Source organism: Dipteris shenzhenensis, chromosome 19 (assembly GCF_047967505.1).
Source record: "Dipteris shenzhenensis isolate YYH24624 ecotype China chromosome 19, Dip_SZ_1.0, whole genome shotgun sequence".
NCBI classification, from domain to species: Eukaryota; Viridiplantae; Streptophyta; class Polypodiopsida; order Gleicheniales; family Dipteridaceae; genus Dipteris; species Dipteris shenzhenensis.
In genome coordinates, this window is record NC_141614.1 from 6,982,017 (window position 1) to 7,054,105 (window position 72,089).

General features: G+C 40.3%; 2 protein-coding genes across 2 annotated transcripts; one reads left to right on the top strand and one right to left on the bottom strand.

Annotated features, from left to right (window-relative positions):
- Positions 1 to 10,255: 10,255 nt before the first annotated feature.
- LOC147889999 (uncharacterized) lies at positions 10,256 to 10,782 on the bottom strand. The gene has a single exon (XM_087391112.1). The coding sequence runs from the start codon at positions 10,711 to 10,713 to the stop codon at positions 10,438 to 10,440; it is 276 nt and encodes a 91-aa protein (XP_087247238.1). The 5' UTR covers positions 10,714 to 10,782; the 3' UTR covers positions 10,256 to 10,437.
- Positions 10,783 to 20,767: 9,985 nt separating this feature from the next.
- Positions 20,768 to 30,328, top strand: LOC147890000 (protein DEHYDRATION-INDUCED 19 homolog 4-like). The gene is made up of 5 exons (XM_087390688.1): positions 20,768 to 21,134; positions 21,308 to 21,447; positions 21,743 to 21,820; positions 21,977 to 22,254; positions 29,908 to 30,328. Exons 1-5 carry the CDS (start codon positions 21,050 to 21,052, stop codon positions 30,017 to 30,019), a joined length of 693 nt encoding a protein of 230 aa, XP_087246814.1. The 5' UTR covers positions 20,768 to 21,049; the 3' UTR covers positions 30,020 to 30,328.
- Positions 30,329 to 72,089: the final 41,761 nt, after the last annotated feature.

Sequence of the window (72,089 nt, forward strand, 5' to 3'; positions counted from 1 at the left end):
TTATGAAGGCAATTCACAATGTACATGCAGAAAAAGGTCGCCTACCAGTAAATTTGAGAATACAGGCAGACAATTATGGGTAAGAGAATAAGAATGTACTCTTCTTTGCATTTTGCTCAATGCTAATCACTCATCGAATCTTTAATGATATTGAAGTTGGGTTTTTGTTGGTTGGACACACACATGAGGATATCGATCAGGTATTTAACACAGTCTCGAGAGAGCTAAAACACAAGGACATGGAGATGATGGATGACTTGATAAGAAAATGTGGGAGGCAAGTTGGTGGCCGTAAGGAGAGTATAGTATGCTCCATGGTTGAAAGGATGTATGATTGGAAGAGCTTTATTCTACCTTTCATACAAAAAGGCGATGATGCCCTGATAGGTCATAGTGCTCCACAATACTTTCGCTTTTTCTTAAAGGATGAAAAACCAATGATGTAGTGGCAACACTATTCTCTTGATACAACATGGGAACTTGAAGAACCTTACAATCTCTTAACTTCAATTCTGAGCAAAGAAATTCATCCATGAGCTCCTATAAAAGAATTCAGCAAGAAATCCAAAGATGAAATAGAAGGCTTAAAAGCTTTTATTACATACAAAGAGGAAATGCTGAAGAGATTTCCTGATTAGAAGCCCTCTTGGAAGGAATACACTGCTATTGTAATTAGAAGACCTACCAATTGATAAAGGACCTTGAGAAAATGCAAGAAGATGATGTTAAGAGAGGCCTTTATTTTGGCCAAATGTTGGTAACGACTTGTGCCTAGCCTGTGGTCTCTTTAAAATTAAGTTTGAATCATTACTACTACATCCATATTATGGACCAAAGAGAGAATTTGTGCCATAAATAGACATAGGCATCCATTGTTTTGTTGCAATTTGACCATTGGATGATGAACATGAGAACATGAACTTATGGGTTACAAAAGTGGTGGACATGAGCATGGATGACCAAGGGAGAGCTACAACATTTACAGTGATATGGTATGAGCCACATGAAGTAGTTTCAAAGCTTTCCACAAAGACAGTCATAGTATCCTGGAAATCAAGGATGAAGAAAACAAAGAAGTATATGGGGTGTGATGTAGAAGAAAAAATAAAAATACTGCAATCAATTATTTCACACATTATACAGTTCTTAAAGATGGTCACTAAGGAGGAAGTAGAAGGAGAGTGCAAATAAAGAAGCCCATGATAACACCATTCAAGCATCCATAAAGATTGAATGTGACAGTGGTCAGATGAGAGTGAATGAAGATGGCACCCAAGCAACAAGTGACAACGAATCGGACATTCAAACAAGCAAATGTTAGGATTACCCATTTGTACTTAACTCATTGTAAAGGCAGAAATAAATTATTGAAAAGGCCGTGACAGACTCCTTTGTACAAAGACTCCTCCAGAGCAATATTCTTGTAAACTTATGATCATAATGTAAATTTGCAAGCATAGCTATTGCTATTTTTTAGAGTACAAAAGAGTCTTCCATGTCTCTTGTCTATATAAACCTTTTATTTCTTGAATCTTCAAGAGTGTTATAGTTTTCTCCTAGTTTTTTGCATGGAATTTTAAGTGCAATTGCATGGATTAATTTAATTTAGTAATTCTTTATTTTGTATTAAGTAATTTTTCATGGATTTATCTTTTTATCTCTTAAGGAGAGGTTTGGGGGAGGACAATTGGGGAATGGACCATTATTAGATTAAAATGGATCATTATGGACCATTGGATGCTTCTTTGGGACACGTGGTAGTTTGCATGCAGTTAAGTGGTAGTTTGTACGCAGTTTCCATGCAAATGGCATTTGGCATTTGCCTTCATGTTTGTCTTCATCGCATCAAGATACGTCGCATTCATTCCATTTCAAATTCCACCATTTCATTGTGTCTTCAACTCCATCTCAAAGTCCTTAGACAATGTTACATCACTTCTTCACTCCGAACGAGCCCGTCTTCTATAACAGAGTCTTGAGTAAGGGTTACTACTTATGGAAGCACATCTCTTGTGTCCACCATCAACCTTTAGATAAAGCCATCCCTCGAGCTTGAAATAACACCAGCCCTCAATTGTAAGATGCTCTATTGAAGTATGAAGGAAATGCATGATTGTCTTTCTCCGCGAGCTCTTGTGGAAGAGAATCCAACAAATGGATCGGAAGTAAATTATGGATGGAGGTCAAGAAGTAGCAGACTATGATCACACACATGACCTAAATCTCGAAGGTTCATTCACATCGCCTTCATCGAAGCTTACCCCTGAGAAATCCAATCTCGGTTTGGCTATACCTTGCACTCTATATCTCCAACCTTACATGCACATTGGAAAACCCATTGGATTCAAATACAGTTTATATCAGTGTGTTGGATACAATTGCTCAAGATGTTTCTGAGACAAGTATCTTCTGCACTACTACTGATTGAGATTCTATCTCTAGACACGTTTTTAGATCCTTGGCACATATCATAGAAATCAAGGTCTATACTCTTGAAGCCATTTGTGAGGCAACACAGCACTTTCATCCTTCCAAATTACTGGGGACTGAATCGCATGGACAGGTGTTCAAAGGGTTTTTGGAAGGAAGGGCAATCACGATCAAAAGAATGCCCCAAGAAGCATGGGTTGTGCCAGCAATAAGGGAGGAATTCGAGAGGGAGATTCGGAAGACCGAAAGAGTGAATCACAGAAATATCATCCAGTACTTGGATTCTTCTTGGATTCTATTGTGATTGCAAGGAAAAGTCACATTCGACAATGATGACTTGAAGGAAAATGTGAGCGATGAGCATGTGACACAAGGCTGTGAGAGTCTGGTCGAGGAGTTTGTGAAGATTTAGAAGTCACAAAAGATTTTACACTCTTAATGAGGACCTAGGAAGAGACATTAGAAGAAAAAAGAAAGACGTGGCTATAGCACAAGTGAATGTATTACATAACATGAAGGGGGAAGAAGAACTGGGTGTTAACAATGGTGGCAACCATGTTTGCATTGATGTGGGCAAATCGACAAATCAGGTTATGCTAGGAGAATCACGCTTGAGAGCATCAAAATCACTAACAGTGATACAAATTCACATTTCGACTGACCTACAGGGAATCCTAGCTCTATTAGAATTCATGAGACCTTCTAGTCCAAATTTCATGACACCTAATGAACAGTTCCTCTCAAAGATGTTCAAATATTGTTCACTACTTCGCTCTTACTAACATCCAACAACTTGACATTTTTGAAGATTGCCAAGACTAGCAAGATGCATTATATATGTGGCGCTGAATTTTTTATGTATTCTTCCCTTTCCATGGCATTCTAGCCTCAGATTCCACACTTGATTTCCCCCAAATGCTTGTAGAGTATCTCTCCCTATCTTTTAGTGTATCTGCTATTATTTTTCTATGGTCTATCACACTTTCTCTTTCTAATCATGTGTTCTAGGACATCTACTATCCCACATCCTGTCAAATGGCATAGCCCCAACATCTCTAGATATCATACTTGCTTCACCACTTGGAATCTGTGTGCAGTTGCATCCAAGACCTGCTTAGAGGGAATCATGTTATGTTTACTCGACATAGCAAACGTCCACAAATTTTGAAAGTCTGTACATAATAATACCAAGACACAAAGACAATAAAATGTTGAGAATATGAGACTTAAACATATGCTCATGATCTAAGGGCTTAGAAAATGAGAAAATTCAAAAGGAGGACATACTGAGACTTGCCAGAGACTTGAAACAAGTTGAAGAACCATCGTGGTGGAAAAGGCCAAAGAGCAATACATGTGGGAGGTAGATAGAATTAAAAAAAGGAAAAATGATGTCGAAGGAAACTAATGAGAAGGTTGGAGCAATAACTAGAGCTTCTCGGGAAAAGAATGAAGGAACCATCCCAGGTATTCAAGAATCCAATGCGGCTATGTCGTCAAGAACACATATATTTGTTAAAAGGCACGAATGAGTTTTGCACAACGATGGCAATGTGCGAGTTTCCCACTAGTAATAGTAACCTAAGGAATTTTTAAAATATGAATAGATCTCCTTGGCCAACAAGCTACCCACAACATCATCAAACTTCAATACTCTAATTTTGGTGAAAGAAGTGGAGAAGAGAATAGATAAAGAGGAGCATGCTGTCATTCCAGGAGCAATTGTCTTGCATTTTGATGGCTCATACAAGAAGAGTGTACATCAAGATAAAAGAGGTTATGTGATCAGTGATTCAGACAACAAGCTGATTCAGAAAGGAGGGAATACATCTGAAAGTCAGAAGCAATAGTGAAGCAGAGTACACAACATTATGTGAAGGGCTGCAAGTTGCTCTAAAGCTGAGAATTCAAAAATTAATGATTAAGGGAGATTCTCTGTTAGTGGTGAAGTGGCAGAAGTCAGTGATGATGAGTGAAGAAGAAGAGAATTCGGAATATCATCTCTGTTGGTCTCACTGCTGGACATGAATGTCATAACAGAAGAAAGGGGTTGCTAGAGATGTGTGAATAAAAATGTAAATAGTTTTTTCACTCGTTGCATGTTTGTGGGTAGGCACTAAGCCTTGCACATAGTCAAATAGTTCTGATCTTGGGATCTGTGAGCACCCTCTTAACAAAAGGATCTACTCCGATGTAAAAAACTCTTTGAGCTTATGAATGGATTTTTGCAGGGTTTCAGTGGGAAATGATGAGCCCAAGGTGTGGGTGCACTAGGAACTCTAGAGCATGGTATCCAATGTGTGTTGTATTGATGATGGGATGGCATGTGTTCTTAATTATTGTCTTGAGTCACATGTTTATGGTGTCATGAGAGTTTCTTGTTTGTTGTGAGCCATGTGAACCTTCTATGTGTCGGGATTGGGTTCATCATGTGTGATAGTCTGTGGGTAAATAAGCATTAAATGCTTGCTTGAAGCTAGTGTGTCTAAAGTTTGAACTTTGGGGATTTAATTACCTTGGCTCAAGTTCTTGGGGTTGTGGTTGGAGAGTGGTAAATTCTCATGGATGATGTGGATGGAACAAGCATGAGGTGGTTGGATTCTCTGGAAGAATAGGCGTGTACATGCATGGTGCTACATGGGTTGGATCTCGAAGCTTTTGAGTTGGGAAGGGTCGGTTGTTGCTCTTGTGGGGAGCTTCTAGATTGGGTGGGATCTCTACTGTGGGGGTTGGAGTACCTTAGATGATGGAGCGTGTGTGCTCCGTGAATAGGAGAGAAGTTGTGAGGCAGTTATCATCACATGAAGGATAGACGAGCGATGGCGGTGGTGTAATGAGAGTATGGGCTGGCTAGACATCGCATGGGCACGCATTAGTTGCTGGTCTAAATCCTCAAGGAGGGACTTTTAGAGAAAAAAAATGGACAAAGCTAGATTCATTAATAAAATTGCTTTGCCAGGGGTGAATTGACGAGGTGTACTATGAAAGGTTCAAGATGGCTTTGAAAGCGTTTATGCAAATTAATGGTGAAAGCAAGAGGGAAGTTGCACATCATGCATTACATGGTAATCTTGTCTTCATCATAATCTTTAGCACGCGATTTATTAAATTTTTTGCTGCTGAAAAGATGTTGGTCATGTTTGCATCATATTCTCTATGTGCACAGACCATGGTTTGTACATAATTATGGTCCTTTGTCCATTGGTGTCACTCATAACAATGCATTGCATGAGATGTTCAATTAGTTTTTTACATGTCTACTAAGTAGGACTTTGAAGTCTAAAAAAGTAAAAGAGGCAGAGAGGCATGGAGCATTGAGGGATCTATAGAGATCTCATGCTGTTGGTCAAGTGGAGCATGAGCCATCAGCAAAGGAGTTGATGTAGGTCGCGATCCCTAGTGAGTGATTTAGGCGGCTGATAAGGCCCTTCTCATTGCTTGCAAATTGACTCAGGAAAGGCTTATTGCATATGACGAATCTAGACATACGGATTGCTCATAGACTACACAAGGCTTGTGTACAAAGCTGCATGAAACTTGAGCTATAGATAGTGCATGGGTCGATCACCTAAAGCTGAATGAAGGTCATGGTGGTGTGCATATTGGTAATCAAGGGCTGGACGAGGTTGGCGCTTGAGAGCATGGTTTGCATATAGTAGGCTAGTGCTCTTGATTACAAGTTGTTTGATGCCTATAAGCTATTGGGATGGGCCCATATGTGTGACCACAAGCTGGCTGAGGCTGCAAGGAGGTCCGTACGTGCATTCACGAGCTGATGTTGTAACTAAAAAAGGTAAAGATGAAGCTCACCAGTAGGTTAGTCGCATAAAGGAAGAAGAGGCAATCACATGAAGGCCTACAGCAGAAGCATATCGGTCATCAAGGCATATTAGGAGCAGCTATCCATGTTAGGTCGAGGGTGGCAGATTTTCAATGGAGCAAATTGCAAATAGGGTGGCAGCTTCTGAGCATACGCGGCAGATGTTTCACTTGATGACAAAGAGATTTGGGTCTATTCATGACTATTGTCAACATGGGAGATATTAGCATGGGATTCATAGAGGAGTCAATGGAAGCTATGCAGATTTGAAATCATCAATATGGAACCGTGGATCTTGTGTATTTTGGTGTCTTCTCTCATTTTGAATTGTGGATCTTGTGTATTTCGGTGTCTTCTCTCAGTCAATTTGTGAAAATTTGTTTGGAGTTCATGTAACGTGGATACATGCTCTGGACACTGGAGTTTATGCTCTATCTACACGAGCTGCCCACACCTTGCTAATCCCATTGAAATCCTGGCTTCAGTTTGTCTCTATAGATGTAGTTAAAGTGAATAATGATTTTATCTCTTGAGCTTGGGCCAGAAGTACTTGGCATCTTGTTTGAGGGTTTTCATTTGAGATTATGCTTTCCCTAGTTCACAGAGGTTATTGGTTTATGGTAGTGCATGTGAATGATGAGGAGATGAGGAGTGGGTTGAAGTAGAATGGCTTCTTAAATACATGTGGCCTGAAGATGTACTAAGTGTTGATGTGTGCAAAGATGAAGACTTTGTATGAGTGTTATTTTGCTCTATGTTTTGTTTTCCAGTAGCATATTTAGTGGATGAGAGTGGCTATAAAGGCAGGATTGGCTCTATCACTTTTGTGCATCCAACGACCATCAATAAAGCATCCCACAAGGCAATCTGGGCCTATCAACGCATCCAATAAGGATTGCAATTCATCCTAATGGCCTGTAAAGCATCCACTGCATCTTTTGCTTCAGATTTTCTCTAAGGTTCTAGATTTTTGCCATGTGGCATTTTTGCTAAGGTAAGGTTTATTTGTTGGTAAACTACAAGGGTTGATTCCCGGTTTTAGATCTGTCTAGGATTTCAGAGTTCTAGATAGATATTTGTAGATTTTTTTATTGAGTCCTATTATGTAGTGACACCCATGTTTTTTTGTTGAGTCCTATTAAGCAATGACACCCATGTTTTGAGACACCCTTGGTTCTATTTTCACTAGTGATTATTGCCGTGTGGCAGTGATTTCTTGGATATACCTTATGCAAATCACTATGGTTATAGTTTAAGCCGTGTGCACTCATTTGTGGTTTTAGCCCTGTTAATCCATCGGAACAGACGAAATTCAAAATGGCAGCCTGCCCAAACCATGTGTGTCCGAATGTAGGGCGAGCTCAGAGAGACGAAACGTTTAAATCTCCACGGAATCGCACAAGAGTTGACAGATAGGGGTTTTCAAGCCTCTGGAATGTAATAGAACATACGGTTTCAAAAATCGTGGCCCCAATCATCGGGTCCAACACATGGGTTGAAAAACGTTTTTGCAAACAGATCTGTTTGTAAACACCACTAGAGTGTGAATGATGAGCAACACAAAAGATTTAGAATCTCTTGAGTCCACTGGAACTAACAGATGTGCGAATTGTTGTTTCAAACTTGAGTTCAAACACACCAGACAAGAAATTTATCACCGGGCACGTTTTTGGCTCAGAAAACCACCTAAAAACAGGCTTCCACAAGGTTCAAATACCACCTAGGCAACTCAAACAAGCATCCACAGGCTTTCACAAAGCTACAAATGCCACCCACACAACTGTACGGATGCAGAATGACCTCTTGGGCTTAGCTAGACCACCCACAAGTGTCAGATAGACCACTGAGGCTCTTATACCAGTTGAGAGTGCTTTCAACGAAAGCAGAACAGAAGAGGGTGAGAGCTAGAAGAGAGCCACAGAAGTTTTGGTGGGTGCAGAACACCCTAATCTTCTATGTCATTCATATATATATATATGCATTTGAGTATTGTACATAACTGGGGTTAAGGCATAGTGGCCTTTAACCCCCACAAAGGATCCAACTAAATCTTTCATTCGAGGCACATAGAATGTATAGCATCTTTTTATAATTGAAGTGTTGCTGTAATAGTTCAACAATAGTTGAACATGATTGAAGCTTTTTGACTTGTCACATATTGACATGGATTTTGCATTTTCTTTTTTATTATTGTGTGAGCACATGAGTATGCACTTGCTGGGATTGTTTTGGGCACTATGGCACCCATATCCATGGGTAATTGTTATGGGTTGATTAGCATAGAGTTCCCATAGAACAAATAGAGGGTTGTGATTGCTAAGTGATGGTAAGTAGTCATGGAGGGGAGCATATTCTGCTAATGGATTCATTGTGAAGTGAGAGATCATGCGCCCTAAGTGATGGTAAGTAGTCATGGAGGGAGTATATTTTGCTAATGGATTCATTGTGAAGTGAGAGATCATGCGCCCTAAGTGAGGGTAAGTAGTCATGGAGGGGAGTAGACTGTGCTAATGGATTCATTCTAAATTGAGAGATCATGCCCCCCCCCTCCCCCCCATGGATTCATTGTGAAGTGAGAGGTCATGTGCCCCCCTCCCCCACCCCAACCCACAAATCCATATAGTCCCATTCATATCTTCTTCATCAGCTTAAGGTCCCCTACCATACAACAATCATGACTTCTTTTACATTAGCAAACTATGTATGAGGGAATGATGCTATGAAAAAATAATTGGGATCAAGTTTGATGCATGCTGCATACGTATGAAAGATGTGAGCAATGATGGAACATGAATGAGGTATTGTATGGGTTCTTACAATTTTACTCACTTTCATTCACATTCCTTTGTAATAGCAATTCGCAATTGCATCTTGCAATGGGGCTTGCCAGTAAACAATGGGTTTATTCTCATGTTTTATGTGCCATGTGTATTATGCATACCTTGCCCATCTTCCATGCATCAAATATAGTCTTGGAAGCAATTTTCAAAAATGGATTCCCTCAACTAAGATCTCATACCTCTCACTTATCTACCATGCATCAAAATAAAGTCTCAGAAGGCAACTCTTAAGCATGGATGATCCGGTCTTGAAAGCCTAACCAAAGGACCGAGAGCCAATTCAGGTGGAAAGAGGCCCTGTACAAAGCCATTCCTGCATTGGAAATTGATTCGAGAAGAGTAGATGGCTAAAAATAAATCCAATACTAGTCCAAACAAGCTTATAATGTGTTGTTAAAAATTAACATTCTTCTAAACAAAGTGTTGACATGCAATTTGTGATTTGTAACAAAAGGTTGATTAGAAGGAAAGGAAGCAAGGACGAAACATAATGCATAACAACAACACCAAAAGAGATTGAAAGTCTACAAGTCACCATGTCTAGGTTATCAATTTCTTCAGCAAAGTTACCTAGCCAAATTTCTAAGATGTGAGCCCAATTGTGTGCATTCAAAATATTAATTAAGCTCATCATTTACTTTTGTGGTGTCCAAGCATGGGCCAGCTTTGGTCACAAAATAACCTTTCATTGGATTTTTGGCCTGCCCTCTGGGTAGCCTTAGCAACGCTTCAAATTTGACAAAGCAGAAATTAGGCATTTTTAGAATTTTTGAAAGTGCATTTTTCCTATTGGCCAATATGTTGACTCTTCTTCATTGGACTTGACTGCACACTTTAAAGTGATTCTCTCTCTCTCTCTCTCCTTTATCTCATGAAGTTTTCTCACACACCATCTCCACCTTTTCTCCCTCCCCGCCCCAATCCCTCCCCCCCTTCTCTCTCTCTCCCTCTCTCTCTCTCTCCCCCCTTTATCTCCTCGAGTCTTCCTCCACACTATTTCCTTTTTGTTTTCTTTTTTAATCTTGGGCAGGCCTTATGAATTATTAAATATCATTCACCTTGTTTAATTTAAAAAAACAAGCTCATAAGTAGATAAATTTAGAGGTTTTTATGGCCCCAAAATTTCTCTCAAAAAGTCGAGATGAAACTTTTGCAACAACCGGATTGAGTAATTCGTGAAGCGCTGATTTTAATAAAAGCTGAGTAACAATGTACAATCCTGTAAGGTCGTTTTAACGGACCGCCTAATTCGTGAACCAGTAACGGACTTATGGTGTAGCGACGGTGTAATGAAATTTAGACTAACTTAGCGAGAAAGAATTAGCAGGATCTCTGCTGCAAGGCAAATCACTTTTGCGTCTTCTTGTGGTACTGATCTTTGATCCATCGGATGCCCGATGCCGTCCCTTCCTTGACCTTCTTAGCACCAGTAACGACGACGATTTTGGCCTTATCTACGCTCTCGCTGGCGGCAGACTTGATCTTCCCGCTGTATGCCGCCAGTTTGCCGCTCTGCTGCTGGTTTTTCTGGCCGGATAATGCCTTCACATCGTCGCCCTGGTAGTCCCACTGGTCTGCCCAGGTGACGCCGTCGGAATTGTGATTCTGCACAGGGGTAGTCATGGAGATGGGACAGGAAACGAAGCAGAGGTGATAGATGGTAATAAGAGAAAAGGGAAACCGTAGCCGAGATGCAAAGACAGGGAGAGAGAGATAAAAGCGGGCTTACAGGCACGGCTTATATACTTGAGCTTGACAAGCTGGCAGTACCGTGTTGTCCACGTCACCCTTTCTTTTGAAACACAAATCTCCCACCTTACTAAGAGCTCTTTTCGAACCAGCTCAGCAAGCGTTCTAGAGAAATCTTTGTTCTAGAAGGGAGACCAACCTCCACTCTAGAGACTTTGACTCACTATGCCACCAACCAATAATTGTGATTTATCTAGAGGATGTCTAGACTCTAGAGCCTTTTTGGTCGTGCCCTTTAGGGAAGGTCTTAGTGACGGTTATTTTGAAAGATAAATTTATTTTATTTCGCCCATCCACCGTGGAAAACTAAAATAGGGGCTTCCTTTAAATGTTTTTGACATTAGGGGCTTCCTTTAAATGCTTCTCAAGTCCTTTAGGGAAGGTCTTAGTGACGGTTATTTTGAAAGATAAATTTATTTTATTTCGCCCACCGTGGAAAACTAAAATAGGGGCTTCCTTTAAATGTTTTTGACATTAGGGGCTTCCTTTAAATGCTTCTCAAGTCCCTCTGACGTTTATAGGGCACGCTTGATGAATGTTATTCATCTTCTTTCCTTGCTTACAAATGCATCCAAAATGATGATGCCACTCATGTGCCAAATCAACATTAACAAGATGCATGCATGCATCATCATTTTGTTTCAAGTCAATTGATAATATAAGTGAGGTAATGAATGCATAGTGAATGAAATAAATACTCTACCTTTTTCGTTGTATTGGTGACCTTTACAATGATCTCCTTGTTTGAAAATCTATGTATTGGATGTTGAATATATAATTAGAGAATCTCTCTCCATAGATTGGAAGTGACTTACATAAATCTTCCCATAAGCATTCATAAATTTACTTCTCATTTTTTCAATAAAACTTTCTTCGGCCGTTTCATTTTGCTTGTTGGATTTTCCTTCATGCATGTATCTTGTTGCACATAAATCTATTCTAGTTTTAGAAAAGCTTAGAAAATTCCTCAACAATTTTCAATTCTTGACTAGATTTTGTATATACATACATAAAGCTTGGTTTTGCCCAACACTTAATCATGCACAATCTTCTAGTGTAAGGGTGGAAAAACTCCCGTACCCCATGAAATCAGACCTCGATTGGATATCATCCCCCATTTTCCAAGCTAATTTAATCCTTGAATTAGGAGATTCAATGGGGTTTGAGATGCACGTGTGTGCAATAGGGTTAAAAGTAGAAAACATGAAAGCATACTACTTTGAGCATGAACATGCTTAAAAATGTTTATGCAAATGCCTACTCTGGTCCATGCTTTAAATTTGCAACTCTTATGTGACAATGTTTTTATCGATACTTGTTCTAAGCTGACATGGTTTATAGAGATTTTTTTGACACTTTTTAAGAGACCCTTATTTTGACATTTTTTCTTAAGTCTAAGGTGTTTTGGCTTGTGTGTGTGTGTTTTTTTTAACTTGATCTCTTTGATCATTGATTTTCTTATCTATCTTTTTGCCACCATGTCAGCATTTGAGTTACATAGAGTTGATATTTGAGTTGAGTTGTTAATGTTCTGCTCATGTGTTTTTTGTAGATGGCCTCAAGTCCATGGATTTGATGTTTGAAAGGATACTTATTCATTATGCATGATACAAAGTTGTGATAAGTAGATAATGCACTTTAACCATGAATGCATTACTTTTGGGTACACATGAGCATGCTAGAGTTTGTTCAACCTTTTTGAATCATTCTATAGAGAAGACACACGAGGGATAAAGTTGCCTAAGAACGTTTTACAATACATGACCATCCTAGCACACATAACACATGGCGAGCATCATTGGCCCTACATATGGACTGGAATGCCGACAACTATTCCATGAATGGAAGATTAAGGATGCCATCTCATGGAAAGGCATCAAGATATGTGGACAAAACATGCCAAAGTTCAAGGACAGGCACCGTTATCTATGACTTGGATTGGTAGTGGATGGTATGAATCCATTTGGTCATCAATCCACATCCTTGTCTACTTGGCCAATAGTCGTAGTAGTGAACTAGAATGTTCCTCCATGGCTCATTGTAAAGGACATGTAATGCTAGCGCTTATAGTCCTAGGGAAGCATAAGGTGAAGAACATGGGTGTTGTTGCTTAGGTGAATGAGTTGCAAAGTTTGTAGAATGGCTTTCAAGTCTATGACATATCTCAAGGCCAATTAACCAATCAAATCGTTAGCTAAGAGGAATTTTAATGTGGAATTTGGATGATTATCCCAACTTGCATGATCGCTTAGGTGCATATTATAATATGTGATCATTTTGTGTTAACTTGTGGCACTTTGACTCATGTTTGTCATTTTTAGGACTGGTTGTGTTATGATATTATGCTTGCCCTTCATGTGGAGATTGTTCACCGAGCTGCCAATCCAAAAAGCTAGGCGAGGTTGTATATGAAAACCACTAGATATTTCTTCCCATGGATCATCCATGCCATGTGCATCCAAGATTTGACATTCTTGAGTCCAATATTCCTAGACATGAAATCTAGGGATTGGATGAGACTTTGTTGGATCTTGGTATCCCAATAGCTCCATCTAGATACGTAGACTCTCGATATTTGATACGCTTCCTTATTAGAAATATTTGAAAATCTAGTACTTTTTGGATTCGATGCACATATCCAAGAATATGGGTAAAAGTGTATGGAGGCATATGATTGGTGAGATGAAGAGTATGGTGGTGCTTGCCAAATTAGAGGAGAAATATGAGGAAAGTGTTATCGCCAGGATGAAAACACCAATAGGTATAAGCATTGCTTGAAGGGTGCCTTTGCGGAAGGGAGACTTAGCGGTCTCAAGTTAGATGATTGGCACAAGCTACTAAAAAATTTCAATATTATAGCCTTTTACTTGCATTTGAATTTAAATAGTGGTTAATAATTACTATCACATTCATGTACACAATTATGTACTCTAAATTGGTTTACTAGGTTGTTTAACTAAAGATGTCAACAATGCCATCAATAAATTGAGTGCTTTTGTGAAGTATGATGTCAAAGTTATGTGAATATAATATTATCCACATCGAGAACTTTTCCACTTCCATTAGCTAATACATTTCTTTTGAACATTGGTGGATATTCTCATAATAAATAAGTTCATAAGTTCATAAGGATCCAAGCCATTGAAACTATATCTTACTTGATAAGGTATTCTTGATGAGTATTATGATGTCTAGCTGCATTTCATTGTACACCTAGTGGACGAAGTTGCTTATGCAAGGCGATGATGTTGTACTTGGAAAGATTCATAAAGTTATTGAAAGGGTATGTAAGGAAAAAAGAAAGACCAAAGGGAAGGGTGGCTCATGTGAGATTCAATGTTCTTTTTTATTGAGGTTTTGTTGCAATTGTCCCATCCGTGCCTTGACTTTGGGATGATAGAGATGATCCAATGGGGCAAAGGGAGAGATTGTAGAAGGGAAGGGGAAGCAAAGAATGATGATTGTATCCTTGGAATTGAAAGTAAACAAATTTTGTTTGTACAATTGTAGAGAAATGGATGGGAAGATATGAAGCATTATATTGATATCAAGACCACTAATTTCTTTTGTATATCACTACAACTTTGTATAGTTTTCATAAAGCAATTACTGTAGTCATTTGTTCAATTGCTTATTGTGATTTGTAGCATACTCGACTAATAAAGTTTCAAATAATATTATAGTCTCATTGAATTGTATTTTTAAAAATAAACCTCCTAAACTTGCAATTTTCTTCTTCTTGCGTGTTCTATAGCAGCAGAACTTTTCATTTCTTTGTAAAAGTTATTCTATTTAGTTATAAATCATAAGAAATGGTTTTTCCCTCTATATATTCTTATAAAGAAGGACATGCATAAGAACATTTAGTATTGTACATCTTGATAGAAATCTCTTATGAGTATGTGATATTTTAATTACACCATCAAAAGATTTAAATTTAAAAGTCTATGACCTAGCCATTTTTTCTTCTCTCTACATGTGAGGCAATCTATTGTATGTTTTATAATCATGGAGTAGTCAAATGTTGGTATGGAATCGACTTAAACCTAAAGATGTTGACATGGATGGATATCTATAACTTGCAATAGCATGTAGAGGCCACAATGGTAGGTTGTAAGAGCTAGTGTCCTCACGACAACTACCCACCTAGCCTGGTATGAAAGCAACATGCATCACAACGCATGTGTTTTCATCAAAGGTGTAATGGGATGACCATATCTATAGCCACATATTCTTGGAATCTATTGTGGGTTCTCCACTTTTTCCAATATGTACATGGAGGATGAACCGTCCATTTTCTTTTTATGAACTAAAGTTAAGGAGTGATTCTACACTACATTTGTTGTATATCTATTTATTGGATTCAATAAAGGTGCCAAAATGGTGGCAACTCAAATTGTAGAAGCAAAACTCCCAAACTCAATAAAACGATAATTTGATCTCTTTGATGATCGAGTGGGTGTATGGGTCAAGTCTCTACACACTCGTGCAAGCGCGCGCACACTTACACACACACACACACACACACACACAGAGGGAGAGAGAGAGAGAGAGAGAGAGAGAGAGAGAGAGAGAGAGAGAGAGAGAGAGAGAGAGAGAGAGAGAGAGAGAGAGAGAGAGAGAGAGAGAGAGAGAGAGAGGTAATGCACTCCTAAGGGAGTTTAGCTATCTAAGCCAACTTTAGGCCATCAACAATGAAGAATAAGTATCATTATTAGCCTTTGAGTACATTCTAGAATAGTTTAGGAGACCCTACCATGAATGTGATGTAAACATTTGCACCGTGGTGGGTTTAGGTTAGATGGGGTAGTCAGGCCATCATAGCTCTTGGCCCTCCCAAAAGTCAACAAGTGACCTAACATCATTGATACCAATTCTATACACAAAGAAAAAAGAGCTTTCATCGTAGAGAGTGAATCGGCATCATCAATACAAAACTCTATCCATGAAGTGCAAAGATGGCATAACTTTATCGGCACCCACTCCATCCATTAGGTGCAAAGAGTGGCCTAATGTCATCAAGACCCACTATATCTATAAGGAGACAATGCTAGTAATGTATGAACAATGGAAATAATACAATTTCTACATCCTTGATCTAAGTCTAAGCTCTATAGCAAGTCTATGTCAACGCATTAGTTTGATTAAGGAAAACTAATAAGAAAGCACAATGGGCATAGGTACACAGAGGTTGTTGGCAGCTTACCTATGGGTTGTGTAATGTGAGGACCATGAATCACAAATCTTGGTTAAGATGGTGGGGATCCCACTATGGCCCTGCCTTTTGGAGTCATTATAAGTCCAAGTGTAAGTAGCTTGATAAGGTACATGAGTGAAAGAGAGGAGAGAAAAGATGTGAAAAGGTGTATGTGTGTGTGTATGTGTGGTGGATGGGCCATTAAATAAACGTGTGGACAAGTGCCTATTTTGGAAAAAGTAATATAAATGTGCTGCCATACAAGAGACAAAGAGAGCCTCCATCTTTAGAGAGAGATACCTAAAAAAAGACAAAAGCTTTAGGATAAAAGACAAAAAAAACATTTAGCACTGTTAGGAAAGGAAGTCAATTTGAGTGACTTTTAGTGTGTTCTAGAGTAGTATTATACTACTTTATATCCTAGAGTGCCACATGTCACTATGGGACTTATCCCAAATACATTTGACACTTAGAGTGTGTGTGCCTATCCTATAAAGGCATTGTACTTTCTCATGTCAAATCTATCAAGCCTCAAGCCTTTCTTGATCATGAATGTAAGCACTTTGCTTAGTTGTACATTTCTTTCTAGTATTATTTCATTTTCATTATGTTTGCCTAGTCTTGCTTTTCTACTTTCCTTTCCATATCTTGCATCTTCATATGGTATCAGAGCTAGGCTATCTTCCAAGAGGTTGAGGTAAGAGATTGAGGACATGAAGCCTCTCTCCCTCATTCCCCCTGGAGGAATGCCTTCTCTAATCCCATCTTGAGCTCAACCTCTCTTCCACCATGAGCCTCACCATTGGAGAGCTTTGGAAGTCACTTCAGCCCATCACTTCAACCAAGAGATCGTCACTTTAGCCTGAGCTTCAATTCGTGGGAATCAGCTCGCCATTCAGTTTGTGGGATTCAACTCACCACTTAGCTCTTCATCAACTCGACACTTAGCTCTTTAGTTCGCCACTCAGCTCACCATTCTCCTCGCCATTCAGCTTGCTATTCTCCCATGTATCTACATGCAACCTACAGTTCTGCCTGCTCCTCTATTCTGCCCGCTATATTTGATCCACCCGCCGCCATTATTCTCTGCCCGCTACTGTTTTGCCTGCCATTATTCTATGCTCACTACTATTCTGCCCGCCATCTATAGCTGCTCCTCCTCTGCTCCATTGTGCCCACTATCTCCTCTTCTACATCTCCATTGTGCGCGCCATTTGCTCTTCCTCTTCTATAGCTTCATTCCGTCCATCACTCTCACTATCTTGCTATCTCTCCTAGTTGTCAGCTTCATGGGTTCCATTTCCACCAACTCTCTCCTTGTGGACAAATTCAAGGGGGACGGATTCCCAACATGGCAAACAAAAGTTCAACTTCTTCTCATGAAGGAGAATGTTTGGGATGCCATCGAAGATGATGAAGCACTTGAGGCATCAATGGAGCCTCAAATACGCAAGCTTTGGAAGCAACACAATTCGAGGGCCATCACAATCATTGGGCTTTGCCTAGATGATTCATTGATTCATCATATCGACTTCAAGTCCAAGGCTAAGGAGATTTGGGCACGCCTCGAGAATATATTTGGTAACAAGATCACCAACTCCAAGGTTTTTTTGAAAATGCAATTTTATAAGTTGAAAATGGAAGAGTCTGATACCTTGAGTGCACATATAGCAAAAATTCAATCTTTAGTTCAATAACTCTCCAACTTGAAGTGTTGCCCGGATGACGAAGACAAAATGGCTGTCCTCATGACAAGTATGGAAGGGATTTCTCGCTTTGAGAATGCCCTTGAGGTACTTCGCATTGCATCCACTACCTTCGAAGATATGGTATCTCTTCTTCTTGAAAAGGATCGCCGCAACAAAGAATCTCCATCCTACTCAGTGGATACTCCACACGCTCTTGCCTCTTCCACCAACAAATGGAGACCTAGGCCATCGACTCCACCAGCACGAGGAAAGACATTCAAGCCATTCAAGTGCACATATTGCAACAAGCTTGATCATATGGAGGACGGGTGCTACCAGAAACTTGCTCAACAACAATCGAACGATCATGCCAGTTGGGTGGCTTCTGCCACCAGTGATGCTGCCCAACAAAGATGACCATCTGACACAGGATCATGCTCTTACTGTCTGTCTCCAACATCTAGAGGATGATGAAGATCATGATTTTGCTTTCTAAGCATGTTGTACTTGGGTACTCTGCCCTGGGGGTGTTTCCCAAAAATGAATGCAATAAATCATATGTGTGTAGTCAATAAAGGTACTCTGCCTTGGATAGTCCTCCTAAAATGATGTATTTCTTTTTTATTTTTAGTGTGTGGCTCCATGTTCCTCATTAGTCTTTGGAGCCAGGAGGGGATGTGCTATGGGAGCCATGTGTTTTTGGCTTTGATAGGTCTATTTGTTGGTGCATTGGTCTCCTAGACCTCTGAGTTGATCATGCATCCGTGCATGATGAGCCTTTGAGCCATGCTAGATGAGATTTCTATGTTATGCTCACTAGCCTCTGAGCCATGCTCACTTGCCTCTGAGATTTTGTGGGAGCCATGTCTAGTTCTAGACCGCATGCACAGTTTTGATGACCGTCATTATCATGACTTTGGTTCCATTCTTGTAGTCCCTCACCTTTCCTCCATGGGGGGGTGTTAGGAAATGGAGTCAATTTGAGTGACTTTTAGTGTGTTCTAGAGTAGTACTATACTACTTTATATCCTAGAGTGCCATGATGGGACTTATCCCATATACATTTGACACTTAGAGTGTGTGTGCCTATCCTATAAAGGCATTGTACTTTCTCATGTCAAATCTATCAAGCCTCAAGCCTTTCTTGATCATGTAAGTACTTTGCTTGGTTGTACATTTCTTTCTAGTATTATTTCATTTCCATTAAGTTTGCCTAGTCTTGCTTTTCTACTTTCCTTTCCATATCTTGCATCTTCAAGGACCTCCACAAGCAAACAAAAACCTTAAACCCTAAACACATTAGAAGCCCTTAAACTTCTACTAACCCACATTTAAGCCTCATACTAACCATAATTTGCAAGGTCAAATTGACCAAATGAACTAACTTCAAAACTATGGCCCTGATTAGCAACTCACTAACCAAGTCATCCCTTAGGACCCTTGTAGTGCCAAAAAACAAGCAATAAATGATGTGTTAGGAAAAGGACTCAACAACAAGCCCATGTCTTTTTTCATGTAGGTAACAATGAGAATCGATGAGTAATTGTAGACTCGATGGCCAAGGGGATAGTTGAATGCTAGTGTTCCAAAATCTTTAAATGATGATTGAATCAATGCAATTTAGTTGCTACTTATGCAAACAATTATGAAGGTTGAAGAGTCCATCCTTGATGAAACCTTGTAAGCAACTGTTGATGCAGCGTAGAGACAATCTCAAAGGCTTGACCTTGTGTGAGGACCCTCCGATGTGATGTGAGGCACATCATGTATATATAGCTTGCCTTGCCTTGTGTAATAAAAGCCATCTTTCACTCAGAAGAGATCACATTTCAGGTCTTAATGTACGAGACATCAGACACACAATAGGCAAGAACATATTGTAAAAGTTATTGCTTGCATTTGAATAAATCAAAATTTACATATATAAATAATGTACTTGGTGTGGTTCCATGATGTAGTTGGTCTAACAATCTAGATTGTGAATCCAATTAGGGAGTTCAACTCCTTACTTCTTTCTTTACATTGCTTCATCTATAGTCCATCCTTCTTGGATGTTCAAAGTGCCTCGAGCGATGATGGTTTATTTTTCCTTACATGCTGGGGTGGCCTCGAAGAAAAGCCTTGCTTTATTCTTTTTCTTTCTTTATTTTTTCCACAGACATCGAGAGGATACTGGGCCAACTACGAGCGGCTAGCTAAACTTCCTAAGGGGTTGGGCAGCCACTTAAGTAGGCGAGTGCCCAAACCGCTAGAAATGCCCATTTGCCCATTTGCATATCGTAGTTGATTCATAGCCACCCAATTTGTAAGCTTCTAAGAAGAGAGTCCCCATCACCCTATGCTGATTCTCAAGGGGGGCTGCGATAGTGACCTAGTTTGCAACCTTCTTTGCGCCTTTGACTCTTCCATCTGCCTTTTTGCTTGCACTAGGCCGTCAATGGTTGGGTCGGTGGAAAACAAATCATTGAAAACCTTTCATAATGGTAATGCATGATCGAATGAATCGTCATCAGCTATGTTACTACCATATCATTAAAATGACTAGCTAATGGGAGAATGCGACATCTTGTCGCGAATATGATAGCCCACCGCCACCAACAAACATGACAACCCAATGCCTCCCGCGTCCCGCCTCTCGAAGCTTGTCGTTCGATGCTCGCCACATGTCCAACCAACCGGTGAAACCGGGGACTAGCCTAATCGGGAATGGCGATCTGGTGTCGATTCTCGACTCCCCAATGCCTCCCGCGTCCTGCCTCTCGAAGCTTGTCGTCCGATTGCTCGCCATATGTCCAACCAATCGGTGAAACCGGGGACCGGCCTAATTGGGAATGGCGACCTGGTGCTGATTCTCGACTCCCCCATGCCTCCCGCATCCCGCCTCTCGAAGCCTGTCGTCCGATGCTCGCCACATGTCCAACCAACTGGTGAAACCGGGGACACACCCTAATTGGTGCCAATTCCTGACTCCCCAATGCCCGCCTCTCGAAGCCTGTCTTCCGATGCTCGCCACATGTCCAACCAACTGGTGAAACTGGGGACCGGCCAGATGGGGAATGGCTACCTGGTGCCGATTCCCGACTCCTCCTTGAAATTCCTTAGCCACTCCTTTTGCAAGATCCTCGTCACCCATCTACAGCTTCATAATCCCCTTTGCCTTTTTCTCTGCCATGTTCCATTTGCCCGTCGTGGGCTATCTCAGCACACCCACCCAAATTGCTAGCACCCATTTGCAGTCCGATCTCATTTCGTTCCTAGGTATCACTCCATAGCTCTCCATCGACCCAAAAATACGTTTGGTTCACCGCTTGGTCAATTGTTTATTATGAGTAGGGACGCTGATATCTGGGCCGCCCGCTTGTCGGCTGCTAAGCGTCAGCATTCTCTGCAGCACTCTCAGCTCCAATGGGGTATGCTCGGGCACTTACCCTCCTGATGTTGATTGAGCTAACTTCATTCGTTCCCTACTTTTTTTGATTGATGGCAATTCTTTAGCAGTTGCCCGTAATGACAAATTCGGCAGGACTTTTTGAATGAGCTCACCGACTGGGATGTCTGAAAGGCATAGTTTATCGGGTTGCAGATCGCCTCAGTGTAGATGACTTTGAAGCTGAGGATGACGTACGATCGGAATTCGCTTGTCCTTACTGCTATGAGGATTTCGATATCGCAACTTTGTGTTCTCACATGGAGGATGAGCACATTTTCGAGTCAAAAGGGGTGGTAATGCTCAAGAGTTATGATCAAATTTACAGCTTTGTTTTTACGTCTTGTATACGAGCCTAGAGGCTTTGTATGAACATTTAGCGCGTGATTGTTCAATGGTATTGTTGAGAGCCTTGAGAGCAAGCCACTTTAGTTATTTATAAGCTTTCACTGATATAGCAAGGGATCTTCTACCTACTTTTGTATGGAAGGTGAGGCTGCACAAGGAGGCTTTCCAAGTCATCTGAAGTCCTGCGTGATGTTGTTAAGACTTCAACGATCCTACGTGATTCTGGCTTTCTTGATTTTGTAGGTCTGCCCAGTTTGTGCAACGAGAGTACCAAAGGATATGATAGGACACATGACACTCCACCATGGCCATCTTTTAAAGATATCCTATACTTATGGGTTCACTGCTTGCACTAACATGCTTTGCTTTGGTGATTATGTAAGATTGATGCCATCACGTGTGGCCGTTTTGAATAAGAACTCTCTCTGATTGCATGATTAGTTATCATACAGTTTGGGCTCCTTAACGTGTCCTCACATACAGGGCAGGCACAGGTTGAGGATGACTGGTGTGTCTCGGGGTGCCCCCCTATCCCTGCTAGGCAAGGAATACAGAGAATTGCACTTGCAAGCTCTTCTTGGAAGTGGTGCTTTTCAAAGCAGTGCTGGCTCCTTAAACACCACAGCCGACTCACTTTTGTCAGCACTTGCTTATAATTTTCCAGTGTGTGAACCTGAAGATTTGGAGTATCAGACACAATGCTTTGATGAGAATTTGCCAAAGACTTTAGCATCTACAAAGCATCGAAAGGCAAGGTATGCTTTGAGATACAAACTGCTGTAGCCTTATTGAGAAGGAAAATTCCAAACTCTTCAAGTATTCACAGTAAAATGGCTTGTTCAGACATATTATTATTGCAACTTGCAAGTTTTACCTCATGTGAACATCTAATCTTAGGATGTTCTTGCTCCTTGATTAGCAAACATCATTCTGTTTGTTTTGCACAGGTTGTGCTTTTTGAGCCCTCGATAATGCAAAGATTCAAAGTCTTTTTGAGTTAGGTCAGCTCATGATTAGTTTGGACTGATGGGGTATTTCAAAATTGTTCTTGAGATTGTCAAGGCTAACTCTATAATTAGGGAAAGCTCTGTTAGGTAGGCCCCGAGGAAGGCATCATCAGTATGATGTGGAGGTGAAGTTTAACATTCATGTCTCTCATTAGATTTTGTAAAACTTGATAGTCCCCTTCACTCTTCAGAGTGTTGTGCCTGGTTTATGTCAGTTGACCTTTGTTTGACCAATCCGTACCACTGTTATTTCCCTACCTGTGTTGTAGGCGAGTGTATAGTGGCAACTTTACAGACTGTGTATCTCTCTCAAATGTGGTGGGCCTTTCTTGACATGTTGTCTTTTTGTGTCTCAGTGCTCATTGGCAACTTTACAGATTGTCGAATGTGGCGGGCCTTTCTTGACGTGTTGTCTTTTGTGTCCCTGTGCTCATTGACATCCTCCTAACTGTCATTTGCTGCCATTGAAAAAGACTTAAATGCAGGTGGCGTGGTTGCCACATGGCCTTGTATTGAGATAGCTTTATTTGGAGCTGTAGAGAGGGCTGGCAAGTTGGTTCCTTGGTGCTATTCGTCTATTAAAGGCTCTTTAGATTGGGGGAGCGCTTGTGGCTCCTTCAGAAGGCCTCTAGTGGATGATTTATGAGGTTCGGGAGTGAAGGAACAACGGGAACCATCACTTGCATCAGTAGATGCGCATGCATAATTTTTGCGAGCACTGTCGTTGATGCTTCAGGGTTCTTTTCTGCAGATGGGACAGCTAGTTGGTCAACATATGTCCAATCAGATTGACAAGCCTGTGAATCAAGGTGTTGCCACTGCCCCACGTATTTCCTATGAATTGGTCCGCCAGGATGCATTCTCTGCACCGCATGGCAGTTTCATGGCAGATGCTAGATGCCCCTCCAGTAACTAGTATTCAGGCTGTCATGTCAAATCGAGTAGCTAGTACCCAGTGTGGGGATTACCTTGGGCATTGATGGCACATTCTCTGCAACTACAGGTAATTTCATGCCAGACATTGGAAAACCATCTAGTCTACAGCTCTCTGCACCTTCGTAGATAGAAGCATCAATTCTTGGTCGCCCCCATGGTTTGCATCTTTCATTGGGCACACTGATTGGTCTCCCCATGGTACCATTGGTCTTGTCACCCCGCCTGGTAGCTGGAGAGGCATTGGGTGCTTGTTGTAACCTATGTAGTGGAGACAGGCCAATCCTTCTCCTAGCCTGTTGGTCCACAATTTGTGCATCATGATGCATTTGGCATGACCACATAGCTAGGAATTTATGCCCCCATACTACCACATGTGAGCACTTATTATAGCCAGACACGGGCAGTGCACTAAATAGTGCAATGGCACTAGCGTCTACTATGACATTGATGACATGCTGTTTCATGTTCTACAGGCGTATTGTGCTCTACCAGATGATGTGCGGCAGGAGATGCTTTTTCAGCATTATGCTGCCTCATGAGGAGTCACGAGGGCATGGAGGCGGCAGGCATGTTATTATGTTCTGAAAGATGTCAAAGATAAGCTCACAGTGCACACGTTTAAAGGGGACACTTGGACATCTATTGAGCTCAATGAAGCTGGAAGATGATTTCCGCTTCTATCCCAAAGATGATGTTGATTGAATCATTCAATCATATGATTCAATCATCTTGCTGGTATGCGTTGACAGGATGACACCATGTCCTTGCTCATCTGGAGCAATTCTTGTGTGATTTTTATGCATTGTCATGGAGTGGCATGATGCAGGAGTATTTGAAGCAGTTCTGGAAACTTTCTCTGTCGCTCTCTCTCTGTGCATGATATATCGGAGAGGGAAAAGTTGCTGTGATGTATTCAGGGACTGCACCCTTCTGTGGCATCTGATGTGAGGATCTACGGGCCCCACATTGTCAATCATGAGAGATCCACTACATAGACCCACCGCATGGGAGCAATTTTACTGCATGATGGTCACCACCAACTGATTGCAATTTACTCTGAATGGGTTTGGTGAATGGAACAGGTGCTTGGTGGTCAATAGGAGGCAGGAAACCAAATCACAATTGCTGTCTTGGGCTACAATAGCTTGAAAGCAAGGGAGCACCCAAGATCTCAAGAGCAAGCATGCAAGAATGAGGTGGCGAAAGCATAGAGCTTCATAAGGCTAGTTCTAGCTCTAAATTTGATAAAAGCTATAAAAAGCAGTTTAAGAAAATGAAATTACTCTTACGGATTAATTAAAATATAGACATATTCATTTAATCAAATATTCCTAGCCTATATAGTGTGAAATAAGTTTTATAAATTTAATAAAATAGTTAATCCTCTTTTGGAAAAATTTCCCCATAACTCCTCTACCCCTGCACAAGTAGGCCTAAAACATTTAATTGTACCCTAGGCTTGCTAAGGTCATATCTTGAGCTAGACTATCTTGATCAGAACTATGGTATTTGGAATTCCGTGATGTACAAAGATATAATTAATAAATAAAGAGGCTGCTTCTTTAGTTTTTAGAGTTTTTCTTACATGGAATGACATGAGTGTGCTTATTAAACCCGTCAATAACTCTCCATATCATATCATGTCCCTGGGAAGATTGTGGAACACTTGCCATAAGTCCATTGTAATATCCTCCCGACTGCCTTTGGAATTGGCAACGGCTACAATAACCCTTGCGGCTTTGCCCGATCATACTTGGCTTTTTGACGAATTAGACAGGATGCAATGTCACGATCTGTGACGTATTCCTTTCTCTATTTCTAGACTTATGGATGGTTTGATGAATGGACACTTGTGGAAGGGTATGCCCTTTCGACGGGACACTTCCTAAGAGGCACAACTCTTGCCCTTTCGACGGGACACTTCCTAATGAGGCACAACCCTTCACAAGAGACATCCTATTGAAGAGACATTCCTATTGTAATGTACCCTCTCATCAAGGGTCACACCCTTCACAAGGGGTACACACCTCTTCATGCACATACCCTTTGGAGTACACACCCTTTCATGTGTGACTCTTCACTCTCTATAGAAGAGAGGCCCAATTGTATGGATGACACACTACATCTGCCCTACAGACATTCAAGCAATACAATTATTCCTTGTTCTCTGCTATCTCAGTCTCCTTTCTGTTCCTTAGCAGATTTCTAAATATAGTAAATCTAGGATTTCTTACATGCAACACATGGATAAACATCTTTCTATACACATGCTTCATGGCAGCCAATTCTTCCTGATGAGCTTCTGAGATGTCATGAACCTGTGGCCTTTGAGATAGAGCATCTGCTACGAGGTTGTCTTTACCAAGAGTATGCTGAATCTGAAAATTAAACTCAGCAAGAAAATTTTCCCATCTCATGTGTTTTTTCTCTTACCAATAATTGTGTAAGGAAATAACACACACTTTGATGGTCAGTCTGAATATTAAAAGCAACTCCTCAAAGATAACGGACAATGATTAGTCAATGCTACTTTTTTCTCCCTCTTACTTATACACTCCACTTTTTTATCAGTGCTGCTTCCTTAGGGGGTGCCTTCCTTAGAGGTTGCGCCTTCTAGGGGGAGGATGAAGATGGCTTTGTAGCTGCTGCTTTAAACAAAGACTTGGGAGTAGCCGCTGATGCACTCAGGACTAACATCTTTTGGCTAAGCTCACTGATATTACTCTTTTTAGAGCAGTTCCTGAGAAAGGTTTGAAGTTAAAGATCAAGAAATATTAACCCGATTAGCAGGAAATTGTCAATCCTGGAGTAGAAACACTATGTCCAGAGGTGAAAAATGCAACCAAGAAGAGAGAATCAGTAATCAAAATATCAGATGGTGCCAGAATTCATCCGAAACACTAGAACAGGGCCTTGTATGAAATCCCAATTGATCTGGTACACTATCTGACCCAAGAATAGGTGAGGAAATTGTTTTTTCTTCACCTATACGGGAACGAATTCCAGTGGTCACACGAGATCAAAATTGGAACATAGAAAGTATAAGTTGCAAAATCATCAAGCAGAAAGACCCCTTCTTCAAATTGCATTTGATTTGGAAGAGGAAAATTGTGTGTAGGCAATGTCCAGGCCGTGCTCTTCCAAGTCAAATTGAAATCAAGTGCAAAAACAGCAGCAGCAGGCTGCAAAACTGATTGCAATTTGATTTGGAGGTGTCTGGTGAATGAAACAGGTGCCTGGTAGCTAGTTGGAGGCAGGAATCCAAATCACAATTGCTGTTTTGTCAGCAGCTTGAAAAACAAGGGAGGAGCCAAGATTTCAACAGCGAGCATGCAAGAATGAAGCTGTAAGACTGATAAAAAGTAGAAAGGTAAGAAAGTTAGTTTAACAAAACGAAATTACTCTTAGAGATCAAGTAAATATAGATATATCTATTTAATCAAATATTCCTAGCTTATGTAGTAGTAAATAACTTTAGTAATGTACTTAAAAAGTTTTTAATTCGCTTTTCAAAAAATTTGTCCCATGACCCCTCTACCCATGCACATAATCAATGCACAATTAGACCTAGAACCTTTAATTGTACCCTAGCTTTCCTCATCAGAATCTACCCAAATTGAACCCAACGCTTTGTGTAGTATCTTCTGTGCATAATTATACTCAAAGATCCTTGGTTCTGGAGATAACATCATTCTCACAGGTCTAACCTATGTGATCTCATACTGTTCTCATAAGACTTAGCATTACCGCTTAGATGCACCAAGGCTCACTACCAAAGCGAGCTTGAAAGCAACTAGGAATTGAATTGTATAGAATCCCTTTGTGTTGGGTGCCGAAACCTGGTGGATGTGCAGAGTATTCTAATCTTGTAAGGCATACTGGTAGGTGGAGGGTGATAGGTTAAATGATCATCAAGGCATAAGGACTTGGACATTCGTATGAGTTGTGAAATAACTCCATGTAGTGGAGTCTGCCCCATGCACGAGGTCCCATCATTGTGTCATTGTAATGTTGACTGGCTGTACACATAGGAAGTGTCAGCTGTGGCTAATTCTTTTGCAGAAAAGGTGCCACTACCATGTTAAGATGGTAAAGTCTCATGGTTCAAGAACCATGGCTAAAGTGATCTCTGAACTCAAGAAGACCAATGCATTGGATTTGTAGAAGGTGACCGGCTGGGATACGTGAAGTCCTGTAAATAAAACTCACACAAAACACACACATATGTGATCAGTTAGTATGTGTAGACTATGTAAATAAATAAATATCATGCTAAACAAAGAGAGAATGTAGTAATAATATGCATGGAAAATTTGTGGGCGTTTTACATCTAGGCCTACTTGGAATGTTTGCACATACATGTAAATGAATACCTCACTCAGATTTGAAGTAGACAAGAAGACATTGCAACCAAAATATTGAATAGAGATGTCCTTTGAAAGCTCCAAAACATAGATACAAAAGTGCACTGACTATCTACACTACGTGGACAGTGGGACTGCTAGACCTGAGGCCACAAGCTTTTGCCCCATGTGCTGCATATTCCAAGCCTCAAAACTCTCCGACCACACCCTTCCTGCCCCTTTGTGATCTGCTCACTCTATGAGCTCTTCACAATGGGCTTTGGGTCCTCTAATGCCTTTGATTGCACTCTGCTACTACCTGTCTTCACCTTCTCTTGTGCTTGAAAGCACGTTCGAGGGTTGGAACAATGGATAGATCCTTTGGACCTTCCTGCTGCACCTTTGCTGCTCCCTCTATTGCCTTGTGCTGCAATTCTGGGAGGCTCTATTGCTGCCTACAATGGACTGCTTGGAATGCCAGGTTTAAATAGGGCTGAAATGCCCTCCAAATCAGTCTACTGGCCCTGCTTATGGCTGACCAAAGAGAGAATGTAGTAATAATATGCATGGAAAATTTGTGGGCGTTTTACATCTAGGCCTACTTGGAATGTTTGCACATACATGTAAATGAATACCTCACTCAGATTTGAAGTAGACAAGAAGACATTGCAACCAAAATATTGAATAGAGATGTCCTTTGAAAGCTCCAAAACATAGATACAAAAGTGCACTGACTATCTACACTACGTGGACAGTGGGACTGCTAGACCTGAGGCCACAAGCTTTTGCCCCATGTGCTGCGTATTCCAAGCCTCAAAACTCTCCGACCACACCCTTCCTGCCCCTTTGTGATCTGCTCACTCTATGAGCTCTTCACAATGGGCTTTGGGTCCTCTAATGCCTTTGATTGCACTCTGCTACTACCTGTCTTCACCTTCTCTTGTGCTTGAAAGCACGTTCGAGGGTTGGAACAATGGATAGATCCTTTGGACCTTCCTGCTGCACCTTTGCTGCTCCCTCTATTGCCTTGTGCTGCAATTCTGGGAGGCTCTATTGCTGCCTACAATGGACTGCTTGGAATGCCAGGTTTAAATAGGGCTGAAATGCCCTCCAAATCAGTCTACTGGCCCTGCTTATGGCTGACCCATTTAAGGGCCTGCTGACTGGCCCACAGACCAGTGTGTTCCCGCTGACCAGCTGCTCTATAAAAGGCATTCTTGGCTGCCTATTCTGCTTGGTCTTTGCCTAGCACTACAGCCCACACCTTGGGCCCTTTTGTGCAGCCCCTATGTCCCCCACATAGCTTGTGTTGCAGCAGCATATGTAGGCAACACTACAACAGTCCCAAGGTGGACTGATCTACCCCAAGGGGTGCGTCATAACTTATACCAAATGAGCTGCCCATGTGGCCGCCTGTGTGCTGCCCACATAGCAGCCTCTCTTTCCCTCCATATTCCTTGTACTATGCTGTAGGTGTCGAATTTCAATCCCCCATGCTCTCCTCATTTGGGGGCTTCTAAGCAGGGAGTTGATCTTATTTTCTGACGCTTATGTCTTTGCACTTTCCTTGCTATTCATAGATGCTCAAAACATGTTCCAACTTTCTTTTATACATGTGGGACTTGTTGTAATCCAGGCACAGTTGTGAGGGTGCCTTTACTGGCCATCGAGAGGGAGATTCTGCACAGTCCAATTCCAGTGCTTTGTTATCAATTTTGTGTTCTTACCTGATGGCTGCATGTGAGCTCATTAGGAGTCAGTCAACTACACCTGACTCCAAGGGAGTCATGCACATGTAAATCTGTGTGTTGTTCAAGAAAATACCGCACCATTCCATATTTGCAGGCTGAACCTGCCACAAAGAGTAAATGCCTCCCGATGGAGGTGATGTTACGCTTGTTTACTGAGTCGCCTTTGAAAATGCTGTTTGTATTTCAAAACCTTCATCCTTGCTTGGGCATCTTAATAACTTGGACTTTCCACCCTTTTTCTCACTTTGAATGTTTGCTACCTCTGGGGTTCAGAAATGTGCATGGTGTCCTAACAGAATTCACAAAGGATGAGAGAGAGAGAGAGAGAGAGAGAGAGAGAGAGAGATTAAACTTCATTATTGTGGTTGTAGCTTGGAGATCTCGTTATCAGCAGAAGAACGTCAGCAAAAGCTGAAGCAAGCCTCTATCCGTGCGAGCTATGTTCAACAATTGGTGCTGTCCACTCTCATGGAGGACAGCTGAATGCTGTATATAATGTGCTTATGAATCATTGGCATCACCTTTTCTTCACTTTGTCATCATCTGTTATTATGAAGGGTTCATGCTGCATTCAACTTGGAGGGAAAGATTGTGCATGTCAGCAGAGATTTCAGCAGGGAGTGAGAAATCAGGAATCTGCTTGTGTATGGAAAATTTTGGAGGAGATACTTTATTCTGAATCATGTCTGCATGCCTTTTCAACTCTTTCCAAAGTATTTGCAATCCTTTCAAATTCTGAGCTCTATCTCATAAAGCAAAAAAATGAACGAACTGTAGCATGTTGAGGCCATGTTTCTGGGGTTGTGAATCCTTTTATTGCCTTTCAATTTCTTATACATCTTTCTTGTGCTGTTGCTTTTTCAACAGGTTGAAAGGGTATGAATCTTTGAATTAAATAATAATATCATTCCTGAGGTATACCTCCTGATATTGTATATTTTTCCCAGACAATAGATATACCTCTTGATAATCTTGATATCATGTCTCCACATAATCACATTTGTCTTGAAGAGTACAGTACACTACACGCTTGAGCCCAATCACCTGGTTTCCTATCAACTCTTAGAAACAGGTTGCTATAAGCTTGTAAACAGCTGCCTTGCCATCCCTGGGCTTCTTTCAAGACTCCCAAAGTCTTTCTCAGTCGATCTTTGTTGATGGGGTCATTTTATGTGACAGTCGAGCTGAGGAATGTCTTTGATCGATTTCATAGCTGAGGCTGCTTCTCTCTCAGACTCCCAAAAACTTCCTCAATTGATCTTTGTCATTTTATGTGACAAGTTCTAGCTGAGGAATGTCTTTGACCAATTCGATAGCTGACTCTCTGAATACAATATTGGGAGTGGACTACCATGTAGCAGGCAAGTGTTTGTTGCAGAGGTTGGAGTAAATCAGGTGTTTTGAGGCCTGAAGCAATGCAAATAGGGGCAAGGCAGCTTTTTTGACTGGAGCATGTGTTGGTTAATGAAGTTTTAGCGTGGTGAGCTGAGGTCCTAGGGGATCAAGGGCCAAGGCAAGCCCTGCATGCTTGGGTCCGTCAATGCCTTGGTATTTTCCCCGCTCCCATAATAGCAGTGTGAGTCCACTCTGAGGTAGGGAAAAATACATAAGGTGGGGGGAAAGTTCTCCATGAGATGTCTGGTGGGCAAAGTGCCTATACAGAAAGCCGGCTCTCATGCATGCTATCTGTGACATTGGACTCTAAATGCAGGGATTGTCAGTGTTTTTAAGGAATTTGGTAGCAGCTGGGAAGATTTGAAAGTTGTGGTTCTTACCATGAGGTGGTAGTTATGCCAACTAGAAGGTTGGATACAAGCCAAGTATAGTGTTACAGGTTCCTCTTTGACCATTCAAACGACGTATATAAGTTTTTTTGTTAAGGCTGTTGTGCTCAAGCAACCATAAGAATCTCTCGAAATCCAGAAGGCAGCTTATGCTTGGGTACTGATGAAAACATAAGCTTAGCTTTGCTTACAAGTTATGTTTATTTTTCTCATTTACTCATAATTTTGTCTTCTCTTCTTTCCTTTACTCTCTCACGTGTTCTGTAAAAATTTGGATCTATTCTAGATCTTATGAAGGTTTATGATATTTAAAATGTTGACTAATCAAGAAAGCTGAATAATTCTAGGATTTATCCTCAAGAAATTGAGCACAAATCAAGTTGGAGGTCTTGTCTAAAGACGTAACACTTTGCATATAGTTGATACTAGTTAGAACCTGAAAACAACTTAAAGAAACAAGGTTAATATTATTAATTTGGCCTGCCTTGGATTGTTTGTGTATGTAGTGTGAGCATGTATCAATGAAGGATGGGATGTGTTGAGAGGTTTTTGTTTTTGTATGTTGTGGTATTAGGTTTGCTGGCGGGCATGATATGTCTTGTTTACAATCCTTTCGATGCGAGTTTGTACTTTATGCCTTTAGTCGTTTGTGGTTGATTGTTGCGAAGAGTAGTGAGGGGTCTGACCAGTAGATGAACCTAGTACCTGTTGTGAGTGCGGATGATGTTGCATTTGTTCATATGTGATCAATGGTAGATCCGTATAGAGTTGTGGGTGCTGTAATTAGTTGCCTCAACTCGTAATGGCACATGAAGTCCTATAGTTGTAGCTTGGTGTTTGAAGAGACATTGTAGTCTATGTTGAGGTTGCCGACAACATAGGTGAGCATTGTTGGTGGGATGTGCTGAAGCGTATTTTGGAGTGCCTGTAGAGTGGTGGCGATGGGCTTGCGGGTGGCTTGTACATGTTAATGATTGCGAATGGTCTTTGTTGTTCAAGATTGTGAGTAAGCAGGTGTACCCATGTGCGAATGTCTTGTTCTTGTTGGAGTTGGAGGTAGTCTTTGTAGTATGTCGTGATTCCGAGGCAATCGTCGATGGATGCATGTTGAGAAGTTGGCATGTGTATTGGTTCTCTACCTCTACTTCGTGTCTCCTCTAGGCAAAGAACTGTCCAGCTCATCATGTTCTTGCAATGGAGAATGTCTCGTGCATGTGAAGCCTGAGATCTTGTATTCAGAGTTTGGACCATTTGTTTTCCTTCCATGTTGATATTGAAGGACAATTTTTTGAATTCCCACCTGTAGTGAGCCCTAAGTTGCTTGACCTCTTGTTGTACCATGGGGTCCACCTTTATGTGCTTGTGTTCTAGCTTGGCAAGAAGGTATAGTTTCGATGGGTCTCAAGTTCTTGACAATGCAGTGTAAGCGAGCCCATGCGTTTTGATGTTTGTTGGATCGAATGCTAGTGAATCCATTGTTAGCCCCTGTTGAGTGGTGCACCGTGCGCCCAGCTGTTGGTTGAACCGGGAATTGCTTGAGAGTGTGTTGAGGTGGTTCTTGCCCACTTGAAATTCATGGGCCACTTGCAAAATTGGTGTCCACTGTGGCGGTGTTCCTTTTTGTATAGTTTTTTATTTTCATAGCGTGTTCTTGCTCTTGTGTGATGGTCATTGAATCTTATCCAGATGACGTTTGGTTTTGATTCTGTATCGTTGTGCTTGAAGAATCCATTAGCACCATTGATAATCCTGTCGTTGATATGATCATCCCTTTTTTTAGCTTGAACTTCTTGTGAAGTCGCGTTGTCATCTTGCGTCTGAAGGGATGCGTGTTGTCTTGCTGCATGACTTGTGTTGTATGTGTGTGGCTTTTAATATGTGTGGTGTGGCACTGATTGTGTTGAGCAGGTATTCGTTGTGCTTGTCCTTTGAATTGTGGGTGTAGAAAAGATGAGGCATTGTATGTTTGGAGGATGGTTCTCGTAGGCTTGTTTTGTTCAACGTCTCGAGGTCAGTATCCGTTTGCGTGCCTGTCTTGATTTTATCGAGCAAGTTGAAGAAATCGAGGTTGTTTTGGTGCATCGGCATGGCTAGTTCATAATACTGCATGTGTGTTCGCCAGAAAGATCCTAGGAGAGTGGATGTTGTGCATCTTTCAAGAAATATCAAGGAGTCTTTAGTCGGGCTTGTTTGGTGGAGGTCGTTGCACAGTAAGTCGTCCACCCTGTCGAATGGCGTGTCATGGTTGTGCTTGACCCGAATCTGGTGCCGGAATGGTAGTGTGAATGGGATTGCCAATGCTTTTGAGTTGCATTGGTGAGGTAAACTCTTTGAGTTTTGTCGAGGTTGGAGGTGACCTTTATGATTCCTCCAAGAGGGCTATGTAGAACCGATGGTCATTTTAGTCTATATTCGCAACAGGTCTAACTTATGATTTAGTCAAATGGACACTTTAGTAAGGCCAAGATCAATGATTATGTGATAAATGCCAATAGTGTCAAGTAAGCAAGGCAAAATGCCTAAAAGTTGGAGGGTGGTTGCATTCTTTAGATATCCCTGGAAGTAAATGGGAGAATATATCTATGAAATTCATTAGATATCCCTGTAAGTAAATGGGAGATTATATCCCTGGAAGTAAATGGGAGAATATACATCTCTATGTTGTGCAGATAGCGCTTGGAGCTTTTCGGAGATAAAGCAACGTAAGTCGACGTCATAAGCGAGAGGTGCAATGCGGAGTGTATCGTCATTCCACGTAATGAGTGTGCCGGCCGTTTGGTATAGGCTAGAAGCAATACCTTCTGCAGTTCTGCATTCGATGTTTCGTTGTGTGAGTAGAACTGAAGGAGTGCTTGTAGCAATAGTAAAAGTGTGAATGTCTTTCCATTCCTTGCTTCCCAAAAAAAAAAAAGATGGAACCTTTCGCTTGGCTTTAGCATTTTCTTGAGCAAAATGTAATCAACGATGGCTCTCTGCTCATCGCTTAGTATATGCAATGATGAATACAGTTCCTCATTGGGGTAAGTAACCTGACCTTGCATTGTTGTGGGGTCCATGCCAATCTGTTGCTATTGTAGTTTCTCATCTTCGCATCGATGTCAAACCTTTCTGGCTTTGTGCGAGTTTCATTGGATGACGATGCATTGTTATTAGTGGAGGTGTTGACTGTCGAGAATGCTGGGGACAATGATGATTTGTCGAATAGGCCACGGCTACATGCTATTGTTACTGCATTTGCGTTGAACATGTCATGCCAAGTTGGGATTTCATCAGACAAGCCACGTTCCTGCAAGTGAAAGGGTAGGTAAAGCATGCATTGCTCCTTGTAGTGGTTCTCAGGGTCTTTTGTTTTCCTGTAATTGTTATATCGTATCACCCTTCCCCATTTTCTTCCTTTTTTTTGGTTTGGGGAAATCGTGTGCTCACTGGCAAAAGGCAAATATGCTGAAGGCCAATTTTACGATGAATGAAAAAAGAAGATATTTGTGCTATTGGGCTCTATTTTTTCAAGTTGTTTCCTCAGTTTTAGCAGCAAAGTGCGCTCGCCCGAGGCGCTAGTGTTGATGTAGTAAAATTGCCTTGTCGAACTGGTTAGAGGCAGCGACAAGCATAGGTACACAGCTTGTTGTGTGCTGATGTGTTGTGTGTTGAGTATTGCGTTTCCAACCTTTCTAATGCGCTCATTTGTTGGATCGTTGTTCTGCATGATAGAAATTAGTGCATCCCTCACTGCAGCGCTTGTTTCCTTATCATTTTTGGTCATGTATGATGTGCAGTACGATGCTGCTTTGTGAGGGTTCAGGACCAACTGGATATCTGTGTTTGCTTGCCATAGTTTGGAGATGGTGGGGTTGAAGTTGTTTGTGTACAGGTCCTTAGGTTCCCTCCTCAAGAATACTATGGGTTGAAAGATTCTGCTTCGCAATGCGAGAATGTAGTCTTCACTAGGCATACCAATTTGTTCCTAGAATGCATCGGAGCCAAGACCCAGCGTGGATGGTTCTGTGAGCAATGTGGATATTTCTTTCATTTTGCCCTTGTATGAGGTTATGTCTTCACATGCTTTTGCGGGCTCGAGAATTTGCATTGCTGCCATCGACGGTCTTGGAAATCCGAACCTGCAAGTTTTGCCTTGTTTCTTACATGTCTTCCAGTGCCTGTGTGTTTGCATGTCTTGCTCTCGAAGACATAAAAGCGAGGAGTCCGTGGTGATGTATTTGTCTATGAAAGCTTCGATGTTGCTATTTTTGGATGTTCCGTATGTGGGCGCATCTGCGCTCCACAACAAGCCATGATCATGCTGACTCCCTCGATTCTTGAATTCTATAACGAAGAAGTAGTCTACGATTGGGCCCAAGATGCTTTGGTCCATCTGCAGAAAGTTCTTTATAGCTTGGACCTTGTTGACATAATATCTAGCTGTTGTAACGGGGTCAGATCAGATCATGTCATGCACGTCGTTCATCGTTTCTTCTTTCGAGTGTCATTGCCCTTGGTTGCGCAAGGCTCTCAGGCATTGTAGTAGGCATTCCCACAACTGCTCTGCAGCTGAGAATGTAACGAAGAATGTCAGTGGTCCGATTTGGCATACCATTGCAAATAATTCCATTTTTAAGGTGGTACTTGTAATATGCGGATGTGTGCACGTACGTGAAGTCACGGTGGCCAATATTTCATTGCAACAGCGTGTTGATGTTCGTGTCGACCAATGTGTCTTTGTCTTGCAATGTTAGCCCCATGAGTTGTCCTTTACATAGGATTTTGATGCCCATATCTTATAAATCTTGTCACGAATCGTACGCAACGTGTACCTCCCATGAGGTTGGATGTTATGATATTGGTGTGCTGCGGGGCTGCTTCGGTTAGCTCTGGGAAGCTATGCAATGCTCGAAGCAGGTCAGCCTCATGTTCTTTTGTCCATGCGGTAGACCTCCTTTTCTTTGTGATTAGAAGCAATGGTGTAATGGTAGGAGGAGAGGCATGGTTGTTTAGAAAGAGTGCATGTATTGGAGGCCAATTTTCACACCCAATCTCAATAGTTTTAATTCCTTTTGCTTCATCGTAGTAAAGAAGCATGAAAGATGTGGCAAGGCTCTTGGAGGTACATCGTGCAAGGCAATCGTGAACTACTGCTCTTGAGTTGGAGGAACTTGCAGCAATAGAAGATACTTGTGACTTCTCTTAAAAAGCTACATGGCCAACCAAAGGTATGCCTAGGAGGTCATGCCAAGGTGTTCTATGTCCTAAGCTTTTTTGTGTAAGGTGATCATGGACACAATCCAGCAGGGTCTCGCGCGATTGCTCAAGCAACAAGTGAGCTGCACAGGTAAGCACATCAATGAAAATCTAGTGGCACCTAACGAATTCCATGTCCTAGCCGAGGTTGTATTTGCACTGTTTATGGTAAAGTCACCGGAAGGACATCGGTCTAGTAAGAGGCTCCTCAAAGCAACAACACTCCGCCGTAACACCTCATCCACATATGCGCCACAAAGCTTGACCTCCACATGAGAGCCATCCCGTAGAACTATGTGCCCCTTGAGAGAAGGAATTAGAACAATCTCTTGTGCTCCATGGCACGTGTAACAAAATGGGTGGGTCGAGTCACGGCTCACGCGAGAGCCTGCACACTCAGCACATTGGAACTCTGCTATTGGACAATTCAAATAAGTGAAAGCAAGACCCTATTCACCTGTGCAATCCAGTCGAAAAGCCATTAGCATTTAAAAGATGCCGGCATCCAGGAAAATTTCTTCTTGACTTCACCTTTTGATCATATCCAAGGTCAAAAACCTGACGGCCAAATGTAGCAAGGAGTCGTTCATGAAACCTCCCCTTAGGGACCGATGCTAGAATAGTGAAATTAAAAATTGCTAGTGCATGGTGCGCACGCATGTAGGAAATATTATGAGCTACGTACATCATAATGTTCCCATCAACAAAATCCTGGATTAAGCATGAGAAAACGGCTACTCGATTGGCCACACAGGATAGCTGCGTGAAGTAGTCAGTATTGGTGACAACACAATCAATCCACAACGAGAGAGAGCTAGAAGGGAAGGGCTTACAATTTCATGGTCTTCGGGGTTGGGCCCATCTGCTATAACAATTTGGTCAATTGTGGAGATGTCCTGGTCAATTTTGGCTACAACAAATGCGATTGTCTCCATGACTGAGGTGAAAGTGACTCTCCCATTCTGCATATGCTACACAACCCATGGTACATACACATTGATAGTCTTTTGAGGCATGAGGTGAAGGGTACCACTAAAGGGCTTGACTTTTACAACAGTGGTTGTGGCATCAACACGCAATGACACGTCACAAGTGCCCCCTTCTCCGGTAGTTTTTTTGGCTATGGAAAGGGCCTCAATCCTATAAAACTCCTCCGGTTCAAGAATGTCACTCAATTGGAAAAGGTAGTTGTGGGAAACATGCAAAGTGATTGTCTCGTAGCAATTAGAATGAGTTAAATCTACTCGCATGTACATGGCATACGCTGCATCCCTTGCCTTAAAAGTTCCATACTCGGCAACCACACGGCTCTCAAATGCAAAGAGCTGAATAACGTACTTTGACAATTCTACTATTTTTGGAATGGGAAGAGCATTGGAATTGCCGACTACATGGTTGGATGGTACCAATGCCCTCAAGTGAGGAGGCAGTTCTAAGAATCTGAATAAATGACAAAAGGCAAAGAAAGGCTGAGCAGGTTAGAAAAGGCTCATCAGAAGGTGAGATGGCTATGTGACGACTAAGATTCTTCAATATAATTGTTCGCAAATTCTTGACATTGTGGTTCCGATATGCGACCACAACTCTTAGCATATGGAAATGAAGGGCGTATCTATTTAGCTGAGATTAGCGAAAAAGAGCGTCACAATTTCCAAAATTCCGATGCGGCTGTTCGGGAGAGGCTGCGACTCAGTAATTACTGCCGAGCCTCACAAAGGAGGCCCTACGTAAAAGCAGATTCGGCACTGCAATGTATTGGGCGTGCCTTTGCTATGCAAAATCGTTCGAACTATAATTAGAGAGACAGTATGTGAGAGAGAAAATTGCGTCAACATAATAAATGGAGAATGGAGGTTACCAGGCCAAAGAGGCTCACCCTGAGCAGAGGCTTGGGACGACACAGCTTCAAAGGCTATTTTGAGGCTCTTACGCGGCTTCGTTGATAAACACGACTCCTTTGCATGATGTTTAAACCGTGAAAAATCCACCGGGACCAAAACTTTTGTGGGTGGCATAAAAAATTCGATCATGCAATCAGCGGACCAGGAAACCATGCCATCTGTATCTCACAAGGAGAAAGCACGTTAAAACGATGCGTGAAAATCAGGCCTTCAATTCCTTCGACGAATTGCTCTTTACGCACCTCCTTTCTTAGCAAGAGCAGAATCCTCTCCAAACTCGCCAGCAGCCTTAGCAGAAGTAGGTTCATCTGTGAATGGCGCATCAGCGCTCGGATTACCAAACTTCTCCAGCTCTGCAAAACAAACAAGTACACACACGCAACCGCGGCACCTGATCACAAAAACATACAAAGGAAAAGAAAATAAGGGAAATGAAAAAGAATGAAGGATGCCATCCACTATTCAATGCTACGAAGCACCTCGTCCAAAGTTTCGTGTCCGTGTCCATTGACTCGACGGGGCCAACAAGATCTACAGTCTATGAACTTTCTGCCAAGAGATGGGGAGAGGAGGATTTTTACCTCTTCTCAATCCACTCTCAGTAGACAATGACACCGGTGGTTAGCATATATTTTCGGGCGGTAGTACAATCATCGGTAGTTCAAGTATAACCTTGCCGGTAGGAGTACTACTATCGGTGGTAAAAATATTGATACCGCCAATTGTACTATGACTACAGATGGTTATACTTGAACTACTGGCGGTAATAAAAGTACCGACAATATGGTCATAATTATCGTCAATAATAATGTGTCATTTTACCGGTGGTACTATTAGCACTACTGTCGGTAACTAGATACCACCGGTAGTATTACTATTACCGTCGATATGTATCCGATTTCTAGGTCAAGGCCACCTGATAGCACAAAGCTGTTATTGTAACCGTGAATGCGTGAAATATGTCATCACGACACGTAATCACAAGAAAATTCACGTGATTATGTGAATATGAAATCTTTGATTATTGTGGTTTAGTATGCAATAAGCCAAAGGAAGCTTTTGATCCTAAGAGTGATATTAAAAAGGATGACTTTATTCTTGTAAGGCCAAGTTGAAAGATCATAGTGGTAGGGAGAGAAGCAAGCTAACACTAGGAATGGAAAGGAAAGATAACAAGCATAATGGACATGAAATGGAAAGAAAATGAAAGCAATGGACAAGTACTCACATGATACCAAAGAGCTTGATGTTGACTCATATGAAAAGACTCAAGACAAGTACAACACTATATAGTGTGACACTAGACTCTAGAAAGCCATAGTGTATATGGGATAACTCTTAATATGACACGTGGCATGTCTAGGACTCACTAGACTATAAAACAACCCCTAGACACCTAGTACACTCATTTTTGACTCACTTTGGCTTCATATTCCAACACCCCTCCATGAAGGCAAGGTGAGAGACTACTGGAATGGAACCAAGAATAGAACATGACAATGACGATCATTAGAGCTGTGCATGCCAGTCTAGAACTAAACATGGTTCCCACACAATCTTAGAGGCAAGTGAGCATGGCTCAGAGGCTAGTGAGCATAACATAGAAATCTCATCTAGCATGGCTCAGAGGCTCATCATGCATGGATGCATGACCAACTCAGAGGTCTAGGAGACCAATGCACCAACATCTTGCAACTCTCAAGCCAGGCCTGATAAACAAATAGACCTATCAAAGCCAATACATATGGCTCCCACAGTACATCCCCTCTTGGCTTCATAACATGACACGTTAAGAAGCCACACACTAAAAAAATAGAAAAACCAATATATCTTTTTAGAAGGACTATCCAAGGTAGAGGACCTTTAGACTCAATGAAAACCAAACACTCAATACATATCATTTTAGGGGGACTACGTAGGGCAGAGGACCCCAAAATACATCAAACTGTAAGAATAATAAAAATAGATCTCTTAGGAGTAAGAGATGTCCTTGTTATGAAAATTATATTTCTGATATATTTTGCTTAGGACATTATTATATTAGTCAAGTGTGACTATGGTAAAGTACTCCATAGGAGTGCACCGGATGCGGCAGGGGTCCTAGCGGATACTTTGTGCGGTTAGTTGGGGACGCCTGACTAGCTTGTGTTTTGCCATGCTAGATGGTTGGTATTATGGGTGATTCCATGTTAATATTGATGTCACTAGTGTTATTGGTGTTGTGCTTGATTATTGTGCTTAGAGCACGGTTATGTTGGGATCGGTTGATTCGGTGATTCGTTCAATCGATTGTTAATAAAAACTAATGTAATTGGCGGCTTGAGTACAGGTGATGGAACTCATAGCGAGGATTGGAGCTAGTGCGAGGGTATCGATCGAGGTGTTGTACAGCGCATTATATATGGCCATGGGCCAATTTTGTATTTACTTTATTATTACAAGTTTGAGCAATATATTTTGTAGTGGACAATTCATTTTTGGGCCCTGAGATGGCTATGTAAAGCAAATCCCTCATTTTGGAAAAAAGGGATAACTTTGGGTCCTTGGTGCTTTTATGAAATATCATAAATACTCTAGATAAGGAAGTGTGAGCCACTCATCTAGGAGGGGAGATTGTACCCAGTTTGTTGTCGCTTTCATGGTGTGATTGTGTTCTTCTCTAATTGATTAAGTGGTGAATTTGTGTGAAAAAAATACCTTTTGGTTTCAGTGGTATCAGAGCTTTGGTTATGCTCTTGTGAAGGAATTAAAGAGAAGCTCCCTCATGTGGAAATTGAAAGAGGGAGAAGTCTTGAAGCTTAGCAAAGCTAAACCTAGAGTCTTTCCCATCTAACTGTAAGGTCAAAGCTGCTTTTACCAAGACAAAGTACAATTGTACTAGAGAAGTCAAGAATCTTGAAATCTCAATCAAACCCTACAAGGATACACAAGACTTTCTAGTGGCACCCCTACACGGAGTGGACATCATCTTAAGAATGCCATTGAGGCATCAATATAATCCTAAAATAGATTACGATTCACATGAGATGTGGATTGAGAAGGACATATAAGAAATATGTCTAAAAAGCTCAATGAAATCTAAGATCAGTCCTTTACTCAACCACACATAGGCCAAAAGAGCAATTAGGAAACGTGAAAAGACATATTTGATTTTGGTGAATACGATAACGGCTACTTAGCCAAACACTAAGCTTACACACCAAAAGTTTCTTTCTCAGTTTTTCGATTGTTTCTTAGAGGATTTACCACTTGGTCTACCATGTTCTCGACTTCAAGATCATAAGATAGAAATCTTATTGGGCAATACTCCACCTTGCAAAGCTCCTTATAGAGTCAATCAGCTAGAACAAAAGGAAATTCAAAAGCAAGTGGAGGAACTGATAGAGAGAGGATTGATAAGACCCAGCAAATCTCCTTATGGAGCACTTGTCTTATTAGTCAAAAAGAAAAATGGACATATCGAATATGCATAGACTATCGTACACTAAACAAAATCACAGTGAAGAACAAATATCCAATCCCTAGGATTGATGATCTTTTGGACAAATTGAAAGGTGGTCTTCAGTAAGATAGATCTCGAATGTGACTATTATATCAAGTTCGTATGGTAGAAGAGGATATATACAAGATTGCCTTTGGAACTCAAATGGGACATTATGAGTTCTTAGTTATGCCTTTTGGGCTAACTAATGCTCCAGGCTCTACTTTTAGTAGAATGATGAACCGAATCTTTCTTAAACACCAAGATTGTGTGGTAGTATTCTTCGATGATATTCTGGTGTTTAGCAAAGACTTTGAGGAGCATAAGGAACATTGCACATCCATTGACAGACCTTCTTAGAAAAGCTAAACATTTCTTATGGACCGAGCGTCAAGATAGATATTTTACAGCTTTGAAAGAAGCTCTCACACAAGCTCCTGTCTTGCAATTACACAATTTCTCTAGACCATTCTTTGTAGTTGTAACTGATGCTAGTGGATATGGAATTGGAGCCATACTTATGCAAGATGGACATCCAATAGCATATGAGACCAAAAAATAAAAACTGGCGGAATGCAATTATAGTACATATGATAAAGAATTAACTACTATTGTGCATGCCTTATGAATATGGAAACACTATTTGATGGGAGCTAGTTTCTTATCCAAACCGATAAGCAAAGTATCAAGCATTTTAACTCAGCCACTTATATCCGATAGGCATATCAAATGGCATCATTTATACAAAGTTTTCAGCCCATGATTCAGTATCAACCTAGAAAAGAAAATGTACTTGTTGATGCTTTTACCAGAAAGCCAAGTATTAATCACAGCACTACTGTAGAGACCCAGCCTTTCAAAGGTATGAAGAATTCCTATCAAGAGGATCCAGACCTTTTTGATATATGGAACAAATTAGAAAATAATAATTGGAATCCTATGTTGGACTATTCATGCAATGATGGATACCTTTTTTGAAAAAACAAATTATACATCACTCGACCCTTTAGACAAATTGTAATGGAAGAAATGCACCAACCACCATATATGGGACATAGTGGAGTGATTGCCACTTTACAAGTGATAGCAAGAGAATTTCATTGGCCTACTATAAGAAAAGATGTGGCTAAGTTTGTAGCTGAATGCATCACTTGCTAGAAGATCAAGAGTTGCAAAGGAAAGACCCCATGATTGCTAATGTCTTTGCCTATTCCTACGCAACCTTAGGAACAAATATCTATGGATTTCATGATAGGTTTTCCTACTACAACGAATCAAAATGATATGATATGGACGATAGTAGATCACTTTAGTTATTTCATCCCATGCAAGAAGACTTTAACAGCTTAGGAAGCTGCACATTTATTCATCAATCATATTTTTGTTCATCATGGCTTGCCAAAGATTATAGTGTCTGATTGAGATTCAAAGTTTTGCAGTAATTTCTGGACTGCATTATTTCATAATCTAGGCACTAAGTTAGATTTCTCACATCAGCTTTTCATCTAGAATCAAATGGACAAACTGAAGTTACAAATAGTACTATTCTGGATATAATAAGAGCTTATGCGGGAAGTCAACCAAAGACTTGGGACAAATATCTTCATCTCTTATAGTTTGCTTATAATAATACTCCTCATTCTGCAACTGGAAGAGCACCCTTTGAGATTATCCATGGGAAGGTTTTACCTATTCCTATCACATGATTGACCCATAGAGTGGAGGCGGCAGATGCATTTACCCATGACTATCAAAGTATTCTCAAAGAGGTCTGAGAAGCCATTGCAATACACAAGAGAAGTACACAAAACAAGCTAATAAGAAACGGAAACACATGCTTTTTAAAGAAGGTGCTTATGTACTTCTTTCGATTGAGAAAAGAAGATTGAAGAGTGTTGAGAAATCATGGCCAGTAATCAAGATGTCCCCACATTTTTATGGACCATTCAAGGTGATTCAAAAAATCAAGGCTTGAATTACCTAATTATTGAAAAATACATAATGCTTTCCATATCAGCCTCTTAAAGCCCTTCAAAGGACCTTTACCTATTCATCTTATCTATGAAGAGAGGCTCCATTGATTGTTGATGAAGAAGAAATTCTAGAACCCGAATGCATGATTGATCATCAACAGACCTTGACCCGAAAAGGAAATGTCTATATTAAATACTTGCTCAAATTTAAGAATCATCCGAGAGATGATGCTCAGTGGATGCCTGAGTGCTTCTTTCGAACTTTTCCAGACCTCATTAGTTCCTATAATCAAACATGCAACTGAGGTCAGTTGCAATCCTAGCAAGAGGGATGTTACAGAAATTATATTTCTGATATATCTTGCTTAGGACATTATTATTTTAGTCAAGTGTGACTATGGCAAAGTACTCCATAGGAGCGCACCAGATGCGGCGGGGGTCCTAGTGGATACTTTGGGTGGTTAGTTGGGGAGGCTTGACTAGCTTGTGTTTTGCCATGCTAGATGGTCGCCGTATTGTGGGTGATTCCATGTTAATACTGATGTCGCTAGTGTTATTGGTGTTGTGCTTGATTATTGTGCTTTGAGTGTGGTTATATTGGGATTAGTTGATTCACTGATTCGTTCAATCGATTGTTAATAACTAATGTAATTGGCGGCTTGAGTACATGTGATGGAACTCATAGCGAGGATTGGAGTTAGTGCAAGGGCACCGATTGAGGTGTCATACAATGCATTATATATGGCCATGGGCCAATTTCGTATTCACTTTATCATTGCAAGTTTGAGCAATATATTTTGTAGTGGACATAATTCATTTTTGGGCCCTAAGGTGGCTATGTAAAGCAAATTTCTCATTTTGGAAGAGAGGGATAATTTTGGCCCCTTGGTGCTTTTATGAAATATCATAAATATTCTAGATGAGGAAGCGTGAGCCACTCATCTAGGGGGAGGGGAGATTGTACCCTGTCTGCTGTCGCTTTCATGGTGTGATTGTGTTCTTTTTCTCCAATTGATTAAGTGGTGAATTTGTGTGAAAGAAATTCCTTTTGGCTTCAGTCCTCAAAGTAGCTAATGCACATGTGTACGTCCCTGCAAGTTGATGATGATGTCAATGAAGCACTAGGCATGGATGCCCCAAAATATGTGTTGGTGAAGTCCATGGGTTAGCTAAATGGAGCACTCACATAGTGACTGTCAAATGGCTAAGGGAGAGTCATTGATGTCGAAGTAGATGCTGGAGGTGTTATGAGCACTTCGAGGAGCCAACCAATGTGTACCACAGGCACCATGAGCACCTGGAGAGGTGATTGAAGAACTTAAGGTGTAACCGGGACTCACATCAAGCTCGAAGCAATGCACCAATCAGAGAAGTCACTATAGGGTAGTGTGTCGAAGTAGTGTCGAAGTGCTTACATCATGCTGGAAGCATCTTCACTTCCAATGCAATGGTAGAAAGTGGAGATTCACCTTGATAAGTTCTTCATGAGTTGGAGCAAGTCTGGAACTTCTTCATGGCAGACAGAAGTAGGATAGTAGCTCCAAGAGAATGAAAGGTAGAATATGGGCACCAACTTGCGGGCAGCGGCTCTAAGAGAATGTCGGGTAGAAGGAGCAAATGGCAGGTTGGAGTAGAGGTCAATGATGAAGAGGATGGACAGCTCCACATTGAGCTAGCTGCATCATGCTTGGGCTATCAAATCATTGAGCTCCATAACAAAATTCACTCGTAGAAATAAATTTCGTCACTTCTTGCAAGGCTTGTAACTTTTCACAAAAAACTCGGATCACAATGATGTAAGAACAAAATTTGTAGTACTCAAGGTCCTCTACAACTATTCTGAAGACACAAAGCCATGATTCTACATCTAGATCTAGATAGAAGCATCACATCGTTCACAGGTCACAGAAAGATGTAGTTGAAGGAAGGAGAAGAGAGGTGGTAGATCATGGCATGCAGAAGAGAGCTCAAGGAACGAGAGAAGAGGGCAACCTTCCAAGGAAGAGGGAGAGTAGCCTTTGTTGGCCTCCCTCACTTCAACCTCTTGGAAGGGGAAGGGAAAGGGAAAGAGAGAGCAGGGCTAGGAACATGGCTCTGATACCACATGAAAGATCATAGTGGTAGGGAGAGAAGAAAGCTAACACTAGGAATGGAAAGGAAAGATAACAAGCATAATGGAAATGAAATGGAAAGAAAATGAAAGAAATGGACAAGTACTCACATGATATGAAAGAGGTTGATGTTGACTGATATGAAAAGAATCAAGACAAGTACAACACTATATGGGATAGCTCCCAATATGACACGTGGCATGTCTAGGACTCACTAGACTATAAAACACCCCCTAGACACCTAGTACACTCATTTTTGACTCACTTTGGCTTCATATTCCAACACAAGTAACAAAATTTATCCAATATGTTAGGAGTCGTGATGTCTGAAATTGTTCATGATAAAGAATCTACAAATTAAATGAAAGTGAAGGTACAATATTGGGCTCCCACAAAAATAAAGAATGACACTTTTGAAAATGTGTATATGAACTATTAGAAAAAGGATTGGCTATGTAGCAAAAAGGATCCACAACGACAGGAACATGGTAACATGATTGTTTGGAGCTCGGAAACCAACACAAAAAGAGGCAAAAATGCACCTATGAGAATACCTTGTTGCTAGGGTATGGAAGAAAGCACAAGAAAATCTCTTGGCCTGCTCCTTAGAAAATTCATTTGGAAGGTTCATTTTTATGCAAAACTTAACTAGTAGGATTTGCAAAAATACGGGTTCCTTTGCATGTTTCTAACAACAATGAGTTAACTTTGTTTATATGTTCCTGACGTTTATACTATGGTGGATTGGGGAAGTTGGGATTCAAAGTGCTTGCAAAAAACTTTTTTCCTAGCTAATCAAAACAAAGACATCAACGTCAAGCTAGTCTTTTAATCTTAGACCTTACACATTTGCCATACTTTTGCTGGTTTTTTAAAAACAGTAATAAAATTCAGTATCTTGTTCCATGCTAAGGTAAGATACAAATTAAAATATACAACATTTATATACCCTTTCAGAAAACAAAGGGGCCACACTGAACTCATTGCTCAGGATCCCTCACAGTTTTATTCCTCCATTGCCAGGTTGTGCACCTCGGCTTCAATCTTCTGCTGGATTAAGTCTATGGCTTCCACAAAGACCTCCAGATCACTCTTTCTAGATCCTTTGGATGCATGTTGGGTTGGTTGTTGCAGGAATTAGGCTATATCCATTCTTGATCTCTCCATATTACCTATACAATGCCTCCAATTGAGGCTACCATTTTTTCTTTCATAGGGCCCTTCTAGCCATGCTGGATGCTATTTTTTTTACATGGATTTCAATGCCATATTTACCTTTGCATTGGTGGGGAGCCTTCCAACCATGCCTAATGAAGAGGAGTAAGGGTAAGTCATCTCTCTCTCTCTCTCTCTCTCTCTCTCTCTTTCTCTCTCCATTTGTGTTGATAGCTCAAATAACCATATAGATGAGGAGAGAGAAATGGATCATGGAGAGCAATCCAAACCTGTTGTTGATGAGAGAGAAGGAGGGAGACCAAATCCGTCAAAGTGAATAATGACTGTTCAGAGCTAGAAAAGAAAAAGCTTGCACAGCATTGTTACATGGTCAGCACTAAAAGGTGATAGATTGGGGGGGATGGGACTTCGGAGAGAGGGGTCATGGGAGATGGCATACATGTGACATCAAGAAATCTTGATTTGCTGATTTCAATTGAGAAAAAAATTGACCGCGTCTATATTTATTTCATTGCAATGTTACTGACTAATTATTCATCATGTTTTTTTCTTAATATTGGGCCATTTATAACTGAGAATGACTGTCAACCAGCCCTTTTTAAAAAATCAACTTGTTTGGAAAAAGAAAAGATGCATACAGATTCAATCTTGAATATGAAATTTAATATATAATAATATTAATTAATTCTAATTATGATGTAATAATTAATTAACTAATCAAATAATCAAAATATTATTGATTAATTATAAGCGGGATGTAGGTAAATAATTGTGAAAAATGTTGTCCTTTTTTAAGGAGATAGGAACAAGATATATGACTTTTTTTGTGTGGTGTGGGTGGGAGTGAGAGAGCTAGGGACTTCTACAGGGTGGACTTAAGTTTGAGCATGGGTGTTACAAAAGAACATGCAAGAATGGGAGGGGGGAAGGGTGGATGAGAGGGGAAATAAGTGCAAGGATGAGAGTGCAATATAGGGTGGCAAAAGAGCAAAATAAGAAGAGAGAGAGGGTAGAAAGACATGATCCAAATTGTCCTAAAATTGAGGGATTGTACCAAAATTAGTAAATGGTATTGTAAGGGAAAGCTCTATGTAACTGTCAAAATACAACATTATGAAGTGTGAGAGCATGGAAAAGCATGAATGAGATTCGTTGTGTGGTTCAAAGCCAATCAAAATGCCATTAACAATTTAATCTCAAATGATGGGATGGAGCTATTGAGGAAGATTGCAAAAGGCAAGCGACACCTAATGTTGAACATTCATCAATACACAATTGGCTGTGGAGATTATGACAAGTGGGGGTGGGACGAGCCCACACATGGTAGTCGAGGGCTCAGAAAAATGGTGGTCTTACTTGTGTGCACCCAAAGCGATATAAAGCAATAACTTGTGAGTCTCACAATCTAATGTCAACCACCACACCAAGTCCAAAAACCTTGTAGTGTGGTACTGATAACCTAAATTACATAGTCCTACACATAGGAGATCTTCACACATGAGGTGGATAGATAAATGGAGGCTGGTAGTAGAGAGGAAGTACTGCACACATTTTGTTTTACATTGGGAGTAGAGAGTAGAAAGGTGAAGTCATCAAGGGAATCTTTCATGAATTTTCATTTTAACTAAAATTTGTGGGTTTAATACCATATTAGAAAAATCCAAACCTTTTGAATATCATAGTCCCATGGACTTTCTAGAAATGATGCTTGAAATAACCAAAATAATCAAGCCAAATTTACTTTATTCATAGTCTTGTCTTATAGAGTAATCATACTCCCATTATTATATTTTCATATCTTCCAAAAAAAATATTGCTTGAAACCAAAAATGGCATGTGAGAATAATTAATCCAAATACTTAACACATCCACTTGCATATAGTAATTCTAATTCTTGGACTGTGACATGAGAAGATAAGTGTTATAGGTAGTAGCAAGATAAGGTGGACTAAATAGTGGTGTTCAAGAGATTGCTTTTCTAAGTGCTTTCAAAATAAAGAAAGAAATAATATAGTACTTTTTGGGGTCCTATTTCTTAAAAGGCACCAAAAATTAGTATTATGATTATTTTTAATCATGATACTTGGTCTACAAGTGGCCATCTCTTAAAGTTCTTTAAGTATGTGCCACCATACCTTGCATACATTGTTAGAGAAGTGATAAACATATACACCATCTTCATGATAATATTCACCATTAAAGTATTAAAACAAAAAAATTAAGCCAAATAATTTACACAACCAGTTGCATAGAGTAATTGTAATTCTTTGACACATGAGAAGATAAGTGTCCTCTTAGAGTAATTGTGATTCTTGGAGACATGAGAAAATAAGTGTCCTCTCAGAAATGTGGTGTACATGTACATCATCTTGGTCTTAATATTCATCATTAACAAACTATTTAATAATAGTGTATGTATACACCATCTTGATGCTAATCTTCCCTATTAAAACATTAAAGTATTTATACACATCATTGGGAAAAGATAAATTATTTCTATTATTTCAAAATTCTCTTTACATATTAGAAAGTCCCTCTATTTCCATTCTCTTCTTCTTTAGCCAACAATGGAACAATTTTTCTCAACATTGTCTTCTTAACTTTCAATGGCCTTTGGTCTAGTCACCAAAGTTTGTGTCGCACGTTTACTGTCGCACGTTTACTGTCTGTTAGTACATCTAGTTCACTTGATGGTATGACACTTGATTTAATGTCTAGTACTACTTCTAGTTTCATTACTTTTAGACCTTGTCCATTTTCCTCTCCCTTAAAAAAGAACTCCCATTAGAGTCTAATACTTAGGATTTCAACCTCCACTAACTTTCCTTTGCCTTTCATGGCAACACTTTTAGTTGCTTCCTTGTTGCCATCTTCCCTTATAAAAAGTGGGAGCCTCAATGGTCCTTTGTGACCTTTCATCTATTTTCCTCTTTGTGGGTAGATTTACCACCCTTAGATTCGCCAGATGTAGAGCTACTACCCTTGGATTCAGAAGCTGCTCAGTCCTCCATGACTTTTTTCTCTAGTCCATGTCCGAGCTTACTTCCTATTCATCATTGATTCCATGGCACTATGCATCAAAGTACTCAATTTGATGTGGAATATCAATGATAATCACGTCAATACCCTTTTGCAATATAGCCTCTAAACAATGCTACATTCTAATCTTTCATCTAATATGCTTCTACCATGTCTTCTATCAAGGATGGATGCTTTGATTTTTGATAATCTAGAGAAGAGGATTCCATTTTCAATGTCTCTTTCTCTTGAAAAGGGTCCCAAGAATCTTTTGTGAAATAGTTTCAAATGGAGGATCATTGCCCCTATGCACAAATGCAACCATCATGGGTTGCAAGATCTAGATGCCAATGTTACTTACATAATTATGCTCATGGCACAACACCACACCATGAAGCACCTTTCCAATCACTTCCCGAATGCTAACTTGACAAACAATGCACCCCAATATGCTTCTATGATGAACAAGACCAATGCTGTTCTTTCATGTCATGCCATAGGAGCTTGTATTTGGACTTGCATAAGGTCAACAATCCATGACACTATAAGATCTTGTAGTTTATCAAATAAGTACACAAATGAGTTGTCTCGAGAATCACTACCCATCGCCTTAAATTGGTATGTATCAATTCTCTCAACAATGATATAGTTTGAAGCATCCTCTTATAAACCAATGTCATAGTAGAACTTGAAATTGTAGTGGCAGGCTTCAGGTTGCATTGGGATTTCAAGCATTTTACTGCATACATTAACACCACATAGATTGGGATCTTCGCTTGTAGATCCTTTGTTGGTACCTACCGTATTGTTCTCCCAAGTTTTCATCCACTTCATTATTGTTCTCAATCATTTTGCCTAGATTGCATGCCTTTTTTTTGTCCACTTTACATTCTAGGTCCAACAACAAGACATTCTATTTATGCTAAAATATGATGATATAAATCTTTTTCTTTTCTAATAATAATAATAATAATAATAATGCTATTATTATTCACAATAGCATGTTTAAATAATATTACTAAATAATAATAATGATAAATATTTATTATTTAAATAAAAATAATTATATTCTTTTATATAATCCTCTTTTACAATGACTAATAACTAACCTTAACTTAAAATAATATATTATATAAACAATAATACATTAAAAAAATACAAAATAGGGAAAAATATGTACAATAATGTTGATATTATTGTAAAAACTATAGTATACATGGGATTAATTAAACAATAATATAAAATTTTGTTATTATTTTCATTATTTAAGGATGGGAGGGGAATATATAAAATACTTTTACTGTTACTATAACTAATGTGTATATTCAAGGGGTATTAAAGAAAGCCCTTGTCCATAAATCTTGCATGGATAAAAAGACTCCTTTTTCTATACAAACTTACAATTTTTTTCAAATTCAAATAAAAAACCCCATATGTAAATTGTGTTTTTATAAATTTAACATGTCCATTTGAACCCACATGGTATACTTACATACCCTGCTAGATGTTCATGTCGTTTTTCATACAGATACAATGTTGCACCAACTCCTTTTTCTATACAAACTTATGATTTTTTCAAGATTCAATGAAAAAATCCATAGGTAAATTGCATTTCTATAAATTTTTGAATTAAAAACCCCCTCGGTATGAGCCCACGTGGTATACTTACATAGATTTGGGTGAGCCACATGTCCTTTCCCATATAGATGCAATGTTGCACCCTTGCAAGAGACCCTTTTTTTTAAACTTGATCTTCCAGATATGGTGTCCCTTCTACTCCTATAGAGCATCCCCTCGCTTCCTCTTGGGTAGCTTATATCCTGAAAAGATCCTTTCATCACAATTGAGTCACTTAATCTTTAGTTGCATGGGAGCCAATCACCAATGCATTTTGGTGTTGTGGTTGAAAAAGAATTCATAATATTGAATGACATGAAGGGACATTCCTCAAACTTGGGAAGTTCCTCACCATGCTTGCAGTGCTAGAAAAGTCACTTACAAAGAGCCAAGTAAGGGATAGATCACAATGAAAGAAAGAGAATGCTGTCTGCTATGGAAGGACAACCCCTAAGAGGGCCAATACAATAAGGAGAGAGAGAGAGAGAGAGAGAGAGAGAGAGAGAGAGAGAGAGAGAGAGAGAGAGAGAGAGAGAGAGAGAGTTGCAATAAGGTAATGATACAATGAGGATGCAACTAAGCTTGGAGAGGGTAATCAAAGAGGGAGACATGCCAAAATAATCGGAAAGGAAACACAACACCTCTGCAACACACATAGGAAGGAGAGAGAGTGGGTGAATGTAGAGCAACTACAAGAGGTAATGCAATTCGAAACTTCAAAAAATGAAGGAAGAGTAGACTATGATTAAGAAGGCTCATTTTATATGTGAGAAAGGTTGGCACATGTTGCTTTTTAGAAACGTATCTCAAAGATTGCCAAAGTTCATTCCTTATGTGAAGTGTTGACTCCTAGTTGACTTCAAAAGCTTCATTTTTTTTTCTAAAAAAGAATACTTCATTAAGTATGAATGAGGGCTACAAGAGCAAGCTCAAATGCGGGAGTACATCATGTAATCCATGAGAGAAAAAACAACTCAAAAGGAGCTAACAAAAATCCAAGGTGGAGGCTAAAAAGGCCACCTCAACCTTGAGGAAGACTCACAAAAGAACGCAGATCCTCTCTAAACTTTGAAAGAAATATCAAAATATCTCTCGTGGCTGTAGCTGCTCTAGAGGATCCTTGCATGCTCGCCCAGATGGCCATCAGTGTGGAATGAAACAATTCTATAGCAAATAAGCCCACTCAATCATTATGAATTAAGAATGAATTATGCTTGAACATCACATTTGTGCATCTCATGAAAGATTGTTCAAAATCGAAGGAAAGCATAAAAGATGCTATTATCATTATTTCAACATCCTTAAAGTTGTTCCAAGTTTTTGCTATTTTACTTTTCATGTCTCCCAACTCTCGTGTGGAATATAGAAAGGCGAAGCATAGTCACAAAGAGAATAAGATAGACCAGTTCTATAATAAAAGTCGGCTGTTTCTTTAAAATTTTTGCCTTCGTGAAGCGAAGCCATAGTGAAGCTTTTTAACCCATTGGGGACGAGAGACTCTCTTTGGGGCCAGCCTTGATCTCTGCTAGATCATGACGAAGCTACACCAAATCATGACAACCGGAGATGAATACGGCTTCAGAGCACTCAACCCGACGGCGATCCTCCAATTCGCCGCCCCGGGATCTTAGATAGTAGCTGCTGGAATCGGTTCACGATGGAAAGCACAACGCTGGTGAACCAGCGTCTCCAAGCTTCGAAATTGTAGAGGCGCGGCTGTTGAATTTGCTGCAAGCTTGGTACGAGGTCGCAAAGGAAACGCCAGAGGCTGTAGAGGAGTTGCTGGAAGTTGTCGAGAGCGGACTTACCGACGTCGTTACTGGGTCCAGGCAGATTGTTAAGGAGGGGAGGTGGGGGTGGAGCAGCAGCGTCAGGCAAAGCAGAAGCGCTTGCTGGACGATCCATTTGATATGGGCGAGGCTCACCGAAGCTGGAGCAGTAGTTTTATTGCATTCTTTTGTTGTTTCATTGATCTCCCGCCACGAAAGCAAAATGAAGATTCTGAGCATGGCGTGAGCCTGTAGAGAGTGGCTGCTGGCTCGTGCATATTGCGCTTCCAAACGTTCAATGCTCGCTACTCTTGGTATGATCCTTTCTTGCTCGCCAACTTTGCTCCTGCTCCTATTTGGCGGCATCAGCTTTCAACGCTTTCGCAATAGTTGTAGCAATAGCCTATGGGTTTGCTCGTCCTTGATTTATTTATTGGAGTATGCTTACATGTCCTTGAGGAAATAAGTTCTTAGTGCGATTTTTGATATGTTTTTTGTGTCTTTCGCATCATCATAGCTCAATACTTTATGCCATGAACATCTCCTACAATACTAACTTACTAGGGTGTAGGAAGTCACTTGCTATTGTCCATGTGGCATGCAATGTCACTCACACACGTATTGCTAAAATATTGCTTGCCATGTTTTCAAAAGCTGGTTACCACATGTCTCAAAGGGATGCCTCTAAATGACGTAAATCAGATAAGGGGAAACATCTCCAAAACATATAGGGAAGACAAAAGTAGGGGAGGGAGATAGAGGGTGAAGAAGCAAAAGTGTGGAGTATGATAAACAAGGACATGCACAATGGTACGTACATTGAAGGGTTCGATAAGAAAGCACAATAGGGGTGCCAATAAAAGCAACAACTGGTGGTATCCAAGAGGGTGAGGAGGGGGCTAGGAGGGTAACGAGGGATGTTTTTTGGTAAGTGTTTTCAAATGAGCATGGGGGAAACTAGTGAGCATACTCTCTCTCCTCCCTCTCACTTCTAGAATTATGGTTTGATAGGGAGGCCAAAAGCCACCCTTTAAGACCATCTATAGATGGCCTAAGTGGTCGTCCTATATAGGGGGTGGCCTAGGTGGACAATATATAGGAGGCCCTAGGTGGCCACCCTTTGGAGCATCCCTTAGCTTATAGGCCACCTTTTTGAGGGTAGCCTTTTAGGACTAGCATTTTTCTATAAAGCTTGGCTTATCTAGGTCACTCGTAGAATGAAAGAAAGGACAACTAGAAGTAGAATACAAGAAAGGTGTGTAGCCAAGATGTCACTATCTCTCCCAAGTTTAAGTTCTTAGAGTTGGTCACCTATAGTTGTGTGGTTGTTCGTTCTAGTAGAGGTGTTAACAATTGTAGCATAGGCCCTCGGGTTGTATTCTAGTGAGAGATGTAGGCGAAAGTGTGAAAAGCAGCTCTCGTGTGTGCTTAGGTGAGAAAGAGGGCTTGATCACAATAAGAAATGGAGGCTCTCACCTCAACGAGAGTTTAAAAATTTAGAAGGGGGTTGCAGGGTTTAGAAAGGGGATAGGGTTGAGAAGGCTAACTAGGAGTTCTAGGGTTTAGAAAGGGGGTTGTGGGGTTTTGGAAGAGTTCAAGGTTGAGGACTGGAGAGCTAGTCTCCTTCATGACTTCAAGGGGTAAAGGGTTGAGGAGGGCATTCAAGGGAGGAAGGAGGAGGTGGAGGAGGAGGTTTGAGAAGGAAAAGGAGGGAGGAGGAAGATGAAAGAGGAGAAGAAGGAGATGGGAGCAAGGAGGACAAGGATAGAGAGTGCAAGGGTAAGGGCATGCTAGAATATAGTAATGTATGGGAGCATGGACGCAATGGAAATCAATCACATGAACACATAAGTGAACTTGCAGCACACTGAACCTCAAAGAGTAGGAGCTTCATTCCCTTGAGAGACATTTATATATGTTGGTCTCTACATAATTCGTAGGAGACTTCTTGGTGGGACCTCTTTTATAGAAGACCTTTTGGGTAAGAGTCTCTCTACTTTTTGTAAGAACCTCAAGGGTGGGACCTCTTTTGTAGGAGACATCTTGGGTAAGAGTCTCTACTCTTTTTGTCAGAACCTTAAGAGTGGGTCCTCTTTTGTAGGAGACCTCTTGGGTAAGAGTCGCTAAACTTTTTTCAAAGGGACCTCAAAAAGTGTAGGCTTTTAGTCTTTCTCTCTCTAGATCCTGACTTTGCAAGTATGATTAGAGCATTCCTAGAGAGGATTTTGGATATCCTCATCCTTTTAGATTCATCATGCCATCTTTCAAGCTCAAGATATTACAAGTAGAGCTTTGTTGCTACTCTACACACACAAAAATCTCATTTTTATTGCTTTAGACTATGCTCTTGGCCCTTGCTGCCATACAGTTAACAAAACCCCCAAACCAATTACCCATATTCAGTTATTTGACATGCGAAGTGAGAAGTTTTTGCATTATGTTCCATTCATGGAGTTTGTGGTTGTCAAGGTTTATTGTTCCAGAGTCGATGAAATTTCTTTGATGTGATTGTAGGTGAGGGAGTAGTCCTTACTTTTGTTGGTGAGTGTTTCAGAGTTTCTCTTTTCCAAAAGTACAACTTGATAATGCTTTTAATTTCCCTTCTTTGTCATGCACATGGTAATAGGCTTTGTATTTGATCACTTTGTGTAGCATTAAAATTTGGTTCACAAAAGCATGCTCTTTTTCTTAACTTATTCTACTTGTGTGTGTCTTGTCAGAGCTTGGTATTTGATTTGTTGAGAGGGTTTCTTGTAAGATAGAAAACGATGAGGCTTTCGATGATGAGTATTAGGACTTGATCCCATTTGTGGTATTGACATTTGTCGATAACTTTGAAGTGAATGCACTTTCTTGTTGTGCTGAATTGTATGGCTATGAACATATGTTGTGCTCTTAAGAGCTTCCTATTTACACCTAGAGATTGTGATAGTGCATGCTTGGAGGGTGGGTGCCATGTGTTGGCTAAATAAGATATTCAATATGATCACCTACCTGCCTATGGACTCGCATGGCTATGCCCTGATTTGGAGATTAAGCGATGAACATATTGGTGTTCTTCCCTATGCAAAGGGGTTTTATTTGTGCTTCTATTGTGTCTAAACTAAAGAAAATTGTATGTGTTTGTGGGACCCAACCTATGTGCCTAGGTTGTTAGAATTAGAGAGCTGCAAGACTCAAGAGAATCTTATGTGCAATTTTATTCCCCGAAGAACATGGTCATGAAAACATCTTGTTATTTGTGGTTCGGTCACCAAATGGAGTTTTATCGAATGCCACTTTTATTTTTTATTTTATGTCGCCTTGTTTCTTCAAAAGATCCTCATTGGAAACATGTTTCTTGGAGAAACTTCTTTCTTGTTGGCTTTTGGATTTTGTCAGTTGCCAAAAGTGCAACCCCGTTATTATGAATGATGGATGGTTGCATTTTGTTCCATTCATCAATTATGCATGCCTCTACTGATTTTTTTGTCTTTGCTTATGTATGTAGCTTTGTATCTTTTCTTCTTTCTATCCATTGGGCTTGATTATTTTGTGTTGAAAGTAGTACATTTGTGATTGGGATTGGGTAGAACTCTTATTTTAAAAGGAATTTTTATATTGGATCACTTCATGCTTGGTGTTTGCCTAGTGTGTGCCACATTTTTGTGGACATAGACTAATAGGAGAGTAACTTTTTGAAGGTTTTGGATATTGTCATTTAGGTACCTATATTTCTTGTAGCTCATTGCATGGTCTAGAAATAGTTGCAAGTGTTATTGGAGAAGGGGGATTCTCAACTTTCTTGATGCATCTTGGAGAAGGGGGATTCTCAACTTTCTTGATGCATCTTGTGGGGATCCATGCCAATATTAATCTTCTATATGTATATTGGGTACAAAGTAGTGCACATCTTTCTTTTGTATGGGTTTTATATCCAAATAGACTTTATCGTTGGTTGTTTATTGCATCTAATTATCTGGGTTGTAAGGCTTATTATTGCTGAATGACTCTTTTCTTGTTTGTTGATGGGCCCATGTATACATTTTCTTGTGTTTCCCTCTCAGTGATTTTCCTTGGATTCTCCTTGATCTTTATTGTCGAGCACATCATGATGTAAGATTCTTCTTATTGTCTTGATGTTATTGACTCTTCATTTTGAAGTCTGATAAATGGTGTAGATGTTTGATAGGGACCACCGGTGTCAATTGCTAGCATTTTTTTGAGTTGAATGAGCTCCTGTTTTAAGTCTTGTATATGCTCTGAAAGTTTGTTCTTTTGATTTTATTCCTCTTGTAGCTATTGGTTGAGTTATGTCAATTGTTGTTGCCAAGTATTCTAGAATATGAACTTGCTCTTGGAAAATATCCTTGAGTTGTGGATTGTGGTGGGATTTTTACTTCTTGTTTTCCCCTCTTGAATATGTTGAGAAGGATTTTTATAAGGGATTGGATCTAATTGTTGTACCCTTGTAATTGTCCTTGGGGTCCAACATGTGATTCCACTTCTGAGGTTGGCATCCATATTTAAGACTTATTGCAGAGGATGGTTTTTACATACTTTTCATGTAGAAATGTTACACTTGAATAGCCTACATGATCAAGATGTTCTTGAATTCAACACTCTAGTTTGCATCATGGGATGGACATTTGTTACAACCTTCTAGTGCCATCCTTTGTATAACTTCCCCCAAGTTTATGCAATTAAATTTTGTGAGGTTTGGGTCCGAGTCATCAGTTGATTGTACATTCACATTTACTTTCTTAGATCCTTTCTTCTTTTTTTTTTTTTTTGGTTGTTGGTCAACTTCCTTGTGCACATGTTAGTGATAGGTTATTCTTTTGAAACCATGTTAGATTACCCTCATGACTTTCTAATGTGTTTGATGATTCCATTGGCATCGCCCTATGTGTATCAGTGGATTTAGAGATGACTTCACTTGTGTCACTACTCGACCCATCTTTCTAATATTGCTTTGATCATTTCCAGATCCTTCTCAATTTATTATTCAATCATAATTGAGCATCATATACATTTGTTATAGTTTTGCAACTATAGTGATCCAACTGCTCTTTAATTTATTCATACAATCCCTTGACAGAACTTTTGAATAATGGGTGCTTTGTTAGTGACAAATTTCTCTATGATAGTGTTTTTAGCTTGTAGAAATAATCTATGACAATATCTCTATTCTTTTGAACTACCCTTGGCAATGTCACTTTTTGAATCTTGCTCTCAGATCTTCAGGATTGCTCAAATTGTGGATGATGCATCCTAATTGAGATCTAACATTACTACATCACCAATTGCAAATTATAGCATAAAATATTGTTGGAGCATGGACCATAAGATTGGTATTTCCAAATTCATTTTGAGGTACGAATCAAATGGTTCTCTGATGAGAGCTTATGAGAACAAGTTTTAATAATCTTCCTTCTATCTTGAGGTGCCTCCTAGCAATTTTTTCTCAAATAAAGCAATGAATTCTTCAGGATTACCTCCACCTAAGAACATAGGAATGTATGCAAGTGGATCATGTTGCATGCCAAGTTCTTATGGGATTGAATCCAATTGATCCATTGTATTATTGGTATACATGTCAGTGTATTCAGGGTAGTCGTCTAGAAGTTGATCCCATATGGGTTCAATTGTGGATGCCAATTTGTTGATGATGTGTTGCCTTTGAGTAATACTTTAACAACATTGTCCGATAATGCTAAAAATGTTTGTAGAAATATTTCCTGTGAATGTCTAATCGTGTTGGTGAATACTGCAAGCAATTTCGGTATGTTTTGTCGAAGTTATGATGATTTTTATGTTGAGATATGCCTTAAAATGGAGCAATACTAGCCTTGGAAATGATGTAAAACATTGGGCCAAAAGTAGTGGGAATTTTTTCCAAAACATGCTTTGTTAGAGTGTGAAAGGTGGGAATTCGATAAGGTCCAGTTTGGCCTCCATGTAAACAAGATATGTGCTCATAAATTCGAGACAAAAATGGGAAATTTTCAACAAAGACCCTTCTCCTTTTTTTTGGAGGGGGGGAACATATCGAACTAACCTAACGCTTAGTTTGCAAGGTTGTCCTAATTGTGTTAGTTAGTACTAAACTATTCTTACTCTCTCTCTCTCTCTCTCTCTCTCTCTCTCTTCTTTCTCTCTCCCCCTTCTCTCTCTCTCTCTCTCTCTCTCTCTCGCTTGTAGTGGATCGATGATTGAGGTCGAGAACATCAATGTTCTAAGTGGCAGTGTTGGAATGATGGTGGCACAAACTCTCAAAGTGTGCAGTGCCAAGATTGAAAGGGTGGGGTGTCAGGGACTAGGGTACAAGGTTCAATGGGGGTGGTAGTGGTTAGGCATGTGTGGTGGTGTGTGTGAGTTCATGTGGCACAACTGCCAATGTTGTGCAATCGTAGTGGGTGGTGCAACACAATTGGTGCGATCGTCGAGTGGTGCGACTTAGCAAAATGTTGTCATTGTCTCTCACAAGGCCAGGTTCAAAGAGTGTTGGTCACCTACAATCATGTCATTGTTCACTATATAGCATAAGTGTTCACAAGTGTATCATAGGTCATCCAGTCATATTTTGATGAGAGAAGTATGGAAAGAAGCTCTCATGTGCACTTAGGTGAGAAAGAGGGCTTGATCACAATGAGGGAGTCTCTCACCTCCACAGGAGTTCACGGGTTTAGAAGGGGGTTGGAAGGTGGTGGTGGCATGTTAAGGTGGTACAAAAAGTGCAGTCCGGGACATGCCTAAGAAGGTGCTACTGCAAGTGGGCTAAAGCACCTTTGAACATTCAAATTTCTTAAAATGTAATAGAAATGTGAAAGCCTTGTAACAACCTTCACGATGTGGTCTCTCTGTCTCTCTCTTTTTGCCTCCTCTCTCTCTCTCTCTCTCTCTCTCTCTCTCTCAGCTACTATTGCGGATTAAAGTCCTGTTGAGGCTCTATCAATTATACAACCACCTCTTTTGTTGTTGTTGGGAAGTGATTGTTCTCGGTTTTTTGTCCAGAGCACCTTTGATGTTTTGTTTATGTTGGCAAAATGGAGTAGGGTGATTTCAAAAACTCTGATACCTCGAGAGAGAGCTCCTCGTGGGTCCACAGAACTTACGCATTGTGCAACTCCATTGATCAAGTGTTTGAACAACATATTTATCTTGGTCTCTGTGCCGCAATCTTGTGTGTAATTGCTAGTAGCTTGCAAATACATTGTTACATGATTTCTTTTATGACCTTCTTTCTCACCTGCTTTTGTGTTGGACCATTCAGACATACTTTGTTAAATAGGGAGGGCATGATTTAGAACCAAAATTTGGATTTGATTTCAACAAGCCACAATGATCAACATTTGTGTAGATGCTCCATCCCTGCATCCTCAACATGCACCCATTGTGTTTAGGACCAGCGTACTATGATAAGGGAATATGAAGCAAGGAGAAAAAGGGAACAATGCAACAAAGAAAAGGTGCAGGATTCCAGTGTTACTAGTGATGAAAGAAAGAGAAAGAAAGTTTGCCATGCTGTGGCATACTTTTTTAATGAACAAATAACTGGAATGGATAGTGCAGCAAAAAGAGACATATTAAATAGATTGCTAAATCATTTAGCCTTGAAAGACGCTCAGCAGCTCCAAGAAACAAAAGATGAAGCTAATATTCATTACAAAAATTTTGGACTAAAAAGGGGCCCTTTGGAGAATTACTAAAATATTAGAGGCTTGGACAAAGGAATATGGTATCCATGAAGTAGATTATGCCTTGTAGACTTCTCTATAATAGAGGCTCCCCAAATCAAGGGGAAATTTCAATTTTTTTTCAAAATACTCCAAAAAACATCATTGGTACTTTATAATAAAAATTTGTCTTTGGTAGGTTTGCCCTGACCATGTCAGGCCTGCTTGTTTTCCTCCCATGGCAAACTATCCCCCATCTAGAATTGTGCTCATATTTTCCATTTAGTTCAACCATTTGGCCTAAAATTTGACTGCCTAACCAAGTCTCTCACTATTCTCTCTCTTCCAAAACGTTTCAAACATTCATTCCCACCACTTTCTAGTAGTTGGTTTCAAAATATCTTCATTCCACTCTTGATCAGTCATTCTCTCTCTCTTAGAAACTAAAGTTGCGACCTAAATCTGCTTGGAAGGATTGAGAAAAATGGTCATTCTATCATTTTCAATTCTTTCTCTACCTTTTTGGAGTATAGAGAGTCAACTCCAAAAGTTGGGACCTAAATTTTCTTGGAAGGAGTGAGAAAAATGGGTGTTCTGTCATTTTCGGCTCTTTTTCTAACTTTTTGGAGTATAGAGAGTCAACTCTAAAAGAACGAACACATACTTTCCAAGTAATGAAGTGATTTCACCTTGAAAGTTTTGTCTATATTAAGTAAATATGTTTTTGTATCACACTTTGCCTATATGTTTGCTACAAAAGGCAAGGAAAAAGGAGAGATTGAGGTAGATGATATTTAAAACTACAATACTATTTTTGACATTTTTTTCTTCACTCGTATAGGAGGGATAGATAAAGGAAGGGAGAGAGAGAGAGAGAGAGAGAGAGAGAGAGAGAGAGAGAGAGAGAGAGAGAGAGAGAGAGAGAGAGAGAGAGAGAGAGAGAGAGATTATATTTTGAAATGCTATGTTTTCTTTTGTTTGAGGGGATGATTGAGGGAGAGAGACAGATATTGTATTTTAAACTGCTAGGTTTTAGAAGTATTTAAGAAACAAGGAAGAAAAAGAGATCCTAATCAAAGAGTTTTGGGAGGGAGAGAGAGCGAGATATGAGATCTTGATAATGTTTTCTTTGTTTGTAGAGAAACAGAGTAAGAAGAGAGCATATCTTAAACTAAGTATTTCAAAATAATTTGCTATTTGTTTGTGTGAGGGATATCTTGAAAGAGAGACTGAGAGAGAGAGAAGTATTCTACATCTTTTGAAATAATTTTTTGTTTGTTTGTGTGAGAGGTTTAGGTAAAGGAGAGAGAGAGAGAGAGAGAGAGAGAGAGCTGTAGAGAAAGAGAAAGAGAGAAGAGAAGACAAATTTTGAGGGTCTATGGAAGTAGAAAGAGGAAGAAAGAGCTAATTTTAATTATATGGTACAAGGGCAGAAACTATGGAAGTAGAAAATGATAGATATCAAAGTAGTTTATAGTCTATTATATTGAAGAATGTTAAGGATGAGCATGGGGAAAGAATTTCTAATCTCTACAGGAAATATTCTTGGATCACAATGCAACCCACTAATCATGGGTGCTACACAGTCGATCGGAAGGATGCAATGGACATCTCCAAACATTGGAAGGGAAGAATCTTAGATTTTGAAATTTCTCTTGGTAGTAACACAGTGACGTAGGTATATATTTAGCATGTCTTTACCCATGGAAACATACACGTGCATCGTAACATTAAAATTGTTGGAAAATAGAGATACAGAGTCAGAAAGGAATCACAAAAAAACCATATGAATTGGAACCTCTTTCAAACTCCCCACCGATCGTATCCATTGATTCTCTCAATCCTTGTGATTCATTTTCAGAAACGGACTTTGTGCCCGACATGATGAGGAATTTGGAGATAAAATAAGAAGCGTGGAGAAACTGGCAATATAACCACAAATGCCAACGGGTAGATAATGTAAGAAAACACTCCATGCAATCTTAATTTTATAATCCAAGCACACCATCTCTGGTTTTGGAAAGAAATGGATCTGGGCTATCTGGCCATGCCTCTCCTTATGCTTTTACCAATGTCATGACTCCGTACCTTATCAAGCTCCTACGATAATTTCTTCCACCAAAATATCAAGTCGGTACTTGAGAGACCGCGGTCAGAATGGTGACTTGGTATATGTACGTAATGACTTCATCACCCTTCATGCATATGTTGGTGATGAGGCCTAGTCTAAAAGTGGAATCTCCTCTGCCCATTTTATTGACAATGACATGGGTCAACTCGATTGGGGATGCAAGAGGGACCTCACATTCTTTCAGGATGCCCATAATCATCGCAGTATGCTGACGTTTGCCAACTATACTAGGAAAGATAGTTCAAGGTGCATCATTGCCATCAAAACCAGCCTACAAAGAAACCTCGAATGTCATAAGCATGGTGCTAAGAAGATGTATGATGTAGGCAAAAATGTACATGTGCTTGCATATGGCTTAGCACAGTGTTCGACTTGGGAACAAAATGGGTTTACCTCACGTCGATTCGATCTTCTACCACCCTCACAAATCTGGGATTGAACCATTGCTTGTAGGATTTGACAACCATGCACCTCTACTCCGAGGCACAATCACTCCTTTGAATGGGCAAGCATAAGCTTTGGTATATAGACCAAACATCCAATCGATGTCCTTGCATAAAAAACACTCTACCTCTACTTGGACAAGCATAAGCTTCCACCTAAAAGACAGAGCAACTTAGTTTAATCCCGAGCGATGCAATCATGCTTACCAAATTGGCAAATTACTTGCAGCTATCCCAAAGCTGGAAAAGCATCAACCAAACATCTTTGTAGTAATAGCTGTATTCCTTAGTAAGGCTCCGAGCTATGTTTAACTTAGCATTCTTTTTCTTTAGGGAAATCACCTTAAGAACTCTCTTAATTATTGCTCGAAGACATATCACTCAAAGTGAATAATTAAAACATCTAGTTTTTGTGTGTCCACAACTACCACACTTCTTGCAGATAATCACCCGCATACGAGCACTTTGACCCATCATCCAACACTCCAAGTATCTCCCATTTCAAGAAGAAGCTAAGTGCACACTACAACCTAGATGTACGAAGTTAGAAGATCGCAAGGCCACCCGAAGTAGACAACCCAAGCTCGAACAATTTTGCACAGAAAGAGTGCATGCAAAATCAAGCCTTTGCATGCTGATTGTGCAGGCTCATGACCAAGTGCCACGTGTGCAAGTTGCAGAGCATGTGTGGCACAGCCCACCAATCGCAAAATAAATCTGTGAGACTAATCACGAAGTCCCATGGCCCAACCACAAATTGCAATGTGTGGTGAGACCCAAAAAAATAGAAATCCATGTGTAACTAAGACCCATGTGCCAAACACAAATTACGTGTGGCGAGACCCAAAAAAGGCAAAAATTTAATTTAGCTTCTCCCAAACGGCCTCGTCTTCACTAAAGCCTCCCTATGGAAGGCCAAAAAGGCATGGAAATGAATGGCAGTGCGACAAAATATCACAATGATGTAAGGGATGAGCATAGTTGGTGGCCTGGTGGGAAAGGAGGTCGATTTCTCTTTGTATTTCATAGGAAAGGAAAAATTCAACTCGAAATGGATGAGTTTCATGATGCTTCAGCCCAATTTTGCTATGTGATTGTGCCTAAAGTCTTGTTATAGCTAATTGATTCTCTTTAGAGCTATTTTAAGGTGAGACGTTATCTCTTTACTTGGATTAAGAGAAGGGCGTTGTCTCCAAGCTCAATTGTGGGCATTTCCTTGTGATACTAGGCCGCAGCTTTCAAGAAGTGAACTCCAATTTAGGTAAATATGACATGCATGCAATTGGACCCCAATTTGTTGGCATTATGTCAATAAATAAGATGCATGCACCAAGAGTCAGAGCATGAAGCCTTAAGTAGTAATATGCAAAGTAGAGCGACCGATTTCTATTGTGAATTTTTAGAAAACTTTTAGCCAGAGGTTTAGCATAAAAAAGTGTGCAATTTTTAGTCCTAAGTCTATGGAGGATGATTGACTTTAGCTTTTCTATTTATTAGCAGTGCTCGCTAGGGACACGCTATAGTAACACAAACAAGTTGCATCTAAAGCGGAGAAGAGCCATGTGGTTTCTATTTCAGTTGAGCAGCATTGTTGGCAAAACACTTTCATTCCTTATTTTTCTCTCCTCCCTCTCTAGTCCTCCCTCCCTCTCCCTCTCCTTGATGCTCCAATCTTGTGTTCCTTTATCCTCATCCCTTCCTCCCTCTCTCCCTCTGTTGTTCATCCTCACTCATAACAATCTTTGAGGTAGTATCACCTCAAGTTTTCAAAACCTCGTGAATCTACGAGGAAGGGCAAGCGGTTGAGAAAGGGCAATGCTCTAAGTGCATCATGCCTCTTGTTTTAGTTCTTGGGGAGTTCACCTCCCAAAATTTTAGTATACCACGAGCATTCAAAAGGAAGGGTATTTTAATTCCACTTTTGGAAGAATTTTAACATGTTTACAATAATAGGAGGGGGGTTTTAATTTAGGTTTAGAAAAAAATCAGTTAGTTCATAAGTAAAGAGGGGTTGTTTTATTGGGAAAAGAAATTTAGTTGAGGGGTTTTTTTTAATACCCCTTGAATGCACATGATACCTAGGATTTCTTAGTGGTGCACCCGCTGAGTTTTAGTTCAAGTTAACTTTCCAAAAAGCTAGGGATTACCTTTAGCTTTTAACAAAAAAGTAATCATGTAGAGTCCAATTGTGACCTTGCAATTTTAGTTCAATGAAGTATTTTCCTACCTATTTGCCAAGGGAAGCTCATTGAATCATGAGAATAGGTAGTTTCCTAGCTTTATTGCTTCCTTCTTTACTAAGAAAGGTAGTCACCTACATTTTTAGCTCATGATTTAGCTCTCTCTTTTGAGAATCCTTAAGTAGTCGATTGGTCTTGTTGCTGCCATCTCTATGGGAACTTGAACCCTGCCTAATGACTTGCTATTTGCTGCCTACCCTACTTCAATATTCAAAGTATTGATTGCTAGTTCTTGAGATAGTGAATATCACAACGATTAGTTGCGGCGAATTTCAAAAGTCTACACTTGCCCTATGTTGAGAGATGTGGTGCCATGAGCACATGTAGAGCAAAGGTATGAGCAAAAGGTAAGCTGCCACATGGCATGGAGGAGATATCCCACATGTGAGCAAGCATATGGATGTAAGTACCCTCACCTATAAAAGGGAGGTTCATTTGAAGTAATATCAATCAAGCACTTTGCACTATCTCAAGATTCTCTTTATGAGTCCAAGCTAATCTATCTTGGAACCTAATTGACTTGAGATACATGTCATGAGCACTCTCTTCATCATGTTTCCACATAGGTTCCATCCACCTTAGAGTGCTCCATAGATCTTGAGGCACGCATGTTTTATCATGGTATCAGAGCATAGGTTTAGCTCTCCTAGTTTAGCTCATTAGTAGTTCACTAGGATTGCTTCCACTCCTACATTAGTTTTAGAATGTAAGATTAGTTTTAGATTTGAGAGTTCTTCTTGGAGAGTTTCCATCTAAAGAGAGTTCTACTTTGCACGATGCAAGGTGAAGATGCCGTTTACTAAGGTAGTTGCATGCTCTGCTGTCTTGAGCTTTGTTTCTCGAACACACAGTCTAGTCTTGGAGCACTGAATGGCTTGGCTAGCCTGAGCCTGCTAGTAACTTTTGCTGTAGGCTCCATTGAATGGGCTAATGGACTTCAATAGCCCCTTGCCTTCTATGACTTAGCCAACCATCTCCTTCTACGCCTATCCTCCATAGCCTCAACATTAACAGCTGCAGCAATGCTCACGGGCTCCTGCAATTGATAGGAGACTCAGCGCCTGAGCTATAATTTGGAATCCACCTGCTTGAAGCTACGCAACAGAGGGCTCAGTCATGAATCCCAGCTTCTACAGTCTGATGACCACCAATGAATGACGCTCCAACGACCTTAAAACTCCATGTTTCACGGGCTCTAAAGCTCACGGCAACCCATCTTCCTCTTCGTATCAACAACAGATAAGTATGGATACAAAGCCAATGCTCCAATATCTTCTGCACTGACAATGAGGACGATAGGCCTTGCACATGGCACACCTTCAACAAGCGATCTCTAGCAGCGTCAACAAGTGCCCATGCTCCAATGAGACCCAGCAGCCTGTCGACTCTCTCGGGCCAACACCGAATGTCTCCAACGAAAAGCAGCGACAACCGCCGAGCCACGCACAAATAGCAGTAAGCCAATGGGCTCCCAGATCCAGAGCAATCTGCATTGCCTTCATGACAACCTCTCGTGCCTCGTCCGTTGCCAACGCATCTCCGTCGTCGACGTTCCTGCACAGTAAACCTTCAATTTCCCCTAAGGTTCTAGCATTAGGCCACATGGCAGATAGGTCTCTAACCAAGGTGAGGTGATGTTAACCCATGGTTCATAGGCTTGGTCAGGTCTCTTGCCATGTGGAAGATAGATTCTAACCTTGGTTAACACAATGGTTGAGTTTAGCTAACCTTGAGTTCAAAGACTTTGGTTAGGTTACATAGGGTTTGGTTCAGTTATAGGTTGGTTAAGTTTCAGTTTGGTCAAAGTTGTGCCACATCACCCAAGTACCGTCTAAGCACACAGCCTCTTGTTAAGCACAACATGTGAATCCCTGTGCCACATCATCAAAGGCCCCTCTTCTTCACAAAAGCTTCAACAAGCCATAACTTGCAATCCAGGAAGAATTTGGACATGCTCCAAAAAGGAAAAGTGATCGTTTTTTTGAGCACTACGTGCTTGTCAGATCAGAATCATTGTATGCAATTAGAAACTGCCAATATTGAAAGAAATCAATTGGCAAGACCTTTGTAACAAATGATAAATCAAAGCATGAATGCACACATCGTTGTCATAAGCAAGCCGAAAGCACAAGTGCATGAGATGACCATTGCACGAAGCATGGCATCCACACATAAAGCATCAAGGATCATGGAAAAACAATGCATCATGCATGTAGCTATAGGAAGAAGATTGCAGATTAAAGAACCAGTAAGTCAACTACATGGAGTCATCATCATCAAGCCATGAGCAGAATGACAGGAACAAAACATATTGAGAAACAAAAACCTTGCCAACCTTGCCTATATTTTGTAAATCAAACCTGACCACCTGAGAGTAGCTATGAAAGCACCAGGGGAGGTATTGACATGTAAAAGCCACACTTGACCACCTTAAGTAGCAATGCATGCACTAAGGGGAGGTGATGGAATGTAACTCACATCTGACCACCTTGCAGTAGCTAAAGGATCATGGCACCAAGGGGAGGTGTTGAGAGATGTGGTGCCATGAGCACATGTAGAGCAAAGGTATGAGCAAAGGGTAAGCTGCCACATGGCATGGAGGAGATATCCCACATGTGAGCAAGCATATGGATGTAAGTACCCTCACCTATAAAGGGGAGGTTCATTTGAAGTAATATCAATCAAGCACTTTGCACTATCTCAAGATTCTCTTTATGAGTCCAAGCTAATCTATCTTGAAACCTAATTGACTTGAGATACATGTCATGAGCACTCTCTTCATCATGTTTCCACATAGGTTCCATCCACCTTAGAGTGCTCCATAGATCATGAGGCACGCATGTTTTGTCACCCTATATTGAGATGGTCGGAAATTTAACAATAGAGATGCAAAATTTGCTTGTAAGATAGGATAATGCAAAGAGAGAGAGAGAGAGAGAGAGAGAGAGAGAGAGAGAGAGAGAGAGAGAGAGAGAGAGAGAGAGAGAGAGCAACTAGTAAGGAAAAAAATATTGGCCCCTTTTTTCCCACAATGCAGGGCCAAAAGTGGTTTTTGTTTAAAAATATAATAGCAGATAATGGGTGTGATTTTTTGGTGAGCTTTTTATCATGAGCTTTTTTTCAATTTTCATGAATATTGCGAGCTTTTCATTCACCTGAGAGAGAGAGAGGGGGGGGGTCATGGCGTGGGGTGGGTTGAAAGTTTGGGTTGTGGTTGCAGTTAAGAGGAGAGAGGGGGGGGAGGGGAGATAAAGGAAAGGGGGAGGGATGGGCGCATGGGTAAGGTGGCATGGAGAAGGGAGGGGAGGGGAGTTGGAACATATATTCATTATCATAGTGGAGAACGTAGACGGGGAACTTATAAGGTATGCAAAGAGGAGTGCAAGGAGGAGAGAGAGGATGAGGAATGTGAAAGTTATGTTCATCTACTAAATGTAAAGGGGAAGGGAGAGCATGTGGGAAATTTGTTTATTTTCAAAGTGTATAATTTGATAGATTTGACCTCATATTTGGATTCCTCATCGAATTCCGGTCATTTTGAGTACCAACATGACCATATTCTGATAAAAATTGGAAAAATGGTGTTTTTGTCATTTTGGTTTGAGGCCAAAATGACAAAAACACCATTTTTCCAATTTTTATCAGAATATGGTCATGTTGGTACTCAAAATGACCGGAATTCGATGAGGAATCCAAATATGAGGTCAAAAGTTTCAAATTATACACTTTTAAAATGTACATATCTCCCATAGTTCCTCCCTTCTACTTTGAATATGGACATATCTTCCATAATTTTTTGCCTCCTACTGCCACTCATATCCTCCCCCCCCTTGTGCATAGTATACACTCTTCCACCCCTCCCACATGCTATGAAAATGAACATATCCTATATTCTCTCCCCCTCTTTCTAACCTCCCCATCTTTCTTATAACAAAAACATGTATGGATTTCTAAAAAAAGCTCGCAAAAACAAAGGAAAAGGTAAAAAAGCTCACATTTAAAAGCTCGCCAAAAGATTTCCCCCGCAGATAATGTGAACTAGACTGTAGTAGATTCACATTATCAAAACATTCACATTAAATAAGCACAAACACAAAACATGATATAATTTACAAGCATAATCAGTCTCTCATGAGACTAAGTTAGCATGAAAATATTTAGCAACTAAGCCAACATTGCATAGTCTGAAAGAACAAATAATATCGCATAAATAACTTACTCGAAAACTTGTAAGCAATTTATGCAAACATCATACATGAAGCACAATCATGAGCCTTGAATCTGTTATAAGACAAGTTGGCAAGTCTTAAGCCTTTTTGTGAAAATACACATGGGCACAAACAAATTCCTTTTCATGAATCACAACACTAGCATTTTTTAGTGCAAGGCTATATTTGAAACTTGTTTTACAATAACAAAGCCTATTTCTTAAGCTACACCATTTCAAAAGAAGATTGGTATGTTTGGTGACAAAGGGCGGATGATTGAGTATCAGTTAATGATTTGGAATTTGGTCCAAGTGACAAGGCTTATGGAAGTGCATGAAAAATTTCTTTAGTTTGTATGATTCTGCGAGATTTGATGATTGGCATGATATATGTACATAGGAAATTTGATAGCCAACGGTGATGTCTATAGTTTTGGAGTGGCCTTTGCTTGAGATTCTTATCGACCGAGGAGCTGTTGACAAAAAAACCCTGGTAGGAAGCAAAATCTGGTGGAGTGGGCAAGACCTTACTTGAATAACAAACGGAAGGTCTTTCGTCATATTGTCCCTTGACTAGAGGGTCATTATACTACATGAAAGGAGCTTACTGAGTTGCCACTTTATCTCAAAGTTATCTTAATCAAGAGGAAAACCTCTCATGAATGACATTGTAGGACAACTTAAACCATGGCTAAACTCAAGAAGACATTTGCTTATGAACGTACTATGTGGCCTCAACCAAATGGCTTTGCACAACCTCAATAGTATGCCTCACTCCAACCTTAATAGAATGGTGTAGGGAGAGAGGACTAGAATGGGTCAGTGAGACCCTAGTACCTAGGCAATATGCCTTCTGAGGCACTTGTGTTGATGTATGTGAAGTTTCTTGTGCTACTCGTAACAGGTAGAGATAAGGCTATATACACTGCTTGTTGAGCACTTATATGTTGCATGTTTACGATAGTTTTTCCAACCTTTGTTACTCATTCGCATGCTGTGGCATTGGTATTCAACCATGTTTTCATTGCATGCTTGATTTCTTGTGTGGTTGCTTTGTTTGCCTTTGTCATATATGATGTACAATAAGCTATTGCACTGTGCAAGTTTACACAAATTTCACATTTATGTTTGCTCCCTATAGCTGCGATATTTTTGGTTGAAATTGTTTGTGAAGATATCTTTTGGTTACCTTCGTAGTAGCAGTATAAGTTGTGATAGTTTTGCATGTATGCTTTCAATGTATTCCTCCTCTATCAATCTAATTTTCTCCAAGAAATTATCAAATTATATGGTCATAGTACAAGGGTCTTCCAAGACCTTGTCAATATTCTTTAAGTTCTCCTATATAGTTGATGCAAGTAATGTTGGCTCTAGGGGCAATAGAATGGAGGTTTGACTCAATGGGAGGTCTTGGAAACCCAAACCTACAGTATTAGTTTCTTCTCTTACATGTTTTTTTGTGTTTGTGTGTTTGAAGTTCAATGCTTGATTATACCAATATACTATTATTTGTTGTGACACATGTCCATAAAGCTCACAATGTCTTCAGTTGTGGATACTCCATACTTTGGAGCATTTTATACCTAGAGGAGCCCATGTTGAATACCTTTGTTTTGGAATTCCTTCACAAAGAGGTAGTAAATGACTTTTTTGTATAATTGTTTGATCTTATTTTAGTAAACATTTCATTGCTTAGAATCTATGAACATAGTATCTTATTATGGTTATAGGATTTGATATGATGAGATCCCTTAATGGGTGGTGTGCTTTAGTTCCTCTATTAGTGAAAGTTGTGTGGTACAACTCTTG

What these genes read in the sequence shown, in the direction of transcription:
- LOC147889999 (XM_087391112.1), bottom strand. Translation starts at nt 10,713, where the DNA reads ATGACTACCCCTGTGCAGAATCACAATTCCGACGGCGTCACCTGGGCA.
- LOC147890000 (XM_087390688.1), top strand. Translation starts at nt 21,050, where the DNA reads ATGAGTAGGGACGCTGATATCTGGGCCGCCCGCTTGTCGGCTGCTAAG. An exon ending in TTTTCGAGTCAAAAGGGGTG is followed by an intron (nt 21,448 to 21,742) that starts GTAATGCTCAAG and finishes TTGATTTTGTAG; the next exon opens with GTCTGCCCAGTTTGTGCAAC. An exon ending in ACCATGGCCATCTTTTAAAG is followed by an intron (nt 21,821 to 21,976) that starts ATATCCTATACT and finishes ACGTGTCCTCAC; the next exon opens with ATACAGGGCAGGCACAGGTT.